Genomic DNA, 72,089 nt, shown 5'->3' with positions numbered 1-72,089 from the left:
CCCTAATGGATGTGGCACCTTGGGGTTGACAGAGGAGCTCCTTTTCCTAGAAGAACATAAGTGAACATGAAACAATGTATTTTCACAACATATTTGCACAGGAGGGAGAAAGTCAGGCAGAGAAGGCTACAAGGTAGAGATCCTCAACTTTTTTTTTCCATAGGGGCTGCAGAAACATCCATTCCATTAGGAAGCAAGTTTGAGTCAATGCTTCGTGAGAGAGGGAAGCCTGACAGTGAGGGATCAGAATGTGGGATCTCGGCCAGTGGCTGACGGGACTTTGCTCACCATGTATTAGATTGGCCGCACCATGATATGCCCAGGATGTATCTACCCTGTGTTAAAATCCTAATAGAAAGAGGAGAAAGGGGCGTGTGTAGCAGAAAGAAATCGAAAAAATCAGGACCAAATAAGCTGCGATTGATGTAATTTAGAACCATATGTCTCTGGGTGATCAGGACTTACGTGGAGGCCAACGCTGGGCAAGCACCACCTGCAAAGATGCGTGCTCAGCGCTGGAATGAGCTTCTCTTCGGCTGGCTCTAGGCGTTATAAAGTAAAGAGTATGACATCACTTTGTAAACTTTGAATGGACAGAAAATAAGGTTGTAGAGTTGAGAACTGAGTATTTTGAATTGAAAAGGATATTCAATTTTCTGCAGCGGGTATCTTGAAGAGGCCTCGGAGCCAAGTGGCTAAGAGCACTGGCCCTGCAGCCCCCCTGCTTGGGCTCGACTCCTAGTTTTGCTACTCATGAGCTGTGTGACTCTGGGCAGGCCGCATGACCTCTCTGTCCTCCAGTCCCCGCTCTGTAAAATGGGATAGTCATAGCACCTATCTCCTAGAGCTATTTGTCAAATATTTACAACAATGTCTGGCACATAATGAGCCCTGTAAAAGTGTTTTAAAATACATAAACCTTAATGGAAGCCTTTTCATTGCGTTCCTTCTGTATCTCAGAGAGTTTTCCAAACATTTCAAGTCAGCAAACATTAATTGAGCACTCACCTGGACTGAGTGTGTGCCAGGTGCTGGGGAAGAATGAATTTGCATGGTTTCTGCCGTTCCAGGTGTTCATAAGCTAGCAGTCTTTTTAAAAAATTTTTTAATTCAATTAAAAATTCTTTGAAACAATGATAAACTTACAAAAGAGTTATGTGCACAAAATAAATATTTTTTTCCCTTGACCTGTGTGGGTGTAAGCTGTCCCATCACCCCTGATGACTTGAGAGTGTCTTTCCTACAAATAAGGACATTCTCCTCCACAGCCACGATACAGTCACCCAAGTGAGGAAACAGACTCCATTCAAGTTTTGCCACTTGTCCTTGTCATATTTTCTATAGCAAGAGGTTCCCAAAAGAAATCACACGTTGAATTTGGTCACACCTCTTCAGTCTCCTCGGGTCTCGAACATGTCCCTCATCTTCCCTCATTGTTCGGGACCCTGACACTTTCGAAGATTACTGGCCAGTTATTTTGGATTTGCCTGATGATCACTCATAATGTGATTGAGGCTGTGCCTTTTGGGGAGCAGCCACAGAAATGACTCTGTGTTCTTTTCATCCCACCTGATGGGATGGTGCGAGATTTCACTCCATTCGGTACCAATGATGTCCCACTGTGGGCACTTGACCAAGATGGCGAATGCCAGCCTTCTCCACCGTAAAGTGATCCTCTGCTCCTTTGTAATTCAGGAGCATTTTGTGGGGAGGCACTTTAAAACTATGTAAATATTCTGCTCTTCTTCAAGCTTTTGTTTGTTTCTTTCAGAATGGTCTCATAGTTTCCTATTTAATGGGTTGTAACCTGCTGCTCTTGCAATTTTTTTTTTTTTTTTGAGGTTCGAATTGTCCCTGATTTGGTTAGTGGCCGTCCACTGAAGTGGCCTCTGTGTCCTTTGGACATTTCTACCTCATTCCTTGAGCTCTCCCTTGCTTTCTGGGGTGGCAAGAAACTCCACTTATCTTGTGCTTTCCTGATTCCAGCTCTGGCATCAGCTCTTTCTCCAGGGAGCCCTGGTTTCTTTGGAGAAGGATATTCTGAAGTAACCATCTAGGCACACTTGGTGTGCTCACTGTCATCATGGTGTCATTGCCCTCAGGCCCTCGCAGAGGACAGAGCTTTATTTATTTCTATATTTACGTATGTGGATTGAAAACCATTTATTCACATCAATTATGTCCAAATCCAGTCCAACCATACATAGGGTTCATTCTAGTTTTCTCCCTTTCTGCTAGCCTTCAAATGTTCCCTTCTCTGCTCAGTCCTCCAGTATGTAACCAATCTCCCATCTCCCCTTGTCAGACTCCCTCCTTTAGATGCTCAGGCTCTGACCCGAATTCTGGGTCACAGTTCCCTCCTGCCACACGAAGCCCTGCCTCTGATGCCGCATCCTGCAGGCTCCCAGACTGGGACGCCCTTCTCGCCTTATTCGGGCTGACTTCCCTTGCTAGGCTGTTCCTCTAGGCAGACACCTTCCTTAGCTGCCCCCGAGCTCCAATCCCCTTGCCAGGCCACCCCCTCCCCCTGCTCAGGCTTTCTGTCAGTCATTTACAGAGTGACTCAGAGCAGATTTTAAAAGGCTCCTCTTTAGATACAAAAGGATTTTAAGAAACCAAACTCTAGAAACAATAACCACAACCACCTCATTTAGTAACATTATGACACTGAACACGTGTAGCTTAGACCACTAAGATGAAATTTGTCGATTCTCTCCCCTTCTCTTCCATTTTTAGACTTTAAAACAAATGCTGGGAACTTAGCTGTGAGACTTTGGCAGTTGACTGATGGAGAAGAGGATGAAGGCATGTCTGGGTTCGCACCGTGTAAAGCATATGCAAGCCTAGGGGGAAAGGAGGCAACATGCAACCAAGACAAAAGAGGCAGATTCTTCTCTGCCTCTATTATGGTGTCTGATCTCGACTCCAGAACCAGATGTCCTGATTAAGGAACAAATGAAGGTTGGGATATAGCGAAGTGTTCAGAAAGAGGCAACTGACAGGAGATGCTTCTGGTAGACCAGGAGACTTCAGGAAAAAAAAAATCCTATTTTATGTAAGTGAGCTTCCTCTTGCTCCAGGGCAGCAGGAAATGTAATCTCCCGGGAAAGAGAGTTGAAGATTTCATTTTCTGGTTATCACGTTTTCTATGCTAGAGAAGCAATTTTCCATCAAAGGCGAAGACTAGGAAGGATGACTGGATTTGATCAGCTGGTGCACCCCTCCTTTTCTGGGGAACACCCTCAGGGGGCAGCACTTCCAGGCAAGGAAAGCATTGCCTGGGCCCCGTCTGCTAGGCTGGAGGGCCTCGTGATGGGGGCGGGGGTGCTCCACTGCTCCCCGAGGTGAATCAGAACATGAAACAGGATTGTCCCAAGCTGTGTGTAATGGCATTCCAATGGAAGATGAAGATTCCTGGAGGGAGCGAACTCCCCAAGTTGTTCTTGTTTTATCCTTCTCTTAAATGTGTGTCTCTGGGTGGAGAGGCCAAGGAAGAAGAGCCCCCTCCCTCAGGCTGAACCACCCTCCAAGGTGCTCCCTCTGCCCGCGCCATGTCCCAGATCTTTGTCAGAGTTCTCATTAGGGAGGACACCGTCTCTGTTTCCCTCAGCTCCCAGCAGTACAGGGAGCTCTTCCTGCCCCACATGGGACCAGGAAAATGCTATTGAGGAGAAGTGCTAATTTTTATTGGGTATGACTTACACTGCATCCCTGTTTCATTTTTCCTTTTTAAGAATAATCACTTCAAAATGATTAACGATGCCTGAAGCCACCAGTCTAGTTTCCTGTGGTGAAGTGCGGAACTTTTGTGCATGTCTGGGTTTGTAGGAGGGTGTGCTCCCAACTCCAGGGAGAGAGTTTCCCATACTGAACAGACAGTGGGGTCTTTGTTCAAAAAAGCTGACTCTCTGGAGGAAACGCTGTGGAATGGGACCATATCCCATATCCCCTGCAGGGAGGGAAGGCTTTGCTCCTGTTACGGAAGGGAAGGGAAATCCTTTACTTCTTAAGGTGTCAGAACAAGAGAGTGGCTGGGTTAGCAGGAGTTTAATCCTTTTTCTTTTTTGGTGGGAGTTGAGAACAATGAGGATGGTGTCTTTGAAAACAGGTGGGATTACTGGAGGATTACAATAGAGGAATAGGTAAAACCAAGGGTCACCGCCCTGCTGGGATGTGGCCATTCTGCTGGACCACTAGGCTGAGCTGCCAAACTAATTCCCGGGGGAGCTCTCAGACTCCCATCCTCTCTTCACTGAGGACCCAGAAAGGAACGGCAGGGTGGATTTGCAGCTGCTGCATTTGACATTTTTGTGACTCCTATATGGAAGAGTATGGATGGATGATCCTTGTTTATGGAAATGAAAACTAGAATACCGGCGTTAGATTCTTTTTCAGAATTTTGGACGTCTAGTATTTTGTCATGTAAATCTCTTCCCTTACCCACACTAAGCTTTAAAGTATTGCTCTAAGCAGGATGATTTGATGGAGTGGAACAGAAAAACAGACCATAAGTTGACCTCTTCTGGGGCTCTGTGCAAACTACCATGGTCCCTTCCCTCAATAGGGTGATTTATAGGGGAGCTGACCGTTTTATTCAGAAGCGCTGACTGACTGAGCTCACGGACTAGCTCAGGAGAGACCAGGCAAGGAAGGGGTCCCAGGAGCTCTGCACCCTAAGGGAGGGGCCCTCAAGTGAGCGTGTGTGCACGTGGGACGCCTTCTCCCTTCTGAACACGTTCATTCCATCAAGTCTGTTTCCCCAGGAACTATAACCTTTCCCACTTCCAGGGGGCAGAGGGAAAACAGGGGGTGAGGGCAGCAAGGGAATTAGAAAGCATGACGCACTGGGGAACAATGATCTTCTGTTAGAAAAGTCAGATGTAAGAAAGCAAAACCAACCCCCCCACCCCCTACCGAAACAAAAAAGCTTATACCGGCCCTTCCCTGGCTGCGTTGTCCTTAGGTTCCCTTGTGTCAACCAGGCTTTCATTTTGCAGAACTATCTTAGCATCAACTGTATCTGAAACTGTAAGTCATTTTGGGCAGTGTTCCCGAGGGGTTGCAGCCAGGACGACTGATCTTTATGCTAACAGGCAGAGCACCTGCCTGAGAAATCTGGGAACACAGGTTTTCTTCCCACGCCGCCTCCTCCATGCAAATCAATCTATTAGCTGGTGTGTGTGTGGGTTTATTTAGGAGCATGTGTGCTGACAATTGGCTTCTGACTGTAAAATATGGTCCTGGGGGAGGAAATGATTGATTGCCTGTTTTAAAGTGTATGTGTGTGTGTGTGTGTGTGGCATGTTTGAGGACAGTCACCATTAGTATGTGTGTCTACAAAACTTAAAGGCAAATAATCACCAAAAAAATTGGAAGGTGTGAATGAACAAAGAAGCTCTTAGGGTTGTCAGGACGCTTGTGCCCTCCTGATGGGCATGGAGTCAAAGAAATCTCATTTCTTGCTGAATGCATTATTTCTAAATATACAACAGGAGGCCATTCAGGGCAAAAGAAAATGTCCATCGCTTGGATAGTCAATATGGTGACATACACCTATTTTTTTTTTTAAATGGTCCTGGATTGAACCCAGGACCTCACGCGTGCTAAGTACGCACTCTACCGCTAAGCTATACTCTCCCTGACGTACACCTTCTTGAAAAGAAAGTGGGGGCTGCAAAGATCTCAAGTAGGTCTCTGTTACAAACCAACAGCTTTTTTGTATTTTACTTTTAAAATGCTGGAAGTGGTAGTAAGGTCTTCCATCCAATGTAGTAAGAATACAGACCACATGGTCTCTTGCAGAAATCTGAGATAACAGACTAGTTAATATAATTTCCAAAAACCAAAATTTAGGATATTTACAGTTATAAATTTGGCATTTTCCCAAATAAGGATACTGAAAGAAACAAACAAAGCCAAATGACCACTGTTTCACTGCAGAAAGGGCATTTTAATATAGAAGGCAGGAGGCACCTGAAGTCAGAAGAGCAGCCTTTAAGTTGAAGGTACGTAACGTGATGGAAAGCCCACGGCGCTCGCTGCCTGTATTGCTCTCACTTTGCTATGAGCGGCACGTGGGAACACCTCCTTTTCATAACTGCGTGTATGCGACACCTTGAGGACCTTCACCTGGGAATCGACATTCTGTGTTAGAAATGCTATGATAGCAGCGCTGCTCAGAGTGAATTCCAGGGCAGAGGAGTAAGAGGATTGGAGGCAGGCGGTGGGCGGGGGGTGAGGAGGGAGCTCATCCAGGGTGGAGAGTGACACCGCTCATTAAGTGCTGAGGCCCCATGCTCAGTGTGTGCATGCATTACTTCGTTTAATTGCTGTCTTGTTTCCAGAGGCTTGCTTCCATTTACAGATGTTCCCAGGCCGTGTACACTGAGGCTCTGGATCGTGGCCCCGACCAGCGCCTTTATGAAGGTGGCAATTTGGGTTGGGGTGGGGGAACATGGCTGAAACAGGCTGGATGGGAAACTGGAAAGGTAGGGACACAAACTCTAGACTTAAAATAGCAGAAGGCAGTGCCACAAAAGGCAGGAAGGTAAAAAATGCCCAGAGAGGTGGGGAGAAGGGGCCAGGATTGACCACAGATATGGACGAGGTGACTGGGAAAGGACCAAGCACTAGTGAAGCAGACCCCGGGGTCGGCTGGCAAAGATATCAGCTTGCAGAGGCTGAGGCCTGGGTTCTGACAAGTCTGGTGAGAAAGGGAAGCCGGGAGGTGGGAGGAGACAGCCATTCCAGAAGGCCGCAGAGGGACAGGTTGTGTTTTCTTCCTTTTTTTAATGGAAAGGGTCAGACTTTTCAACCAATTCAAACATTTATTGTGGGTCTACTTAAGTTAGTACCGAGGATTGCGGTAAGTGCTGGGGATTTAAAGATAGAAGAAGCAGGCTCTGATCTTAAAGGGTTCTCAGTCTGGGAACTTTTGGAGGGAGACAGAGAGGGAGACTGATCATGCTAATGTATTGTGTCTAGAGCTCCCCAGGAGCGAAGCCTGGGGCTCTTGCTGCACAGAGTGAGAGTATTAATTGACCTTAACTGGAGAGGGCCATTGATCAGGAACAGCATTATAGGGGTCATTGCTGAGCTGGGCTTTGAAGGATGATTAGGAGCTCTCCAGGTAAAGAATGGAGGAATGGCGTTGCAGGCAGAGAAAACAGAGTGTGCCAAGGACTGGAGAGACCTTAGTGGGTCGTACTGCTGGAGTAGATGGCACAGTGAGGCAGGAGGTGGCGGGGGTGGCTTATGAGTTTTGCACTAGGCTGAGGACTTCGGGTTTTCTGTGTCAGTAGATAGAGGGGAGGCAGCCAGCCGAACAAAGATGAGGGGATGGTAACTGAGTGGAGAGGAAGAGAAGCTGAGTGCAGGTAGGAGTGGTTTTGAGGTGGGGGCAGGAGCATCCCGGGGGCCGGTGGCGGCTGGCCTTGATGTCCCCCTGCAGTCGCGGCTGCAGCCATCTGGCTGTGAGGAAGAGACCGGGATGGGGGAGAGGGAGGGGGTCTGGAGGAGCCACTCCGGGGAATTCCAGAGAGAAATAAAAGGATGGCCATATTGTCATTATTTGAGAGTCACAAAGACTTTCATCAGAGTCGTAACTGATTCTCACTGACACCATCACCCCTACATCTGCTCTTCTGCTTTTAAATGAAGTGCGATCTTCCTTTCCAGTATCCATTCTCGGCAAAGATATCAAGTGCCGGGACATGGCTGTTCGGAACAGGAGCCAAGGTATATTGATGACAGATTCCCTGTCTTCTTGTTGAAACTTGTCTATGTTTAACAGGGGTGAACAGCCACCAACAGGAAGGACTCTTGATAGAACACCAATTATTACTATTGGTGGGAGGTTTTCAATGAAGAGGAAAATCAGGACAAGTGTTTAAACTCAGTGTGTATTTAAAAGTGAATTCCTACCAATTTTTTTTTTAACCTCCAAGAGAAAATGACATAGAAAAGATAGCATGGTTAGTGCGAGGATCGCTGGGTCTGCAGCCCAGAGGCTGAGGGTTTTGCCCCGGTTGTACTATTAATAACCTGTGTGCCTTTAGCAAAGTTTATTCTTGCTTCCACTTCGGATTACAATTTTTCTTTCTTCCTCCATCACACACCACAATTGTAGAAATACAATGAATATTAGAGGATTTAAGATTTTCCGTTTATGATTTTATAGATACAAATAATTTCAGTACATTGTTCTGAACTCTATTCTGATGCCAAATTTATAAAATGAAACTGACTATTGTATATTTGATCAGCTCTTGAAAAGTCAAGTTTGGTTAGGAGACTCCCCAGTTTCTACTGCAAGGGAAAAGCGGTGATGAGACCAGAATATGAGAAACCAGCAGGTGGAGAATCAGAGTGACTCACTGTAGGAACATTCTGGAGAAACTAAATGATGAAAGAAGTGTAGGTTTCACAGAAGACGCCTGGTGGGTGCTGATGCTGTCCCACCACGGTTTTAACATGCAATTTAGATGACCTGTGGCGGCAAGTTTTCAAGTAGAAGAAAATGTGCTTGAATTCTTTCTCCCATTAAAAGAAGATACAGGAAAAAAAAAAAAAAGAGGATAGTATTTTCAGGAGGCTAATCATGCTATGACCAACTTCTGCAAAAGGATCTTTTGGTTTTTAAGGAGTTTACTTCATGGTGGACAGAATAATGCTCCCCCTTCTCCACCAAGCTATCCGTGTCCTAATTCCTGGAAACCGGATGTGTTACTTTACATGGCAAAGGGACTGTGCAGATGTGATTAAGGTAAAGGATCTTGAGATCAGAGATCATCCTGGATTAAGCAGGTGGGCTCAGTGTCCTTCTAAGAGGAAAGCAGGGGTGAGAGTTAGAGAGGAGATGTGATGGGGAAGCCGGGGTGGGAGGGATGCTGTTGGTGAAAGGGAGTCGTGAGCCAAGGAAGCGCATGGCTTCCAGAAACTGAGAGACAAGGAGCGGATTCTCCGCGAGAGCTTCCAGAGGGCTTGCAGCCCTGCCTACACCTTGTTTTTAGCCCCTCTAAGGCCCAAGTTTGGACTTCTGACCTAGGTACTGTAAGGCAGTGAAGTTGTGTTGTCTTGAGCCAGGAAGTTTATGGTGACTTGTTACAGCAGCAATAGGAGACTAATACAAATGTACTGGGTGGGCTTGATCCTCTGGATTATATACACTTCCTGGGTCACAAACTCCTGGGGAGCAGCGCCTAGCATGGAGCGAGAACCCAGGCACTGGCTGAGTGAATTAATGAAATCGGTGCCAAATGGGGAATTTTCAAATGCATCCAAAGGATGAAACGGATCAAGAGGAAGCATGTCTACCACTTCTGGCTTGGTAAGATCTGGGTGTCACCCTTTGATGATACCGACCGAAGGTGAAAACGGGTTGTGAGGGAGTGTGAGGACGTGTCCTTTTGTCCCCAAACTCCCTGGTTCCAGCCATTTTCCTCTCCCCGTTTCTTCCCTGACACCATGGGCTCCTGAAGTCTGGTGTGAACAGTTGGCTCGTGGGTGACTGACCGGAGTGGGCTATTACCCATCCAGGAAAGATCTCTGCCGAGTCTTGTCTCTTGCCAACTCACACGGCCCTACGATTGGTGGGAAGCAGAGTCTGGTCCCTCAATATCCTTGTTCCTCTTTCTTCCTCTGTGCTGGGGCTCCCGGGGCCACAGACTTTCTCGAGACACTCAAGGCCTGGGCCTGACACCGTCCTCAGAGCCTGCCTGGCCTGGGAGCTAGGAGTCTCTTCTGTTTGGACACCAGCCGCCCCTCCCTTGGGCTTTCGGCTGAGCTCCTGTGAGGGCCGGTGTCGCTGTGGCCAGGTTCCCATTAGGGATTTTGCTTCCTACCCTCTCTCAGGACTCGGATGCTGCTTCTCTAGAGGCTGCACTCGAAGTTCCATGCTTTCTCCTGTAATTCCTGGGTTCCTGCGGCCCAGGATGCCGCAGAGGGCCTGTTCCTCACTCCACAGGAATCCTGTTTCTCTGCCACCCCAGAGCCCCCGTCTCTGCTCCTCTCCCTTCTTCTCCTCTCTATCCTGGATGACTTTATCAGAGAAGCTCCGTTCAGCTCCTCTGGCCTTTTCCCTTTGAGCACCAAACACCCGGGTGGCCCGCCTGAGCCGTGCTTCCCTACGCAGCCTGGCTGTCTCTTCACCTGCTGCCAAAATGCTGTCTGGGGGGCCACGCCATCCATTTTTCAAAGAAGGCCCTAGGGATTGAGAAATTTAGAACATTGAAATTCAGATGATTTAAAGCGTCATGGAATTGAAAATTAAATTCTTTTCAATTTAAGAATGCTATGAATTCCTTTAGTAAGCACATGGGGTGTGTTGGCTGCAACTTGTGTTGCTCTGCGGATTGCCAGGGCTGAGCTGGCCGATGGTGCCGGGGAGCTTCCCGCATCCTCTCTCACTGGGCTAGGGACAGCTCTTTCAGGGACATGTGCTGGGCTGAAAGGATGGCCTTCTCCAGTAGAGGAAGGCATCTTGGTAAAGATAATTCAAATTACACGGAGGGCATATACCCTGAAGAATTGAAAGCAAGGGACTCAAACACGTATTTGTACACCGTGTTCACAGCAGCATTATTTATAACAGCCACAACGTGAAAACAACTTAAATGTCTTTGAACAGATGAATCAATAAGCAAAATGTGGTGTCTACATGCGTGATGGAGTACTACACAGCCTTGAAAAGAAATGAAATGCAGATACATGCTACAGTGTGGTTCACCCTTGAAGATATTATATGCTAAGTGAAATAAGCCAGGGGCCAAAGGAGACACAGTGTAGGATTCCATTTATAGGAGATACTTGGAATAGTGAAATTCGTGGACAAAAGGTATACTGGTGGTTCCCAGGGCTTGGGGAGAGCGAGAAATGGGGAGTGGTTGTTTCATCGGTCCAGAGTTTCAGTTTGGGAAGATGAGAAGGTTCTGGAGATGGAAGGGGGAGATGGCTGCCCAAAAAGATGAATGAACTTAATGCCACTTCACCATACACTTGAAAGAGGTTAGACTGGTAAAATTTATTTATGTATATTTTACCACAATAAAAAATATTTTAAAAAAAAATGACATGGAATCACAGTCTGGTGGTTTTCCTATAAGGTGCATTCGTTTTGTGGTCAAGGGTACACACACAAAAGTCCAAAGATGCACCAAAATTGTTGAAGGAGCTGACTTCATGTGGTTCCCATTCTGTGTACCTTCCTCTTTCCAAGTAACGGTGAGAAAATCTTCTCTAAACAGCACTAAAGTACACCTCCTAAGTAATTTTTTTCCTGTGACTCTTGCACTCATCTTGGGAAAGAAAACATGTTTAATGAGTAAAATGAGTCAAATGTATATTTGCAAAAGTTAGCAAATAAACTTGGTGACTGTGGCCACTCCTTGGAGTTGTGCTGGGTCCCTGGATTTTGCAAGCTATGCATACATACTGAATAACTCCTTTTAGCCTGGGACGTATGCCACCTCCAGGTAGCAGGCACTCTGAAGGGGAGCTTGGATTGAAACAAAGCAAGCACTCTGATTCCTCTTGGTTTAAGTCATTTTTGTGGCTGATAGTGGTGTTGAACTTTTGAAAAAGAAATGCCACCGTGTACTCTGGGAAAGGGAGTTTGTTGTCTGAGTGCAATAAACATAGATTGGGTGGCTGGGTGCCCTGAGAACTTGGTGGGCTTATCGGGTGATTTCTAGTGAGTCATTTTGCCATTCTGTGCCTGCATGCAGTGGGGCAGTTGGGGTTCATAGTGAGCTGCATCATACCTGCCCAGACTCCCAAGGCAGCCCAGGCTGGGTTTTTTTAAAAAAATAATTTTGGGTGCAGCCATTGTGAGAAAGGAAGTACCTCCTCTAATGTAATTTAAAACAAAGATAATATTAAGTCATCAAATGTGTAAGGAACCCCAACAAGATTCTGCATTTTGCCCTGAAAATTAATTCAGAACTGTATTGAAACATCAAGTTGTAATTATTTCATAGTATCTTCTCTTCCTTTTCCCATCCCTCCTCCCTTCCACCCCTGTCCTCTCTCCTTCAGTTTTTTTTTTTTATCTTCCTTCTTTCATTTGTCTTTCTTTGCTTTGTTTTGCTATGCATGCACCCTAAGTACTGCTTTGTCTGCCTTTCGTGTAATCCAGTGCTGCCAAAACCAATGCCAGAGAAAACCATCCATTCTCCTTTGCTATCATGCCTTTAGACAGGGAATACAAGATTATCAGTGAAAGTTCTAGAGAGAGGTGGAAGGAGTTGGCAGATAAATTGTTGGTAAGAGTTATTTGAAAACAGAAAAGACAGGGAGGGTGTGGAGGTAATGTCTAAACCCCAGCGTTTTCTGTCAACGCCCCTCAGCTCCCACACACAGAAGCCTCTTCTAGCAGGAGACGGATGCAAACCCAAAAGAGAACAGGAGAGACGCTCTTTCTCCTTGGGACGGCTGGGTGGCCTGGTGGGAACTGGGGCGTTGTGGGCCTACTTGGGGGATACCTGGCTTCTGAAGAGCCAGCCCATCTGGCTGGAAGGTTAGGACGAAGGGAGCTCTCGCCCCAGGGCTGTTGTTCTCAGACCCAGAAGGGGGAGGGAGAGGGTCCTCTGGTTTCTTTCTAGGTTGTCCGTCTGACTCAGATTGGCCTGATGGGAAAAGGGGCAGACATGCAGCTCCCGAGTAAAGATGACACATTTGATGAGTCCTTTCCCCGTGATCCAGAAGTGGAGGTGGGTTTGGGTGATGGAAAACTCTTCTAGGAGCTTTTAAAGTGTAGCTCAGTATTAACAGTAGTGATAGTAATTTCGGCTAACAGGCCATCAAAGTGCTTTTTCTGCATTATCTCATTTCAACCCCATGACACACTGCTGGTTTTCTTTTTAAACGTGTAGGATGGGTACTATTATTACCCACAATATAGCCAGGATCTCCATTTTACACATTGAAGCTAAAGTAAGTAATTTGCCTAAGGACAGGGTCACTGAGAGGCAAATACTTTATTATACGTCTATTTATTGTCTCCTTTCCCTCCTTTTAATGCTGCTGTTTCTTTTATTTTAATAAGAAATAACTTGATCTGCTGTGCATGTCAGGAAAGAAAATCAAGTCTCGTTTGAAGACCGTCTTCAGGAATTTGCTGCCTGTAGAAGAGAGAGGGATGTTGGCTTCTCTGAGCCAAGCTCATGGCCCGCTACAGCACAGTCCTTCCTGCAGTCTGGGTGCTTTGATGGCCGAAAACAGGCTTGTTTAATTTTACTGGACAATAAGAGAATTTTTTTTCGCATTCTTCTTTATTGAAATATGGTCGGTTTACAATGTTGTGTCCATTTCTGGTGTACAGCATAATGTTACAGTCACCCATAGACATACATATATTCCTTTTGATATTCTTATTATAGGTTACTACAAGATATTGAATATAGTTCCCTGTGCTGTACAGCAGAAACTTGTTTAATGGAGAAACAATTTTGAGGTGTGGCTTTCTGGAGGTGGCGTGGAGAAGTTGTTCGCTATTTTTTAAAAAATGGTGTTGGAGTTTGGGCAAGAGGTTGAGCAATTTCGAATTCTAAATCAAAGGAGAAGCCATGACAGTGTTAACCAAGGACATGGAGCTCCCAGTGAGGGGGCCAGTGGCAGATGGTAGACACCAGCTGGGGGGACCCAGCCTACAGTCGGGGTGGGGGGAGCACACCCCAGCTGGAGCACTTCCTGGCTGTGCTGGTTCTTCTCCGTCGCTTCCCCTCATCCTCTGCTCTGTACGTGGAAGCCCGGCCCTGGAGCACAATGCCTTCTGGGCTTCCCTGCGCTCTGTCTTCTGGTTGGGTTTAGCCAATGGGAGGTAGCAGCAAGCATGTGGAGGGCGGGCAGGAGGAAGGAGAGGCTGGGCTATTTCTTCTTTCCTCTCTCCCTGTTTGGGTGCTGTGTCCCCAGAAGTTGCTATTCCCTCTTTGGAGACAGCTCTACCAGGCAGGCTCGCCTCGATGGTTCTAGTGCAAAATGGGTGCAAGTGTCACTCTCTCTCCTTGGTGTCCCCGCGGCCCCAGGGACAGGAAGGGCTGCAGCTGTTGCTAGTCCAGAGGTTCCTCTACACCCCTGTGTGTTCATCTCATTCTGGGCACACCTTTCTTTTTGTTCTACCCTTGGTTGGTGCCTGTTTCTTGCCAGGACCTTTGACTAATATACTGTGCACAGCAGTGCCTCTCAAATGGAATGTTCATACCAGTCGCCTGGGGTCTGGTTCAAACACAGATTCTGTTTCAGTAGATCTGGGCTGGGGCCCAAGATCTGGCATTTCTACAAACTCGCAGATAATGCTGAGGTGACTGGTCCATGGACAATGCTTTGAGCAGGAGGAACTTTCTTCCTTAACTGTATTGTAGCTGATGGCAAACAGAGCCCAAGAAATGAAAAAACTGAGTCTCATTACACAACACAATAAACAAAAATGTAGGCATCCACTCACCCTGAAAGTCAGGAATGGATTGATATAAAAAACAAAAGACATTCTGCTTTAAGTTTGCCTGTCTATCTCTACTCCATGTGTGTGTGTGTGTGTGTGTGTGTGTGTTATATACATAGGCAACTGAGGAATTCCTAAGTCCACTGATTGCTGAATGGTTGTGCATCATTTCAGAAAATCTGAGCCTGGATGCCGGGACAGGAGGGGTGGCATGGACTTGCAGAGTAGGATATTGTTTTTGAACTTTGACCAGAGGTTGGAAAGCTAGGACCTACAGGCCAAATCCAGCCACCACCTGGATTTGTAAACAAGGCTTTATTGAAACACTGCCCCCCTCATCTGCTTATGTATCGTCCGTGGCCTCTTTCGCCCTACAACGGCACTGCTGAGCTGTTACAATGGAGACTATGGCCACAGAGCCTAAGATGTTTACTCTCTGGCATTTACAGAAAAGAAATGTGCTGATCCCCGCTTTCGACTACTGTGCAGAGTTTCTCGAGGACTAAGCTCCTCAGCAAAAGGAATCTTAGGGATCATCTTGTCTCATTTTAGGGATGAGGAAATGGATACCCACATTCTCCCAGCTAGCTTAAATCCGTATTTTTCAAAGACACAAGGAAAAAAACTGGAGGGAATTTGAAGAAAATCGGTTGTTAATTGTCCTTGAGGAAAGCCAAACTCTAATGAGAGAGGTTGGAAAATTAAAAGGTGTGACAATGGTCTCTCTAGACTTCCAGAGAAGAGCTGACCTGGGATTCTATTTCCATGTAGGACAGGTTTTTCCAACTGTAGTTGTAGGGTCAGATGTTGGAATTAGGTTTCTAAGGGAGGTCAGGGTCTAGTGACCTTTAGAACAGGGTTGGGACAGCTGCTTCCAAAGACTTAGGTGGAGGGGGACGCACTATCTGAGGCAACACCCGAACTTGTCCGTCATTTACTCATGACCAAATAGTCAGGAGGGACCCAGGGCAGGATAGGGCAATGTGGCATGCTGTCCTTGGTGTACACACACACACACACAGAGTAGTCTGTTCTCTACACCCCCGGCCATGCTGAAGCTCATCTCGAGGCTAGTCAGCTGCCAAACCTTGGTGGAGGCATTTGTCATCTGGGGGCTAAGGGCTCCTTCAAGCTTACTGATTCTGAGTTCAGGGTGATGAAGTTTTCATCCTAGTCCCATCAAGAATATCTTCAGGGGTAATTTGGAGCAGTTGTAGATTCAAATATCACGGACATCTTTTTGATTTGAGAATAGGAAGCTGGCCAAAGTCATTGCTAATGGAAGTCAGCTACAAAATTACTGGGTAGTTTTTTTGGTAGAGATCTTCCTTCGGGATGCTCTGAGCTTTAACAGACTCACCTCTCTCTAGACTACGTACAGAATGCACCGGTCTCCTATTTTAATGTGAGCTCTCAAGAGGTAAGAACTACATTTTGTTTTTGTATTTCAAGCCCTAGGCACAGCCTTGCGCATTTTTGGGGCAGGATGAATATGCATTTCTTTTGCAGAGGGGTGGGGCGAGTCGCAGGTAGACACTAACCTGTAGCATTTAATCTTTATGGTGGTGGACCACTAAGTGGTATTATGGCGAGGACTGGCCCTGAGTGTGCTGCCCAGTCCCCGCCACGCCTGCCCTTCCCTCAGCATATCAATGCCGTCCTCGTTTAGATCTGCTGACAGGTAGGAATGGCTTAAGCAGCACATTTCTGTCAGTTCACACTGATGTCTGGACAATAACGCTGGAATTTATATTGAGCCTTTCGCCTTTGAAGTTCTGTGTTCTAACTCTAATCTTTACGACTTGGGAGGTATGAGAGAGCTGTTTTAATTACATTTTTTCTTTCCAGGCAGAGGGGGGATATGACGGAGATACGAGTTCAAGGACCTGAATGAGTCAGCACCGAGGTGAGAATGGAGCTGGATGCTTTGCAGCCAAACTATTAAACTCATCTTTATTTTCTTTTTCCCTGTGAAAAGTTGGGCAAATGCAGCATGCCTTTTTTTTTTTTTTTTTTAATTTCTTTAGGACAGAGATGCTTGCGATGCTTTTTTTTTTCTCCCCTAGCATGTTTCAAATACATTTTGAGTCACAGAGATAGGACTCAAAGAAACTGCAAAGTCTATATTTTTGGAAGTCTCTTCTAATGTACTTCTGAGGTCTCCGGCCCCACTGCTGGATTCCACTTGAAGCTTAGAAGACGGTCACCACCCCTACTCTGCCCCCATAGCCTGGCTTTTCTTCCCCGCTGAGCTTTCCTTAAAGTAACTATTAAAATGTCTCTGTTAAAACTCCCAGGCTTATGCTGCCCAGGTGATTCCCAACTAAACCCAAGGCAGAGCACCTTCCCTCTGGTCCTAACACAGACCCTAAAGATGGACTCCATGGCTATGGCTGAAAACCCAAGGCTTTGTAATTAAAACAGGATGATCATCTGGAGGCCAAAGTCGAGTGGCAATTGAAAAAGGGGACTCAAGGCAGTTTTATGCTTCAGGCAGTTACACGGAGTAGATGGAATAACGTGCTAGGTAAACAAATAATAGTTTCTTTGACGTGTCTCATCGGCATTTACCAAGCACTTACTAGTCTCAAAACCCTTGATAGTTAATCCACAGAGCATCCTTTGCAGATAGACATTCTGATCTGAGCTTTGCAGAAGAGAGGTACCACGAAGCTTCACGACTTGGGTGACCTTGGAGGACCAGACAGGAAGCCATGGTTGACCTGGGCGTTCAGTGGGAGGTGATACTCCTTGCGCTGCTCCTCCAAACGTGCTCTTCCACCGTCACACATTAAAACATAGGCAAGAAGGAAATGTAACTACAACAATTTCACAGTTAATACAAAATAAAACTGCAATTAGTGTAAATCAGAGTGAATCCTTGTCCTCTGCCAGCTTTATTGGTGAAGACCAACCAGGATGCCACTCACACCGGGCGATGGTAGAGGGACAAGATCTTCTCCCCGTTCCCTTCTCCCCTTACAATTCTTATGATTCCTTTGACATTTAAATGCATTAGGCTGAGGGAAGATCCAGCATATCTTGCTGAATCGCCTGGAGTAAACAGGAAGACATTGGAAATACAGGACACGACTTGCCAAAGGCAGAAAACACTGCCTCACAGGCATGGTTTCTTTCCTGTTGGCCACAGTGCCATACTGTAGCTGTCAAGGGTTGTAAAAATTGTTTTAAGATGAAGTCCACTATTTTCCCCCTTGGCTAACTCATTGAATGTCATGCCTTCCCCTCAAAAAACTTCCCATCCAATAACGTTTAAAAATTGGTAGTAGAGATTAAAATAGATTTTGTAGAAAGTCAGGTGTGGCTTGAATCAAGATACACTAAAAGGATTAAAGTTTTAGATTCGTAACAACAAATGAGAATTGCCTATATTGGAAAAAAGATTAAAATTTAAGAGACTTTCTTGTCCTACATATATTTCTACCTAAAGATTCTTTGAAACACTGTATCTTACATAAATGTCACCAAGATAGTCTTACATGGGACAAAATGATCATAAAGACAGAATTCTGTAAAAAAAAAAAAAAAAGGTGCTGATCTGAAGAAAAGAGAGGCTTATATGAATGGTGAATGCTGGTGAGAGTATGAAGAAAAAGGACCCTCCTTGGGAATGTAAATTGGTGCAGCCACGATAGAAGAAAGTATGGAGATTCCTTAGAAAGCTAAAAATAGACTTACTATGTGATCCAGCTATCCTACACTCCTGCTCATATTTCTGGAGAAAACTCTAATTCGAAAAGACACCTGCACCCCAATGTTCATAGCAGCACTACTTACAATAGCCAAGACATGGAAGCAACCTAAATGTCCATTGACAGATGGCTGGATAAAGATGTGGTATATTTATACACACACAATGGAATCTTACTCATTCATAACAAAATGAAATAATGCCATTTATAGCACCATGGATGGACCTAGATATTATCATATTAAGTGAAGTAAGTCAGACAGAGAAAGATATATCATATAATGTCACTTATATGTAGAATCTTAAAAAAAGATACAAATTTTATTTACAAACCAGAAACAGACTCATGGACATAGAAAACGAACTATGGTTACCAAAGGCAAAAGGTGGTGGGTAGGGATACATTAGGAGTATGGGATTAACAGATACACACTACTATATATAAAATAAACACCAAGGACCTACTGCATAGCACAGGGAACTATATTCAATTTTTTGTAATACCTATAATAAAAAAAAAATCTGAAAGACATGTATATGTATAACTGAATTCACTTTACTGTACAATTGAAACTAACATTGTGAATCAACTACACCAATAAAAAATAAAATTAAAAGAAAAAAGATATAAGGTTTTGGAAATTATTCTTTTCTGCTGAGCCAGTTGCTTTTGAAATTTTGTTTATTTAGTATCAAGGAAAATATATACACATTAATAATTTCTGAGAATACAATGAAAGTACCAGTACTTGTTGGTCGTTAAGTATTGGTCACTGCTCTAAGAGCTTTACATTTACCACAGTCAAGCACCACAATAATCCTGCAAATAAGGCAGTGTTGGTATTCTCCTCATTTTGCAGATGAGGAAACTGAGGCCCAGACTAAAAAGCACTGGCAAGGGCATACAGTCAGGACATGGGGGGGCTCAAGATTTGAATCTGGGTAATCCAGCTCCAGCGTGTTAACCACCGTTCATACTGATCACCTAGAAAGCCCCCAGGAGGAGGAGGGTAGGGTGGGGAGTACTGAAGACACATCAGACAGTAAGAGGAGGTTTTAAGGAAGAAATTCTAAGTGAGGAAACTCAAATGGAATCGGCTTGGAGTATAAAGCATTCACAATAAGAATAAGAGTGTAGAATCAGATAACGCTTGGCTTAAGTTTATCATGAGGTGTCGATGACTGGTTTTAGATTCTGTGCTAAAGCTGGGTTTGACCAGGGGAAAGGGAAGCATGGGGAACAGTAGGCACAGGAAGAATGATGAAGGCAACACAGTTGTGGTTTCCAATAGCTTAAAACTCTAAGACCTGGGCCCAAGGCTCTGTTTCAATACACATAAGCTCTGTCTAAATCAGTGTTCTACCTTTAACACACGTGCCCTGTGTACACGCCAGCAAGATTTGTGCTGAAGTCGAGTCCATTCCTGCATGCTATACATCTCTGATGTAATGATGACCATAGCATTTGAAATGAGCTGCAATTACTTATTAAGAGCTTATTTTGATCATCCTTTAGGAAAAAAAAAAAAGCAGGTATAGATTTTTACTACCCTGGAGTAAAAGCTGGGTAGAATTTGAAACTGAGCCCAGTTAACGTCTTATCTATCACTGCCAGGGATGAAAGGCAGAAGGGCCAGTCTCCTTCCTGTTTGTTTTTTTCTTGGCTTTCTTGTCCTGTCTGTAGCTCTGCCCCCAGAGCTCCTCAACTGTATTTATTTTCCATCTGCTTCCTGTTCCCTAGACAGTCCGAGACAGCCGGCTCACTGGCCAGCAGTCACAGAGGGAAACGAATATGAAAGTGTCATGGAGCTCATGGCAGCAGAAAGAACGAAGGCAGAAGTAAAGACCCCTGTGTCACATATGGACTCAGTTTTAGATGGAGTTAAGAAATGATTTTTTTTGGAGTTAAGCAGGTGTGTATAGTCAGGAGGAGTTTTTTTTAGGAGGGGAAGGTATGAGGGAATTAGGTTTTGTGTGTTTTTTTAATGTTAAGTTTTTAAAACTTTCTTTTAGTCATTTTACAATGTTGTGTCAAATTCCAGTGTAGAGCACAATTTTTCAGTTATACATGAACATACATATATTCATTGTCACATTTTTTTTCGCTGTGAGCTACCACAAGGTCTTGTATATATTTCCCTGTGCTATACAGTATAATCTTGTGTATCTATTTCTGCATATGCCTGTCAGTATCTACAGATTTTGAAATCCTAATTTTTAAAAATTGAAGTGTAGCTGATTTACAGTGTTGTGTCAGTTTCTGGTGTACAGTATAGTGGCTCAGTTATACAGATACGTATTCTTTCCCATTACAGGTTACTACAAGCCATTGACTATAGTTCCCTGTGCTACACAGTAGGACCTTGTTGTTTATCTATTTTGTACATAGTAGTTTGTATCAGCCAACCCCAGACTCCCAATTTATCCCTCTCTCCCCTCCCCTGACCATAAGTTTTTCCTATGTTTGTGAGTTGTTTCTATTTTGTAAATAAGTTCATTTGCATCATTTTTAAGATTTTACCATAAGTGATATCATGATATTTGTCTTTCTCTGACCGACTTACTTCACTTATTGTGATAATCTCTATGTCCATTCATCCAGAGGAGGTTTTTTGATCAGGTCTTTTACTCACTTCCTCAGATATTTGCTAAAGTCTTTTTTACAGGAGACTGTATCATCTGAACTGTCTCTAGGTTTTGGTTTTTTTGGCCAGTGCTTATGGATTTCTGAATGTCATAACCTAGTAAAGGGTAAAAAGTAAGTATCTGTGTGTGTGGAGAGAGACGGGACAGATCACTAGGATGGCCAATTTTACTTTGTTTTTAATGTCCTTAATTGGCCAAAGTATCATTTCTTCTCATCATTGTATGAAAAGGACAACTTAGCCTTGAACAGTAGAAAGCTGGGCCATCCTTTGTAACACATGGTCCATGACTCCAAACCCATGTATATTTTGAAAGATACTTTGAATGATTGAATGTCGAATAATTAAGTAAAATTTTTGTTAATCAAATCACCTTTTAGAGACTTGTTTTTTTGTTACAAGTTTGTTGATTTGAAGATTTATCTTCTATGACACGAAGTGGAGTCCCAATATCCAGCTTCTAGGAACTACATTTAAAAATTGCATTCAGTGGGAGAAATCCAGTCTGTCATAATTCTTCCAATGCAAATGGAAACATCATACCTGGTGTTAGTTCACTGAACTTGGCGTATCCTGTGCATGGTGGCACTTGGGGCTCTGACAATCTGGAAGTACTTTCACATGGTAATATTTACATTCAGCCTTTGTTGGGGGTGGTCATTATTGTGTAGAGGAAGGTTAGAGGAGGAGAATTGGTGGGAGAACTCAGTCTGGATTAATCTGAGCTACTAAATGGTGCTCCAACCTCAAAAACACCATTTAGCAATACCCAAATCCTCTAGTTGGCAGGACCTGCTCTCTGAAGACAACCAAGGAGGCATCTGTTGGCCTCTGAACACGCTCTCCGAGGACGCACCATCCCACTCACCCTGGTCGTTACACTTGTCTTTCTATTATTTCATTTCCAGTGATTTTAAGAAAGCCTGTTGGTATTCTAGGTTGGCACTCAGGAAGGAAGTCCTGCTGGCCCACTCCTTAACAGGGTCTGAGTTCTGAGGGGGCCAAGAGAAGTCAAGAAACCAGAGCCACCCCTCCTCTCCTCCCGGCTGCTTCTCCCGGGTCAGGGGAGAGTGGGCAGTGGGAGACCAAGTGTCTGGCCAGTGGAAAGCATACAAAGGGAAGCAGGGAGCTCTCTCTGCCAGAGGCAGGGTGACTTGCTGAGGCCTGTCACACAGCAGACAAGACTTTAGCTGGGGGAGATTAATCTGCCACGGAGGATGCAGTTTCCATCTGCCTCAGCCCCGGACCAGGATTTGGGAATGACTGACTTAGATATTGTTCTGGGTTGAATGGTGTCCCCTCAAAATTCCTGTGTTGAAATCCCACCCCCCAGTACCTCAGAATGTGACCTTATTTGGAAATAGAGTCTTTGCAGATATAATTGGTTGAGGTGAGGTCATGTCTTTGACCTTGTTCCCTGGGCCACCGTGGCCAAGCTCTTCCTCCTCTGTCACCTTTGGTGCTCTGCTGGCATGGCTGCAAAATGCCTCTAGGACCAAGGGGGCCTCTGGGAATTGGCACAAGAAGTGAGCACATCTCTCCCCTTTTCCACGAGAAGTCCCCTAGCCCACACAGCTGTGCCAAGAGGCACACTGCTGATTAGAATAAGGGTTACTCAGGCCAAATGCAGAACACGGCAGGTGGACTTTGAGGCCTGTTGGCAATAGATCCTGGGAGAATATTCCAGGTGTGGCTTGATTAACCGGAGTAAAGCTTTCATGAGCTGAACAGCAGAGATTGGAATGAGTGGCAAGAAAGAGCCATGAGCAGAATTGCATTTTTATCCTAGGAAAGGGTTTCTTAGGGAGGCATTAATGGGACTTCACCCAGATGCAGAGTTTAGAAGCTTCAAAAAGTCGGGCCAACCTTTGCTGATTTCCTGAACATACTTGGGAGAGGGGTCCTTGTCAGCCCTGCTCTCCCGCAGGGCACCTCAGGCACAAAGGTGGATATTTTCACAACTGCCGTGGGGGATGCTGCCTGTCAAGTCCCCTAAGCAGGTTTTCTTCCATTCTTCCTGTTCCCATTGTTCTTCTCAGTGCCTGAGATGGAAGACGCAGCACGCACAGAGGTGGGAGCCAAGAGGGCAAGAGGAGGATGAAGGTCAATAGTGGATCATAGTGGATCCTTAGACCAAGATGCAGTCTTTTTGATAGTCCAGGGGTTCCTGACAATGTCCCTCCTTCTTTCTCTGAGGTTAGCATCTTTAATAATTCAACACAGAAGCTTCATCGACATTTGGACTCCTTGGAGACAACCAGCAATTATCTCACACTCTGTTCCCAGTGCCACCCCTCCCCAACTTCAAAGGGAACTCATTACCGGGCTCCGAATTCTTCAAATTACTTTCCCATCATCTCAAATGCTGTATATAAGTAGTTCATAATGAGGTCTAATCTCACCCTTTAGATTACTAAAGGAGCCCACAGAAGATGGACTCTGATAACATTTTTTTCAAGTCGGGGGAATGCCTTTGCATTATTCTTCCCAGGAAGATTTTTACTCACCGGCTTGCTGAAGTTTTAGAAGCAATTTTATGTACATAAACTTAAAAGCATAATATTTTACAAACTTTGTCCTTTTCTTTGCAAATTCATGTCCAAAGGAGACCTCTTCTCATAATGAACGATTTTATGTCTTGCTGATGAATAATTAAGAAATGCATGTTAAACAGGAATGAATCTGATGAGCATGTCTCTGAGGTGGCTGGTAAAAACTAGTTGCCTTTGTTTCCAGGAGATTGTAAGAGAGATTGGGATGTGCCTGAGACTTCAAGACTGTGTTACGGGGTAGGCAGTCTAGCGTTCCTCTGGAGATGTATCCTTGACATTGACAAAAGAAAAGAAAGAAGTCAACTGACTGTTGGATCCTGACCAATTCCTCTTGGCACCTAGATCTCTCCTGTTCTGCTTCTTGCTCTGATTTTATACCAAAGCTAGAGAAATCATTTGGGGAGACAGAAGCCAAGAGAGGTCATATTTCCCACAATGGTAGAAGAATAGGGATTCAAAAATGCAGTTTTAAAAGATGCTATGCTACCCATAAGATCCTTGTGTATTTCTCAGTAGACCTTGTCACTGATCAGCAACAGGCAACAAGATCAAGATGGAAACGTTGCCACCCGAGTGCATTAGTTTTTGGATCCATGAGTTTGGGGTTAAAAATTAACACACTGGATACAGATAAGCAATGTGGGAGCACTTTGAAAGCATAAAACACTTCCCTGGGAGGAAGTCAAGAGACATAAAAAAGGGAGGGAGAGAGGCAGGCAAAGGAGTCAAAAGGCAAGTCGAGGATTCTTGTCGTTTCTGCCTGTTCTGAGGGAGAGCGTGGAGGCAGTTGGCCGTGGGGCCTGGGCAGCCAGCTCCAACGAGGAATAGCATGAAGAGAGAAGGGAGTGAAGGAGGAAGGAGTAGGGAGCATAAGACTAGAAAGAAATGAGAACTCTTCCTTGGCAGATAGACAATATTTGTAAGATAGATGATTTGTTTCTCTAACATTGGAGTTTGTGCATTGAATTGAGATAATCCTACTGTGGGGTTCCTTGGAGGGGTCCCTACCCTCAAGTACCGAACAGCAGCTGTCACAGATCACTGTGAAGATGCTGCCAAGAACCCAAGCAGAAGAGCCTGAGTTAGAGACGTAGGCGAGAAGAGAGGAAGGTACCACAGCATCGTCCGTGAACGACACCATCATCGTGAATGCTATTGTTCTTCGAGGAAACCAAACAGAGCAGGAGGAGGCTGCACTTTGAGTGCTTTGCTGGGTGCGGACACAGATGTACAACTCCTTTAGGGGCTTCCATTGTTTTTGAACACTCTTGGTTTACCCATACTGCCTCCCCCTGCCCTCTCCAAACATTAGGGCTGTGTTACTTTCTTTGGCCCTATTCTGGGCTCCGCCTGCTCTTAGGATGAGCTGCCTCCCAGAGCTCCTTGGTCCTCCCGGAGAGAGTGGAATTCTGCTTTGTATTCTACCAGGCTGGAACATACCCAGACTGAATCCAGTGGTGGGCACACGTGGCAGGTTCCCAGGAGGCTGCTCAGACCCCAGACAATAGACTGCCTCAGGCCCCAGCCACCAGCGCAGACCCAGGGAGCTCTGAGCCCAGCAGTGGAAGGCACTCAGGCTAAAGCCGAGCTCCCGCTGCCCACACTTGGCCTCTGGTACCTGGTTCTGAAATAGTAGTTGGAAAACTTGGCCTGTAGGCCCCTCTGCCCTCCACCTTGTTTCTGAGCATGGGGCTCACCAAATTCTTCCCAAGAGAAAAGGTGTGAGGACCTTCTCCATGAAGGTCTGCAGAGGCAACCGTGTGTCTCCAATGTGGGGGTCCCCTGGGCGGCAGCTGCCCACACCTTTGGTCTCTGCCCCATCACAGACACTACCTGACAAACCACACAAGCATAATCTTCCACCGATTTCTGCTTCCCACAAATTCAGAACTTCGTGAGATCTGAGTTAATGTGGATTTGAGGATTTAAATGCTCACATCACAATGGTATGTGGCAACTTATGTGAATCATTATTTAGGATGAAACAGATTTCAACTTTGTGAATATAAGAATACAATCTAGATGATTAAAGATCTTTAAAAAAAAAATGTTGAGACATTTCCTCCCATGCAGAAAAAACAGCTTCAGATGTCATGAATGTGTTGGACACAGATAAGAGCCAGTTTGCGATAAGGAAAACATTTACTCTGACAGCCATTTGATTTAGAATCCGGAGTTAACTGCTAGTTGTCTAGGAAATTCATTGCTTTAGCTTTGGGTTTCCCAGTTTCTCTTATATGTTACTTTCTTCCCTCTTTTTTTTTTTTTTTTTCCCAAAACTCACCTATCGTCTTTCGTAAGCCTACTCCTACTTTGGTTTCACTTTCCTTGGAAGCCCTCAGAGTTTCAACAAGATAGTCTATACATTGCTTGGTGACATGGTGGTTCCATAAAGTTGACTATAAACTTAAAGCAACATTTGCATCCTACTGGAAGTGAGTTGATTTACGAGCCACAGTTTGGTAAATACTCAGAGACCCTCACGGTAAATGCAAGATCCGCGTGCATTGCATTATTGCTTCACTTGGCTGTAAAGCGCCTAGTTCCAGGACAATATTCAGAGTAAGGAATGAAACACACTTCCTTCTATTTTAATAATGTACTATTCATTTTTTTTTTTGGAACAAAGAATCATTGTCGTTAAGTTGCTCTGCCAATATGAGGCTGATATCTTATTGTAAGCAGAATAAGTAGATAAAATGGCATGCCACAGGAAAACTGACGAAGTTTCTTTTCAAAACAAAGAACAAAGCAGTAACACAAAATAAGAAAAGCCAGGAAGTGGTCTGATGGAATGAATACAAATGTGAATATCGGTCCCTTGATTTCCTCTTACTTCCTCTATCATAAACTAATACCTACACGTCCAGAGGAAATTTCAAATTAGTTTCTTGATCAATTTTATTAAAAAAAAAACACAACACTTGATCTTCTCTGGACGATCCTGTCCTTATGAAAAGTTGACAGAGATGTTTAACAGAGTAAAACCACTGCCAGCCATTTCTAGGGGGAATTGAGCTACCAGATATTTTCCTCAAATTATAGAAAATTGCCACTTGTAGAGTCCACATTATATTTAGCTTCTTAATTTAGGATTAAACATCTGTAACTTATTGTTAGGACATCCGGAGAGTTTGCAAAACTCTGTCCATAATGTGAATACCGTCTCTCTCTTTAGTCCCCATGGTATCTCTGGAGACAGTTGTCTTGGTCCCATGTGTAGAGATTTGATGATAGCCAGAAGAACCGGTATGTAATTTCAGAGTGAAAAAAAAACTGAGGTCTTCTGCAATGCAATGTTGACGTGTTTTCACCCAAATTTGCCACCAGTTGACCAAGGAGTCAGATCAGATGGTGGTTACCCTTCAGGCTGCTTCATATGTCCCAACTGGGGTCCCATGGAACCAAGACAAAGAGCAATGTCGTCTCTTATTCCTTGGCTTTGGCCAAAGACCAAGATGCTGTAATAACACAAGCCTTGGCAGAATTTAGGAGTGGCCATAATCTTCCCCCTTTAGGTTTCCTCTGTAACAGTGTGACTTATCCGTAAAATGTTAAAGAATGGACGAAGTGATCTATGAATGACTGAATACAACTGAGGGGCTGAAAGGTCAAGGGAAATGTGATAGAACTTGAATCCTGTGTTTTGACTCTTTTCAAGTTACTTTCATTTCTGTTTCTTAAAATAAGGTCAGAGAAGGCTTCCTAACAAAAGCAACATTAAAGCTGAGCCTTGAAGGGTGGAAGATATGGAATCAAATTCAAGAGAAGGTATTCTGGCGAAGAGAATAGTGTGGATAAAGTAAACAAGTGGGCAACGGTATAGCATGCTGAGTGTTGGTCAGTGTTCCCCAGTGGCCCTAGAGGTATAGTCGAGGCTTGAAAGTTCTGCAAAATCCTACTCGTCTAAATCATTGGCACTAACGTCACTCCTCCTGGAAAGCCTTTTCTGACCTCCAACACCAGATCAAGTGCCTTTTCTCTGTGCTTTCAGGACCCTCTGCTCTTGTCTCAGTGTATTTCTTTGCATTTAACCAGTTCTTATTTGACTTCCTCTCTGTTTTAAGCTCCTTGCACAGAAGGAGTCTTGACCACTTCTGTCTTCTTAATGCCATGGATAGTGCTTGGTAGATATTCAATAAATATTTCTTGAACTGAATGAATAAAGCAAGTTTCCCTTAAATAATACCTTTTCAATGTTTTAAAATTTTTCTAAGGCCTTAGACTAGACTGGATAATTGTCCTAAAAGAATAAAGTAACATAATAAACGTGGCTATATTTTGTAATTAAACTACTGAAAATAAAGCTGACTCCAGATCATTGCAGAGAGACCAGAACACAATGCCAAATGCATACCTTTTGGATCCACCCAAAGGATTAAATCAAATTGCTGAGAGGTCCCTTTTATAAGAGGGTTTTACTTATAAGATGACTCGCCAGTGTGAGAAACATTTGAGCAGCTGTTTCAGGGTTAGCAGGGCTCTTACAACCTGCAAGGGAAGAGACTGTATTGCAGAGAACCCTGGACTTGGAGTCAGAAAACTTGGGACCCAGCTCTAGAAATTGCTGTGTGAACCCAGGCAAGCCCCTCAGGGTCTCTGATCCTCCATGTCTTATCTGCACACTCGGAACCATGATACCAGTTCTGCTTACTTCAGAGTTGAAGATAAATAAGATAACGTAGAAGTGAGGTAATAAACTACAAAGAATTCTTCTTATCAAAATGGTGTAAGAAGTAAGTTGAACTGACCTCCTGAAGCCTCAGATGTCTTTTTGTCCAGCAGCTGAAAAACAGATGCCAGACCTTAGGACTTTTGATTTGATATTCAATCCATTGATTGTACTCTGCCGCCTCTTTCTAATCTGACCAGGATAAGAATACAAGTCACTGGGAGAGGAACACAGGGTTGTAAAAGTCTGTCCTTGGCAGGATATTTTATACCCTCTGGCATCTAAACGCCAGAGTCAGATTCCGCCTCCAGGTAGTTTTTGTGTGGCTTACTGATAGCGGCGTGAAAATACCGAGTGACAGATTCTGGCCACGGGGACATGGAGCTCTGGCAGGACAGATGAGCCCTGTTCTCCAGCACATCTCTCCCCGTCTCTGTTCCTTTCCAGGCTGTCAGGGCTTGGCCAGTTTTCCTTCAAGGCTGTTCCGTTTCGGTTAGCAGGAGGCTTGGGTGCTTACCAACCCTGGATCTGCACTGCCCATCCTGACAACATTTAAGCCTGAGAGGGCTCTGTCACTCCCTGGTGGCCCTTTGTCTTGGTTTATGACAGGTTTATTATCTTTTATCTACCAAACCCAGAGAGTAGAGGATGGGTGTTCGATTTCATATGCCAGGTATCACTGACTTTAATTATCTTCTTGAAATCAGTCCAGCACTCACGGAGGAGGGACTGAAGTCTCAAATCACCCCATAGTCTCTAAAACCACAGCGTGCATATATAACTTATTCAGTATTTGTCAAGGAAAAAAAGCTGTGTTTTGCTGAGCTGTGACTTTCTGATATGCTCCATTTAAAATTAATGCTTTTGTGTGTATGTAGATTTCTCATTCTGACAGGGAAATGGCTATAGCATGTAAAACATAACCAGCCAGGGCTGGACCACATGCCACAATTTCTCCATGTGCTCTGCTGCATTTGGGGATGGCAGATCCTCGCTTTTACTTGACGGTAAAGGGATGGGAAGACTGGAAGAACAATGTTGATTGCGAGTAGGCACATCACATTTAATAGCCTTGAGGGTTAAAAACATGTCTTTTTCAATTTCAAATATTTCTCCCTAAGATTTTGTCTCATTGACTGGCTCCCATCTAGAGCATCAGTCCATTTGCACGGTAGTTCAGTTAGTTGTAGAATTAGAGCTGGACAGAGAAACAGAGTCAGGCCTGCCTGCACCCATCCGGTCAGCCAGCACTTTATACGAAAGGCACTGTGGGAGGCAGCGGAGAAACCTCCCAGGCTTGATGTGCTTTCAGAGCAGAGTGGCCGTTTGTAGCCTCTTACACTCCTTTGAAGATCCATGAAAAGTATGGACCTTCTATCTGAGCAAGAAAATTCAATCACAGGGGATTCATCAGTTACCCCTGGATGCAGGCTTAAGAACCATTATTCCCTTGTCAGAGGCACAGACGGGTGAAGGGACAACCACAGCAGAGTCGGACGTTCTCTCTGAGACGCGCCCAGGATGCGGTAGGATTGCAGGAGGAAGTGCCCTGTTATTCACCCCAGAGGTGGACCCTAGTCCCTTGCCAGCAGTCCAGCGTGTGCTCTAAGCTGTGTTCATCAGTGGGGATCGATTTCCCGTCTTATCGGGGTTTTTGGGGGTGGGTGTGGGAGAAGGCAACACAATCAATAGGCATCCTGGCAAGAGCCTGGATTTGGGATCAGAAGTTTAGGATTTAGTAGTTCCTGATTCACCACTTTCTCGCTGTGTTAAATGGACACATGACAGGCTCTCCAAGTTCCATATCTTAATCCGTAAAATTAAAATAGTGATATCTGTCCCATCAGCCCTGAGGCAGGAGCAAAAGGAACTTCAAAAAAATATTACATACTTGAAAATCATACTGTCTCCTGTGGGAACAAACACCAAAGCCTCCTTCCTGTGCTCTTCTGCCCACACACTCTCTCAGTTCTTTCTTGCTCTCCCGTTCCCTTCCTCCCCTGCCAGCCCGCTCACGGTGGATCCACTGCCCACACAGACAGGTCCCAGTGGATCAATGGTGGCCTGGTAGCCATAGGAACCAGAAAAGAATCAGGCTGCCCCTGCTTTCCACCCCACCTGTTTGTGCTGTGGCCAGACTGGTTGATAAAGGACTTCTGTGCAGTTACGACACTGAGGAACAGACAGGGTGGAAACCACTGGCTTTGCTCCAGACCCAGGGCTGTAAAACCATGCCTAGCAAGAGCCATTATGGACCATTGTAGCTCACTTCTTAGTAAGCAGTTCCTGGAATCCTGCCTCTTACTCCAAGCGGAACACTCCCAGCTCCCAGCCAGGCCGGATGTGTCAGGTAATCTGGGGAGACTCTGAACTAGGAGCTCTCTTTCCTTCAACAATAATCAAACATTTCCTATACACCAGATACTGTGCTAAGTATTAGAGGAAGACCCAGATAAATAAGACGTGGTTCCTATTTTTAAGAAGGCAACCGTCTGGTGAGACAAACGTACACAGGTAATTACAACGTGTGCCAAGTTCTGTTCCAGGGCCAAGCACTATGGGGACCAGAGGAGGAAGTGATGAGTTCGGCTTAGGTTCAGGAAGGCCTAGGTGGGAAGATTTTTGACCTGCGCTGTGAGAAATGGCTCAGATTCTACCACTCGGAGGAGACGGGAATGGCATTCCAGGCACAGGGATTAGCAAGAAGAAAGGCAGGGAGGCAGGAGGAGGTTCAAGGCATGGTGAGTGTCGAACATGGCTGGGGCGGAGCATTCAGTAGGGGCAGAGGAGGGGAGGTCAGCGTGGGCCACGTTGTAAAGGGGCTTGAGAACAAGGCCAAGGAGATTGGATCCAAAAGGAGCCAAAGGCAGGAATCCAAAAAAAAAAAAAAAAAAAATACTATTTTGAAAAACTCTGAACTTGCACGAAGTCTACAGCAGGTGTTCACGTGGGTGGGCGATACCATTACATTTGTTTGGGTGGGAGCGCTGGCACAGTGTGGAAACGGGCTGGTGGGTGAGGAGGGGGAAGCCGTGGGAGGCAGGGAGGCCAGGTGGGCAGTGGCACAGCTACAAGCAAGACACGAAGAGAGTCCCCAAGGGAGTGGGGGCAAGAGGGCGGAAGGGCAGGTTAGCAGGGCATGAGACTCAGTGGGGCCCCGGGGACTGGCTGGGTAGCTGGGGAATCAGGGATGATGTAATGGATGGGGTGGGGAGACAGTGATGTGGGAGCCTCAGGAGGAAGCTTCCCCAGGGACAGGAGGGCGTTCGACTCGACTTTCCACTTAGGAGAGCCGATCTCAGCCAGAATTTGAGTTCAAGTGCTTTGAGTTGGGAGGGGCCCGGGGCTGAGCTCAGGAGGCCTGTGTCCTGGGACTAAACTTCACGGTATTTGAAAGCAGCTGCGTAGCCCCACCTTAGCACCAGAATAAAACCACCTCAACCCCTTTAAATCTTCTCTCAAGGGCTTTTAAATAGTTTGGGTTGATCTGCGCTCTCCCGTTTCCCCATATCCCCATGAAAAGGCAGAGCCCCCCAGCTAAAGACAGCACAGGAATCTTCCCCAATTAAGCATGTAATCGCACATTTCACGCGTGCCGAGCACACTGCATGGACCGTCAGTGTGATGCCCGCATCTGACATTGTAGTTATTAAATACCTACTTTTGCTGAAAAACTTCTTTTTTAATCTTTCTGCTAAATTTATAATCTTGACAGTGTATTGCCAGCCAGCCCTGCCCAGTTGTTGGTCCCTCTTCAGGAGTCTCTAGAGCAAGACTTAATGACTTTTACAACAAAATTGCTGTTTGGGTACAATTCCGGAGCCTGATGACCTTAAAGGAGGGAGATCCCTCTGGAAAAACCTAAAATGGGGGAACCACTACATCCTGTCAGGAGCGTACTCGGGGCCTGGCAAGGTCTTCGAGGAGGTCCCAAGACTGATTTTGCATTTGAAGAAGGGCTGGGCTTGTGTCTTGGAGCTCTTTGTTGAGAGTGGAAAAAATGAAAAAACAGCCTGGGGAAGAGGTTACTTATCTCAAGACTGCAGTAGGAAGCATTCACTGAACAGTCTCTGGCTTGATCATTTGGCCCCCTCTGAATACCTGGCCTGACGGGGCAATTTTAGGAAGTTCCTGAATTGTCTTCAAAAGGTACTCGTTCATTGCCCCATAGAATCCTTAAGAACTGGTGCTACAGGTTACAGCTGCGAGGACCCTCCTTCAGCCGGCCTCACTCCTTCAAGCTCACACTCGCTGCACTGGAGCCCCCAGGGGCTGGCATCTCTGCGAAGGTGGCTGCGACTTGCCACCCTGCTGCTTCTCCTGGGACCCTACTGCTTGGCAAAGCCAGGCTCCGTTGCCAGTACCTGGCATTCCGGGGGCTCCCTGGCGCCTTTCCCTCTGCTCTGATTCCTCTCCTCCTTCACTTTGGCCAGCCTTTGAGTAGAGCTCCTCATTTAAGCTATAGTACTCGGTTTTTACAACTCCCCCCAGGATGGAATACCCAGCGTCTCTCCAGATGTAGAGGAGGAAAGTTACTGCATTAGATGCAACGGATCCCTTCGGGGATTGGGCTTAATTCTGCCCCAGAACTCTGGCTGAGACAAACTCGTGGGGCTTCATCTTGGGGGTGGAGAAGCCCTGGGTGCCTCAGTCATCTTCCTACCATTGATGACACTTCTCTCAAATATTCTGTGTTGGGACTCCCTTCTGACCTACCAAAAGCTTAGGTTTTTGGAAAATGTTAGCCAGAAAGATTCTCAGTGAGTTTTTCCACTTGACCTCCTGTCCTGATGCAGGGTGTTTAGGAAAGCATGCTGGGGAATCACATGAATCAGGAAAAGTCAAAAGGGTGAAGATACTAAGAGAAAAAGAGACTGTCATCTTGTCACCTTTAGATGAGAACTAGCCTCAAATATTTCAAGGTCTGGCAAGTGGATGAGGAGTTTGTCTCATGCTTCAAAGGATGCACATATTCAAGTAAGAAATGCTAGCTGAAGCCAATGACTAGACAGAATGAAAAATTCGCTCTTTGCCTACATCCCAGGCTGTGGGGATGCGGGTGATTCAGGGTCCTAGGCCTTGTCCTCCTGTCTCTAAAGGGCTTTCTATTCTGTGGGCAGAAGAGAAAAGAGCAAGGATCACAGTGGGGAGACTTTTATGGGCCAAGCCTGGAAGAGACAGGACAGCCGGTTCACAGCTCACTGGGCAGAACTGTTCTCTGGCTACAGCTACCTGCAGGGAGGCTGGAAACGTGGCCCAGCTATGTATCGGGGAAGAGGAAGAAACCTGCCGTAGGTGGTGACCAAAGTTTGGATGTTTGGCACCACAGGTTTTGGCTTGGGATGAGGTACTGATTACTTGGGGGACGTCAGTGTACCCCACGACGGGCAACCTCACGAAACAGTAAGGTCGTCATCACTGGAGTGTTAGCCGGAAACCAGATTCCCCCGTTTCTACTTCAGACTCCTAAGTCAGTTCCCGAAGAGCACGGCAATTCTCCCCCCTAACCCCCCTCCACTTTCCTTGTGGTGAAAAGCCCCTAGTTTCCGTTACTAAGAGAGGGTCGCAGGGTGCTGCCTCTTCTACACAACGTCTTCATTTTTACTTTTTTTTCCCTATGATAGCAAGCTAGACTATAGATGTTGAATTAGTTACTGAACCAGTTTTGCCTGGCGCACAGCAAAAAAGCTGAGAGGCCTAGGTTTGCAGCAAAGAGAGTAAAGAAAGGGTATATTTGCGAGGAAGCCGAGTGAGAAGACAGTAGAGAAAATGTAAAACCCGCCCCGCTGAAAGCAAGGGGCTTAGGGTATTTATGGGATGACCAATAAAGCAGCGGGGCGGTCCCAGGCCTCAGGAGTGTGGGGAGCGTGGGGAACGGCGATTGGGGAAAGGTGTGCAGGCGTAACTAGGCTGCCGGCTTCTGCACAGAAGGGCCCGGAGCAGCCACTCGCGCATGCCCACTTGGAGGGGCAGTGGTCCTAGCCGGTCTTAACTGGCTAAATTGAAGTAGACGCAGCTGACTCTTAAGTTCCCAGAAAACAACCCTGACAAACATCTTACTGTTTAGGCTACGTGCTGCTTGGAGAACACTCGAGGCTTAAAACAACTTAGATTAGTGAAGGCAGGTGAGATGGATTTGCCCCACGGTTTCCAAGTGACCCTGGTGGCCAGCAGCCTGGGCGTGAGGACCCCTGTCTGGGGGATGCTCTGAGTGTGGGAAGGGTGAGCCTGCCATCACTGGAACATATGCCTCTGGGGCAAGAAGCTCTCATGAAGTCCCTTTGTACCAACCGAGCAAATGTAAAGATGAGCAGAATTACTCTAAGGGTGACATGCTGGGGTCCTAGTGCTTTGACTCTGGAAGGGATTAGAGCCCATGGAGCCTGACCCCGCTGTGCTGTATGTGGAGAGGGACAGAGGGGTCAAGCCCTTTGTCCTTAGGGTCACACAGCCAGTGCTGCAAAGCTCAGTAAGCATCTGGGCTCCTGGCTTCCCCTCCCACCAGCACGATATCAGGATTTCCCTGTCCTGATGATATTATTCAAGCTGTCTTGTCCACTTCCACTGATGCCAGGACCTCACTGGAACCACGGAGAGAAGAGGAACCCGCATGGGAGGCAGGAGACGTGGGGCCCGGTCCAGCTCTCCTCTTTGGCTCTACGTGGCTTTGGGCACTTGCATGAGCCTCAGGTTTCTCAAATATAAACTAAATGATTTGGATCAGATCAGTGATTTTCAATTCACGTTTCATGCAGGGAGGCCCAGAACCTTCTGGAGCTCCCTCTGGAGCCATTTTGGAGCATAGGAATGAAGCTTAGCTATTTTCGTTGTTAGTTTCTTGCTCACTTTTGTTCTGTGGTTTCAAATAGTTTGAAAACCACTGCAGGAGATAGTCCCTGAGATTCTCTCCGTCTTTAAAATTTTACATCTCTTTCAAGTATACTATATGCATTTCATTATTAAGGCACTTTGTTGAGGGGCTGTCTGATGGAATGAGACACAAAACTGTGGAAGTTAAAGAACAAACCAAAATGTTCCGCTGCTTGTCACAGTTGCAGCCTCAGAAGCCTTGGGGGTTGAGCAGGTGATATAAAAGGAGGAAGGAATATGTTATGGTTGATGTCCCATGCCCCATGCTCCCCCTCCCCAAATTTATGTAAGTTTATATATACTAAACCCTAGTACTTCAAAATCTGACTGTTTTTGGAAATAGTCTTTAAAGAGGAAGTTGAATTAATTTGAGGGCAGTAGGGTGGGACCTAATCCAGTAAGAATTATGTCCCTGTAAGAAGAGGGAATGTGGACACAGGCACATCCAGAGGGAAGACCATGAGAAGACAGCCACCTCTACACCCGAGAAGCCTTGGAATGACCCAACCCCACTGACACTTTGGTCTTGGACCTCTTGCCTCTGGAACCATGAGAAAACAAAAGCCACCCAGTCTAGGGTACTTGGTTACGGCAGCCCCCGCAGACTAATACAGAATGTATGTGCTTGCGTGAGGCGAGGTGTGGGTAGGTGTGTGAAATGACAGGGAGTGGCGGAGACTGTGGCGGGGCTGGTGAGTCCGTCCTGGCTGGAAGGGGAAAATGCTCTTCAGCGCCAGCGGACCGCTGCCCTGTGGGGCTATTCACTGTGTTGCCAGATGTTCTGAATTTTTAAGTAAAGCTAGGATTTTGGTTTTCAAATGTAATATTTTCCAGTTTTATGATGATATGTGGGCAAACAAATGATGTCTGTGGGCTGAATTTGACCTACGGATCACCAGTTTTGACCAGGTGACCCCATGTTTAAGGAAACAATTTAGAAATGACCTCAGAAGGCAGGGCATGACTGGAGAGCAAACACACAGAGTGCTGAACCAGGAGCCGGGACACCTGGCTGGCTGTCGTGGCCAGACTCTTGCTGTTTGACCTTGAGCCAGGCCTCAGTTCCCACACTTGTCAGGTGAGGAGACTGAACGAGTCCCTGCCAGCAGAGGTGATGGAAGATTTCAGGTCTGAGTGCCATCCTCTGTAAACATCAGGAATCATGGCCAAGATAATTAGTCTCCACCTGGCTACTTCTAAGTGCCTCATCTTACAGAGTCACAAAGAGATTGAGTGTAATTAAGGATTTAAGTGCATAGAAGTGGATACAACATCCCCATGTCTTAGAAAAAGCTGTTCAAACTGGGGGAAGGAAAAAAAAAAACAAACAAGAAAGCAGAAAGGAATTGCTCCAAATGAATCTTTAAAAACATTGACCAAAGAGGGTAAAAACTTCACCATTTCAGAATCAAAATTATTATGGTGCTCCTTTGCTCTGCACTGGAGTTGTCACTGCAGGGTTTTCTTGGGTCCTTCTTTTTTTTTTTTTTTTTTTTTCCCAGTGTTTCAAGGATATGGTATGGTAGACATAGACAAATAAGAAGAATTATTAAACTTATACTAGGTGCCAGGGACTTTACATAGACAGGCATTTCTGCGGTAACACAAACTAACACTTCCCAGAAAATTTTGCCACCTGCAAAAGTCAGTATAAAAAAAATAGCATTTATGGGAAAAATAGGGCCAAGATAGACTATTCAAACCCCATGCAATACTGCTGAACCCAAACAATCACTGCCACCTGGGAACGTTACTTGGACCACACTGGCAGCAGCTCAGTGGCCAGAAGCTCCCACAGAGGGCATTAAAATCCACAAAAGCAAGAGAGATGAGAAGCTGGCAACTTTTTAATTAGTCCAGCACTGGCAGGGGCAGAGAGAGGGCAAAGGAAGTGGAGCTCTGAGTCAGTGGGGCTACTGTCAAGATGGACACAGTAGGCAGGACAGCCTCCCCCAAGCTGAGAGCTCCAGAGGCTGGGATGTGCCTAACCGAGGAGGCAGCCCTGGAGGCAGGAGCCAGTTCTCAATTTCCTGGAATACAACAAAAAGGTGCCCACTGAGGATGCAGCTGCCCCGCCCCTGACCTTCTTTCCCACTGAAGTTTATGGCTCCACTTCTGCTATTCCAGCTCCTCTTGCTTAGGAAAACCCACCTATGATACGGTGAAAACCAGTGTGCAATTTTTATATTGCAAGGTGAAACCTTAATGTGCAATTATGTGCAGTTTAATGGGCAATTTTCGCATTCCACTGACATCATTGCTTTATAGCCGATCCTGATGGGGTCATTCATGCTGCAGAAACGCTCATGGTAGCAGAACAGGTGCAATATATTGTTTCAGTCTCACAGCTTGATGAGGTATTGGAGCAGTGGCTCTCACGTTAGTGTGCCTCAGCCTCACCTGGAGGGCTTGTTAAAACAGATTGCTGGGTGTTATCCCCAGAGTTTCTGATTCAGTATTTCTGGGTGGGGTGCCCAAATTTGCACTTCTAAGAAGTTCTCAGATGCTACTGATGCTGCTGGCCAAGGACCACATTTGAGAACTACTGTGCTAGAGGAAACGGATCATTGGCCAGATTTTCTGACTTGCCCCAGGCTGCTGCAGGAATGGGCCCAAGGTGGTCCTAAATCTTGAGCCTACTGAGGCCAATATGCCTGGGAAACTGACCTTCGATGAGCTACAAACACTTAGGAATGTGGTGGGTTGGCTGCTATAATTACTTGTACCTGGTCAGCAGGCAGGCACGTAGTTCAGGCAATCAATAGGGCTGGGCTTGTGGTCAGCAGCTATACATTGTGGGGACCTGGGGAGTCTCTTCCTCCACCTAGGGGTACGCTGGGTGGTCTCCTATTTGGTAAGACATCTTGGTAAATTTTGGTATCCTTTGCTACTTAAGAACGTAAACCTAGTGTACGCCTATCACAGTTGCACCGTCCACACACAACCTTCCTGCTAAAGCAGCTGGCAAGCACCCAGCCCTAGGATTTGGACCCGGGCGCTCTGACTGCGGTATCCAGGTCCTGTCCCATCAGGGCGCACTAATCCCTAAAGAATTTCCTAAAGGAACCAAGCAGGGAGTTTACCTGTGACTTGCTTATGTTCCTGTTTAGTGTGGCTTGTTTCAGGGAGATAGGAGACAAGGGGTTAAAGTTGTGGCTGAAGATAAAGCCCCGGCGTGACTATCAGATCCCTCAAAAATTGACGTTACTGGCTTTGTTTAAGGTACAAAATATATGGGGCAAAGGTCATGTGGTATGCTCACAGAAGTGAGAAGTTTGTTCATTTTCATCATGAAAAACTCCCACCTGCAGGAAGCTGCAGTTGATTCCTACATTAGGGTTCTGAGGCTGTACGCTGAATTCAGAATAGAAAAAAAAATGTGTTGGTTATTTCAGGAGGTGTTCCCTCACCCTGAGAGTTTAAAGTATTTTTAATCCTTTTTTTGGGGCACATGATTTTTTATTTCTAAATGCAATGTAATGTTTAGGCATGCCGCTTGGGATGGCATTTAAAAAAAAAATTGGCCATTTTTCAGAATATCCTTTTGGTTTTAAACTGGTCAGGAAAAACAAATGATGTAAAAATACATGAATAATTTTCTATTACAGAAATGAAAACCTGACTTGCATCTAAAAGTACAAGACATGCACGTGAAGACATGACAGAAAGAGCTGTCAGGGGTCAGCCCCAGTGTGCTTTGAATCCAAGCTCTGTCACTTACTGACTGTGTGACACTGGGAAAGTTCTTTGTCTAGTCGGAGCCTCTGTCTCCTCTTCCACAAGGTGGTTTAATAATACGTACTTCACAAGGTTATCATGAGGATGAACTGGCCACCAGCAACGCAGATATGTTTCTGATATCCACAGCGTCCTGAGGCACAGACTAGCTGTCTCTTTGGTTTCCCACGAGTTGCCGCAATTACCCAAGAAGCTTCCTGTCAGATGTGCTGCATTCAACTTTGAACTTACTCCAGAAGAGCCAGAAACAAGGCAGCAGTACCATTTCAAGAAAACCGAAGTGAAAGCCTGCTAGAAATTGGCTTGGTTGAGACTCTGGTTTAAAGCATCGCAAAGCTAGCAGTTTTCCCCTAACCTCTTGTTAACTATACACAAAGACTTAAAAAAAAAAAAAAAAAAAGAACGAAAAGAAAAGATGAAACACTAATACTGAAAAATAACTAACCACCAAATTCCAGAATTATGAAAGAACTGCCGATAAATACAAGGCAGGTGGAGAGCACCAAGAATAACCAGCGTAGCTTTCACTTATACCATAATTCTCCTTTGCCTCTGTGATTTGGAGACCCAGGGCCAATGTCAAACAGAAGACTTAGTGCTGTGAAGGGAGCAGGGCCTGTCTTTCGGTTTTCCCCTCTCCTTCCTCCTGCTACCACCTGTCCCCCTTTCCCCCTGTCTTCATGCAGGCTTCCATCTTGTTGTATTTAGGTCAGTACTCCAAGTCTCAGAAGTGACTGGGAAATAGAGGGGTGCTGGCGATGGTCTAAGACCTGTGACTGTGGAAAATACACCCCAAGGTGACTCCAAAAAGTCACACCCTTGAATAATCCCCTCTCCCTGTGTGCAGGCGGTACCCATGACTGGCTTCTACCGAGAAAGAACGGCCAAGGTGATGGATGTCACCCCTGTGGTCATCTTAGAGGGAGAGGGTCTTCCGCTGGCCTAGAGGGTGGAAGCCACCCTGTTGTGGGAGGGGGCCACAAGCGAGGACCTGTGGAGCACCCCCAGCTGACAGCCGGTAAGAATGGAGGGCCCCCCGTCCTGCTGCTACAAGGAACTGAATTCTGCTGACAACCTTGTGAGCTTGGAAGAGGACCCTACGATCCTCACATCACAGGAACTATGAGATAACAGACGTGTGTCATGTTATGTTGCTGGCTTGTGGTTGTCTATTGTGTAGCAAAAGAAAAGCGACAGAGTGAGTTACTGTATCTGAAGTGTGGGAGTAAATAAGAGCCTGGGGAGCAGGGCCTGCTGGGAATTTGGATGACTAAGTGGGTCTCTGAAGCCAGAAGGCAGATAGTGGAGGTCAGAGGAAGGCGCCACCTCACGAAGACAGAAGTCAAGCCTGTGGGAAGCGGAAGTTTGCCTGGGAGCTGCAGATATGCAAATCTGTCCTTCAGTTGTAAATTTGATAAAGATTCCATCACCGTGCCTGGGACCCAACTTGTAGGGAGGGAAAGACAACCAACGTTTCATAAACTTACCAGGAAATACGCAGGAACAATAGAGAGAAATTTACAAAATCTTAGCGGGAGTGTGAAAAGAAGTCTTTCCACTGAAAATATTGAACTTTTTCTATGGATTCATCTATAAATTTCATGTAATTCCAATAAAAGTCTTAATGGAGTGTTATTTGGAAACTGATGAAATCTAAATTATTTGAAAGGATGATCACTTCAGAATCGCTAATATACTCTTTAAAAAAGAGCAATGATGAGGGACACTTTGTTTTATCAGAAAATAAAATATAGCTTAAAAATACAATAATTGTAACTGTATCATATTAGTTCAGGAACAAGCAGGCAGAGGATGGAACAGAAGTCCAGAAGAGACCCAAGGATAGGTGTGTTTGTTGTATTTTGGTATATGATAAAGATATTTCATTTCTAATCATTGGGCAAAGGCTGGATAGTTTGCCAATGGTGTTGGGGAAAATGACCAACCAATTGGGGCAAACTGTTTATATCACTACCTCATACATGCCTCACACAAAAATAAATTCTGATCAATTTTGCATTGAACTGTAAAAGATGAAAATTTATAGATTTAATAAAATATAGATAATAATTCTGGTGTCTGGGAGTGGAAAAGGCATTTCCAAGCATGATGCCAAAGCCAAGAATCATAAAGAAAAGGATTATTATAGTTGACCACATGAACTATGAGAACTTTTGTAATGGTATAAAATCCCAAATCAGAAAAAACAAAACAAAACAAAAAACCCTGAAAGGCAAAACAAATAGAGAAAAAAAATATGAAATGCCAGGTGGTGTTAAACTTTGAGCTTTTACTAATTAGAAAAAGATAACCAATTGAAAAAAAAATAATGCAAGGCTAGAAAGAGACAGCTACAAAATACACCAGTCCATGTGTTTGCTTTGCTTTTTTTTTTCCTTTCAGAAATCACAAATTTTTCAGGCTTCCCGGAGCAGCAATGTTGGGGGTACGAAGCTGCTGGCCAGTGTCGCAGTAGTTTTGGGGAGATGTACAGTTCTAATCATCTTCCTATTAAGGTTCATATTCTTCCACATTACCCAGGAATATCCAGCAAATGATCAAGCCTTTTTTAAATTAAAATAATCTCACTAAATGGAGATTTTATATCCGCCCACACTTTTACTCTAAAGAATGCATTTGTTACTAAAGCTCAGTTATTAAGATTATTTTTCAAAATGACTATGGCTTTATCTTTTTACATTTATGATTAGGAAAGAAATTAATGCTTTTTGTGAAGACATAAGTGCTGTTCAGAAAGATGTAAAGAAGACAGTAAAAATACCCTTATCTTGCCTTTCAAAGATAGCCTCCGTTTTCTCTATGTGTTATTTATATTCATATTTTTACAAAAATGAGATCATACTTTTTCCCTGTTCAACAATATATCATGAATATCTTTCTGTGTTAATAAATGTAGCTCTACCTCATCATTTTAAATGGATGCATATTATTTGCATATTATTCTTCAAAATGAATGTGATATAATTAATTTAACTAGTCTATTACTGATAAAATTTAGGATTTTTTTTTAACCAGTGTAAAGAACTCTGTAACTGGTTCCCCACACATATTCTTGGCCATGGGTCTGGTTATTTCCCAAGAATAAGTTCCTAGAACAGAGACAGTCAGTCATCCCAAGGGAAGAAAGAGACAAGATGATCTGAGGTCACAAAAAAGATGTCATATTTGGGGAAGAGAATAGATGGTGAGTTTATCACAGTCACTAGCACTTGAATCTGTGCCCAGCCCAGCCCTGTGGGCACATGTCTGGGTTCCAGGGAGAAACTACAGGCAGGGACTGCTTCCAGAGCCTTCTAACAGTCGGGGCGAGGAAAGTGGGGAGAGGAAAGGGCTGCTTTCCCCTGCTCTGCTCCAGGCCGACACGCAACCTGGGGCATCTGTGCAGTGGGCAGCCCCAAAGGGACTGGATGTGCCTGTGTGCCCGCGTGAGAACCCCATGGGACCTCCACAAAGAGCAAGGGCGTTTTCAGGGCCTGGAGGGGAAGGTGCCTGTGAGGCTTGAGTCACTACTCTTGCCCCATCCTAACTATACCCAGTGGAGGGGAGACTTGGAGAGACTCAGGTTATACTGTAGTTACATCTGGGTATAAGCCAACTCTGTGTGTGGAATGCCTCAGATATACTCAACATGCACTCTATTCTGTACAGAAGCCTTGCCCTGTCTGGACTTGTACAGCCTAAGAACGGTACCTTGGGGCTTATACTTTCTTACTTGCCCTGTACTCTTGGCTCAGGTAAAGCCTCTGGGATTCTCCTGACAGCCATTTGCCAACCCAGCCATATATGATTCCAATTCTTTCACCCCTTTATTTAACATTGGATATGAGGTTGGTTCTCTCAAAGGAAGCCTTTGAGTGACTGATAATTATATAGAGATTATATCTTCTATCTTTATTCACGCTTCTCAGCAAGGTGCCTTCCCACAGTTCAAATAAGTTAGATATTGAACAGCGAGAGGCAACCTACACTCCAAAGTAGGAGTCTGGTAGGCACCTAACCCTCATCCCCCTTCCTGCCTGTTCTCCTTCTCCAAGAATAGAAGTCCAGTTTATCCAGGAGTTCGGTGGAGACCCATTGGTTCAGCTCCTTTCCCAGTCCCAAAATATAAATCATGATCAATCAAAACCAGTCATGATCCTCTCATTTTGCTTGGCCTCTGGTTGGTTGAAGGATGACAGGTGATCCTGTGTTGCCTAGTGAGATGTAAGGGGACACCTACGGAAAGAAGCTTAGTTCTCAAAGAAAAGACAAAGTCTTCCCAGAAGACGTTTCTCTCCTGCCCATTCTGCCCCCCTGTCATGGTAGGTGATGCCTGGAAGAGCACTGACCACGAGATGATAAGCATGAGGATGCTAAGATTATGGATCAGCAAAATGGTGGTACCCAGGTCCCAGGGGACATTGTGAGCACCTGAACTCCTTAGCAATTGCTTATCTCCATACTTACTGGAAAGTGAGAAAGATGGACTCCTATTTTTTAAGGCCACTCTAAGTTGGGTTGTGTGTTATGTCACCAGAAGCATTCCTAAGTGACACATGGACTAAATAAAACAAGAATGACTTGATCATCCAGAAGCATCAACTCTGGAGCCAGACTGCCTGGGTTCAAATCTAAGCTCTTCTGAGTACTAGTTTTGTAACTTTGGCTGGGCAAGCATCTCCGTGCCTCAGTTTCTCTATCTGTAAGATAGTACGTCCTACATCAACTATGCAGTGTAGTTCAGAAGAAATGTCAAAATGTCGCTTCTTTATGGGGGGGGGGTGGTCACAGCAATACATAGGTGTCTGGAGCTGGAAAATTATTATAGATTATTTTTAATCAAAGAATGCAAAATCTCTGCTAAAATGTCATTTTAAGTAAACTTGGATTAGGAAGTGGTTAGTAAACTTTTTCAGTCCTTCTCATATTTATGATGTCCAAATGTAAAATTGTTAGACTCCAGGATGGTCTAGAATAAATGTTTGAGATTTTCCACTCTCATAAAACAAAAGGACAGAGTTATTCCTCATGTAAGTCTTAGGTTTCCTCAGCTCTAAAAGTAGAGCCCGCCCACTTTGTAGCTACAGTCCCAGACAAGTTCCTATTGCTTTATGTGGCTACCTTTTCTCTCCAGCTGTCATTCCTGCCTAAGTTCCTATTCTTTTCAGAAATTTTTGTAACTCTAATAGAGTTTGCATTTTGGCCTCTTCTGTTTCTTCCGGTTGTAACTTTTAAAAAAGATTAATCAGTAAACAACAATTTATGTTAATGAGAGTCATGAGAAATCCACAGGAAGTAGAGACATCAGTCTTTGCTCCCCTGTTGTTCGTGGTCTTGTACCTCGGGTATGAGGTCACCTGATATTCTGCTTTTAGAAGTAGGTTTATGAAGCAAGAGATGTTGGACATTCATGTCATGGTTAACCCAAACTTAGAGGTCTTCCTCTGCCTTTTCTGATGAGCAGGTGGTTCCTTGACAAGGACAAGACCAAGGGCCATGTGCTCCTGAGAACACTTGGAATTGTCTCTTGTCGGGCATCCCGGCTTCTGGCTCAAAGTCATTGTGTTTATCTGCCAGTAACCCTGCAGCAATGGAGTGCTAAATTAAGAGGTAAAGCCAACATTCTCTCTGGGGTTGGCTGCCTCCCTCTTGACTCAGAGGAGAAAGGTAGGTCTGGATTTTGGCACAGTTGAGAATATGGGAGCAGCCACAGGCCATCTCCTCCAGGCTGCTAGTCATAGCTTGGGTGTCATTTGCTTTAGGCAGCAACAAGGATTTGCTAAGCCCCCGTGCGATGCACGGCAGTGGATTAAGGACTCAGATTATGCTGAGGTTCTGACTGTGCACTTCCATCTTCTCGTTTTGCTGGAGGTAACGAAACGTTCACAATATTATCTTTCTATTTAGAGTCATGACTCCTTTCTGCCCTCTAATCCCATAGTGATCTGATGATGAGTAAGGAAGCCATCATTCCAGCGAGCCAACATTAGGTATCCTGTCTGTCCTCTGGCAACGAGAGGCCCGAATGTCTGCTGAATCAGGAAAGAAGAATTTAACTGTAGTAAACCCACCTCCGTTTGAAATCCAGAGACCTGAAACCAGACATGTATAGATGGAATCATGGCACGTGGGACTCAGAAGATAATTTAGTGATCACCTTGGCCATTTGCTCTCAAACTTTAGCCTCCACCAGGATTGCCAGGTAGGCTTGTCAAAATGCAGATGTTTCTGATTCTGTAAGTCTGGGGTGGGGCCTGAGAATTTCCACTGCTAACAAGTTCCCAGGGCAGGGTGATGCTCCTGGTCTGGGTACCACGCCTTGAGAACCGCTGATTTAGACAAGTGCTGTCCTTTACAATTAAGGAAACTGCAGTGGAGAAGTCAGTGGATTGTCCAAGGTGACTGGACTAATGGTCCAATTGAGAAAATGAAGGAGCTAAAAGTAAGTTCAGTTCTTTGGAGTTTAGGGTCATTGTTTGGCTTTCCATGTCACCTTTAAAGCCACCAATCAAGTGTATTCACAATAGTATGTATTTGTTTGGGAAAAGTAGGACATGAGAGCCTTCAAATCTTTGCTTTCCTACTAGGTGACTGTTGACTTTGGGAAGTCGTGTAGCTTCTTTATGGTCTCAGTTTCTGTGAAATGGGATTATAGTAGTAGTAGCACTGGAGGATCCACTTCACAGAGTGGTTGTGAGGATTAAAATATAATATTATCTAAAGTTCTTAGAATTGTGCCTTGGACAGTGCTGTAATTACTCTTATTAAATGTTAGTTATTTTCAATGAAATGAAAATTTCCTATTACTGAAGTTTCACTCTTCTGGTCAGACTGGTTGGCAGGAGGATAGTAAAGGTGACTAAGAGAGAAAAATTTCAAAACGTGGCTAATCCTAGAGCAGGTGATGCAAGACAATTCGATTTTAGATCTTCACAGTGATCTGGTCCACCCCTCTCTTCTCACGTGGGAAACAGAGAAGTCATGGAGAAATGAAGGGACTTGTCTAAGCTTTCATAGCCAATTAGCAACACTGCCAGTTTGAGGACTCAGTTTAATTAATTACTTTCTCACTCTACACAGTATTTGTGAAAGTGGTATTATAGTATCCACATCCAGACTTGCCTCGATTTCCTACGCTAGGAACTTAGCTGAACTGTTTGGTTGACAGTGGACGACCACTGCAGCATCATTTTTTATTTGCTCTGAATGCCTTTTTCCCGGACGCTTTTTGTTGTTATCCTTGTGCTTCTGCAGTAGGGTAAAATGAGATGACTTTATCTGCATTAAGTTCTAAAAATACTCACAAGAGGATTTGAATCTGTTCCCGTTCCTCCACACTTTCTCCCTCTGGAGTCTTCCTTGTCTTGAGAGGAGTCAAAGCCATTGAAAACAAATTATTATTCCATTTTAAAATAGGCCCTCATTTAAAGTATTGAAATTCCTGTTTGGACAGCAAAAGGTTAACAGTGCATAGAAAAAAATTCCAGCGGCCCACAAATCTAAGCATAATTATGTATGAACATGAGGCTTTTATTGCTGTCAAAATTAATCACTTTTCAACTTCCAGCTGTTAAAACCCTTCTGGCAGTTCTCCAAGCAATTCCCCTACAGTTACTTTTCCTTCAATTAAATTCTGGTGCAGCTCACAGGCTCTCGTTACATAAGCAGCAAGTTAAAAATGGACTTCTTGGGGTTTTCTTCTTCTTTTTTTTTTGGTCTTTACTTAAAACTAGAAAACGACAGCATATGAAGTTTGTTCCACTGAGTCTTTCAGCTTAACTTTTCCTTAAGCTTCAAGCCTAAAAAATAAGCAACGTGGGATTAAAGTATTAGTGTCGATTATAAAGCGCTTCACGTGTGTGTAGTGATTTGTAATCATTTTTATTAGCCATTTCTCTCCATTGTCCTCTGAGGTGAGTGAATGGGGTTATGTTTGCGCTCTGCGACCCCACCCACTTTTCTGCCCTAGAAACTGAGCGGGAAATGCAATTTACAAGTCTCCTTTCCCAGGTTTAGTCCCTGTGTTAGGATGGTAGTTACCCTCGAGGCTCCTTGAACGAAGTGTGCAGGTTTGTCGTGGTGGGAATACCCTTGGGAGGAGAAGCCAGCTGGGGTGACTGCAGCTGCCCTGCTTCCCGGAAGCTCCCGTGATGGACCACACCCCCGATTCCAGAAACAGCTGCAGAGAGGTGGACTGAGCTGTGAAGGGCAGAGGCCCACGGCCAATCACGGCCACTGAGTTGAATATGACTCCTCAGTAGTTTCAGAAACGGCCCTGGGACATTATTTTGGTTTATGAATGGAAATGAGTCCCCATCTTTGCAATGCTTGTGCACAGATATTGTGTTAGAGGTGCCGTCTTTCCACTCTTCATCCCTGTGATCCCCAAAGACTGGTCCTTCTCTATGGGGATGGGTGAGGGCTACAGCTTTGCTCGACAGGGATTGGGATCACCATCCCTTTCCTTCCCCTGTGTATTGGGGCACAGGCTCTTCAACATTTGAATGAGTTTAGCCAGTTTCCTTTCCCTGGTTTGTCTCTCTCACTCCCTTGGATGGTGCCCCTCTGAGTCTGGGGTGGAGGGTACCTTCCCTGGCCACTCCTGTAGGTCTCTGTAACTTCCTCCCCAGCCCTGCTCCCTGCACTTACTGTGTGTTGGAATGCTGTGATGGACAGATGTCTCCAGTTTGCAGCCTCTGTAATCTGTGCTACCATCCTCTAATTTTATGCAAAATTACCATATTTCCAGATGCTGATTCCTTCTGAGCCTTTCTACCTGATAGTAACAGCTGGTGTGAAAGCTGAAACTGGGCAGGAGGTATGAAGATGGTTTTGTGGCAGAGATAAAAGAGTAGAGAGGAATGGCATGTCAAAGAAAAAGTAAGAAAGACTGCAGCCAGCACCTTGGAGTGACTGTCCGTTTCAGCGTGGCTCTGTGGTTCTGCGCTAATCCATATTTATGTGGTTGGAAAGGGAGACTGCAGACGTGGGAGACACCTTCATTCTACTCCCATCATCCATATTCCACAGTGGCTCGTCATGGAAGACTTGGGCTGTGAAAACCTGAGCCAGAAATGGCTTAGGATATTGAGCAAGAGTCCTTGTGCAAACAGAAGCCTCGCAGGCCAGCAGACTGGGGAGTCATGTGTTTACTGTAGCACCTTGGTTAACGAGAGCCTGCTGGTCAAGCCGTATCCAGGCTCACCCAGCCCAAGGAAATGGCTCAAGGCTGGAGCACCTCGGCCAGAATACGAAGGGACACATTCACCAAGAAGTCGTTAACATCTCTGCTCTTTACGGCACTTTGCACTGCAGGGGAAAATCTGTGCCGCCCCGCCCCTTCTGCTCTGCCAGTTAGCTGGTTAGCTTGCTCTGCTGTGACTGCGTCGATCTGCTCCAGCCAGGGACAGTTGGACAAACCTTCCTAAGCCTGACGTGGTGGCCTAGAGAGGACTGAGTCGATTAAGACCTGCTCTGACTCTGACAACCGGGGGCCGAGACTCTTCCACTGGGAAGCCGCCAAGACATCTGAGAGACAGGACGGGGGTCACGTGAGAGGGCCAAGGCTAGGAAGGACTGCTTGTGAAGTTTTGCCCTTCCGTTCAGTATTTAATAGACTTTGTCTTTTCTTAAAAACTGCCACATGGCAGAGTTTTCGTTAATTGGCTTATACAACATATGCATGGATACTATTGTCCAATGTAAATACCTCGCATGTATTTTATGTGCTTGTTTCCTTAGTTTTGTAGGCTCTATGATTATAACTCTAAACATCTCACTAAATTCTACCCAGTGGTAATTACAAACAAGTATATGTGCAATCAACACGTTGGGGAGAAGTTCTGTTTGGAGTTAGAGTCACTTTGCAGTTGGCAAAATACAGTTACACTAATTTATATTGCTCTTATTCCATCTGCTTTCTGGTTTAAAATGTCCTGGATTGCCTCAGACTCTGTGTATGCCATATTTTCCACTTTACAAAATTTTCCTGCATAATCCATTTCATTTTTCTGAGAGCTCTTGGAAAACGATATTGGTCAGTTCCAAATTTGCAGAGGCCAGTTTTATGTGGTATCATTCCTGATCTTACAAATGGATGATGAAGTCGAAAAGAGATAACCAAGGGGGAACTTCTAGAGCTAAAATGTGAGGGCCAGGGACTCAGTGCAAATTCCGCCAACAAATGGAGAGTTTGGAGCAGCTGGTCTGGGAGGAGGCCGAGCCTACGCATTTTTAAGCAAGTTTTTCTGAGGTCTCCAACTTCCTACCACCACCCTCTGGTTGTGCTTAAATGCATGCTGCCTATACGCCTTCATGGATTTTTTTCTGGAGCCACGGAGGCACACGAACGTTTAGGAATCTTTTCTTCACCACTCAGTCAAAGAAGGAGAGTAGAGATGAGTGAAAATGTTGAAGATAACAGGAAAACCTTACAGCATTAAAAAACAACAACAACAACAACATTTGTGTTTGATGCCTTGACCTGGCTTTGCCGCATAGTTACAGAAGTCCGTATGATTCTAGGAGTGGAGCTGGGGGTGGAAGGGTGGGAGCTGCCTGCCAGGATCTGACACTTATCCTACCTGCTTATTTGCCAGCAGTTACAGGCACCCACTTCTGGTCACAGTGACTGGGGAGAAAAGTGGGGCTGGAAATCTCAGAGTGAAGACACTTATCAGGTCCAGCCATATTGCTTGAGTAAAGACAAATTGGCAGGCCCTTTTTTGGTGGTAGGCGTTGTTTGGAAGACAAATGTTTATTAGGAAGGATTTTTCCTTTTGGCCTCTTTGAGCATAAGACACCATTATTTTTTAAATTTTTATAATTCATTTTTTATAGTTTTTAGATTGACATATAGTCAGTTTCAGTGTGTCAGTTTCTGGTGTACAGCATAATGTTTCAGTCATACATATACTTACATATATTAATTTTCAAGTTCTTTTGCATGACACCATTATTTAATTTAGTTTTTATCCTAACTGCCTTCAGTTAGATTATAACAATACTTTCCACTTGAACTCTACTTTATAGTTTCCCCATAATTTTCTTCAACATTATCTCGTTCCATACTTGAATACTCCTATCAGCAAGACTTAATTGGGTCTGGAAGGGAAGGGATGTTTATTTTATTGATTGTGGGCATGTGAATGAAAAGTCCAGGGTCACAGGCAAGTGGGTGGAAAAGTGGGGACCAGAGCCAAAGCCTCCTGCCTCCTAATACAGTGCTCATTCTTCCTGAGAAGGTGGTGTTGAATAGTGCTCAGGACCTGTTGGTGTCCTTCATGGAGACGGTTCCAGGTGTGGCTGAAGGGGGAGGTACCTTGAGCTTGCCTCAGCCAGCACTAACCGGTACATTGTTCTTCAGTTGGTGGCTGCAACAGCCTTTGTCACGGCAGGTGATTCCTACCTTGCCAGTTGGATTTTCTGGATAATTCACAGCCTTTGCTAAAATGAAGCCTCCTTCTGGAGGCACAGTCCTCCTTCTGGAGGCTCACCAGTCTGCCAGTGGCAGAGGTACCTTACTACTTTGAATTGCTTGAAGCTGGGAAGTGCGTCTCTGGCTTCACAGCAAGCACCTGCCCTGCCTAACACTCCACATGGGGGCTGTGCAGTCCCCATCCTTTCCTCCCCCTCAGCTCAGCTCTGCCCCTGGGGAGGTGTTCAGGGATGAACTGTCGCCCCTCAACTGGTAGCTTGGCTTTGTTCCAGGCACTCTGGTCTTGCTGTCTTGTTGGCGGACAGTCTGAAAGCTTTAGAGATGCGGCTGGTTTAACTGGTCCCAAGTGACCATGGAACATTTCACTTCTAGCTCCCTTGGAAAAGCAGCATCTCTGCTTTTGACTGTGGTTGGGACCCTGATGCAGGATTGATGCTACAACCACCCAAAGGAGGTGCTGGCTTTCCTGAAGGTGCAAAGGCTTGAAGATAATATTCTGCATACTTTATTGTTCTCTCCTTTCCAATTGCCAGAGCTTCACGAAAATGCCCAAGAATATATACTCTTCCCTTGCAATTTAAGTCAATTGCTCATTAATTGACATACAAGCTTCTCTAGAAAGAGCTAATCCTCTTAGTTTTTAAAAATGTGACCTAGTTTTCTGCTTAGGTAGAGGATCACTTTTTTTTCCCCAGGCATCAAGCAAAATTTCTAACCTGAGATGACTTGTCTTGGCTCTGTTCAATCTCTGTTTCAGAGGCTTTTTCTCTGTACCCTCCCCTCCCCCTTATAGATCCAGTACCTCCCAGCTGTTCACTGTTCTTTGCTGTGCAGCCCTAGCCTGCCCTGCCTTTGAGAGCAGGTCATTACTGGACTTACTTCCTCTCCAAATTCACCTGACTCCTTCTCTTGGCAGCCTTTCCCTTTCTGTTTATGGTAAATAATTTCCCTTTTAAAAAACTATTCCCTTTAAAATCATTATCTCTCTCATCACTATCACATCACCACGACTTCCTCCTAACCTGTGCTGAGCACCTACTTTTTGCTAAGTCCTGAGGACACACAAACACATGAAAAGAATTTCTGTCCTGGGAGAGTTTATAGTCTGATTGCAGGAAAGTAAGCACTATTGATAATGAATAGATTCCTGTCTTACTTCTAGAATAAAACACTTATGCATTCTTATAGGGAAATTATAGGAATATGATACCTTAGCCCAATGGTACTTTTGATCTAGGCCAATGGGGAGATATTCAGAAGAGGCAGGAAACTTTAAAATCACATCGTTTTTTCCCACCTTTTACCTCTTCTCTATCACCCTTTTCCAAACGATGACTTATGATCACAGACAATAAAACCCCAAGGAATCAGCGTGAGGGTGGGCTTGTCTGCTGCTGGGGAGGGTTCTGCTGGTATTTCTGTAGCTCATTCTAAATGACTTATGTTGAGCCCAGAGCCCAGTGAAGGTGATGTCCATGACTGTCAGAGCAGAGCTCCTGCCAAGCAGAGGCAGGATACAACAAGACACACAAAAGCAGAAGTCTCCCTGTTTCTGTAACATTTCCAGCTGGAAAACAAATCAGAGTTACGCATTCCAGCTATGCTTAGGAAGCCCTGAAATACCCAAGTAGTAATCATCTAGGTATGCTAACTACAGCTCAGGATAATTCTGGGCTTGTCAGTGCCCTATGCCTTGTAGGTTTCCAATTAGCTGTGCTCACTTCTCTCTTTTTCTCCGAGGGCCAATTATTGGGGAAACGCAGCATTTCTACCCCCACCTCCATCCCCAGCCATTCAGAGAAAGTTTGTTACGCACCAGAATGTCTGACCATTACAATAAGCCATTAAGCCATTCCAGCGTAGGCGTTGGAAGAATTTAGCCTTTGAAACATGGATTAAAGACTTAAGGTTGATGACTGTAGAATTTTAGTGCCAAGAATTAGAAGAGACCAGAGAGAAGGATGGCCACACATTCCAGTGTAATTAGGATGCCCCTTGTCCCATTGTAATCACTAATGTTGCCTTTTTTTCTCTCAAAATTGCTTAGTTTGGGCAAGTTTTATGGTTAGTTTGCTTTAAAGATTATCCAGTTCATCTTTCAATTTGGTTCACATTTAATGCAGAAATTACTTTGCCCCTCCTTCCAAACAAGTGATCATGTGTTTGCTCTTCACAGTACTGGCGATGGGGAGCTTACTCCTTTGCCAGGAACCTCTAATTGTTAAGGAATTCTTGGTTCTGCATCAAAATCTTCCTTTCTCTAGCCTTCACCCTTTGATTCCAGTTCCTTCCTCTGCAACAATACAGCACAAACTTCTCTCTTCCACCCAATATTTTTCATGTTGGTTTTTTTGTGGGATATTTTTCAAGAATGTACTCATGTTGACTAAGAATACATTTTTTTTTATATATTTAAGATTCCAAGGAGCCTAAACAACTTTTATTATGCTATGAATGCAGCTGAATGATTGATCATTTCCCTAGACATTTATAGGCAGGAAACAATATAACATGAAGAAACGAGGCTCTCTTTAAAGATGATTTCAAGCTACTGGCAGAAGTTGGATTTATATGCCTTGTTTTTAAAATGATTTTTTAATTATTGTAAAATAATACAGGATGGTTGTTGGAGATTTAGAACATGTCAAAAAATAAAGAAAAAAGTCCCACTTGTGCCCACCACCAGAGATAATATTCCTGTTACTATTTTTGGTATATACCCTTTTATTCCCTTTTCTATGTGCATGTACTTGGTAGATACATAATTTAATGAAATGAGCATCACATTGAAGTAGTTTCCTCTGCCACTTTTATATTGTTATGATATAATAATCATTCTCCCACATCATAAATGAGCTTTAAAACCTGGTTTTATTGGATGCGAAATACTCAAAAATATGCATTTTGCACTCTTCTAAAGATTGTTCTATTGCTAGACATTTAGGTTGTTTTAAACTGTACCAGTAATGCTGTAGGACACGTTCATAAGTCCTTGTCAACCTCACTCATTACTTCCTTAGAATAGATTCCCATAAACGGATATTCTGCTTAAAGAACTGTGTTTGTCCGTCTGGGCTGCCATAACAAAATACTGTAGATTTGGGGGCTTAAATGACAGAAATCAATATTCTCACAGTTCTGAAGGCTGGAAGTCCCAGATTAAGGTGCTGGCTGATTTGACCCCCAGTAAGAGCCCTCTTCCTGGCTAGTCCATGGTCACCTTTTCACCGTGTCCTCACATGGCAGAGAGAGCTCTGGTGTCTCTTCCTCTTCTTATTAGGGACCACCCCTATTAGATTGGGGCCTCATCCTCATGACCTCATTTAATCTTTGTCACCTCCCCATGGGCCTTATCTCCAAATACAGTCACTTTGGGGGTTAGGGCTTCAACGTGTGACTTTTGGGAGGGACACAAATATTCAGTCCATAGCACGAATACCGATTTTTTCCATCCTCTTGATCTATAAACATCAAGCGTAAGTTTGAGCCAATTCAGAGCCCCACCAGCAAGGTGGGGAGAGCTCCTTGTAAGCAAATTCTTCTCAACACAGAGCATGATCATTAAGGGAAGAAAAAGCTGTAGCCAAACTCTTCTTAGAAAAGCTGTTGCTCCTTGTTTTAATTTGGGTTTCTTTGATTCCTAATGAGGGGACTATTTGTCATATCCTTAGATGCTGCTCGTAGTTCTTATTTCAGGAATTAACTCTTCAGACTTTCTGTTATTTATTTATTCACCTCGGCTTATCAGTGTGTCTGAACTGTTTATAGATTAACAATAAATGACAACCGATGTTACCTAATGTTTTCTCTGTACCAGTATCGAAGCCAAGCATATAGCGGCTCCTTTACTGTACATCAAAATTCCCTGCCTATTGTTTTAAAACCTCATTTTGAGACAAGGACCCTGAGACACAGAGAAATGAAGCCGATTTCCTACATGAGAGACTTACAGCTACAGCCTCCATATTATCCCCACGCTCAGCGCATTGGTCCCGCTGTGTTTTGGCTCTGTCTTTGGTGACCTGTTGTTGGTAGACTGAATTCCCTTTCCTTGTCCTCTCTGTATATTATCTATTCTTTTGTCTTAAAAATGAACACATTTTTGACCCCCTGTTTCTCCCTGTCTTCTGGGAGAGCTTTTCAAATTCTGCATGTTACTGATTTGACTTCCCAGCCTCTGTTTTGCTGTCGTCAGTGCTGCCTTTATCTCTCTTATTGTAATTTCAGCCTCCTCATCTCAGCCAGCTCCCTGCACCCCTGGGCTCCTGTCTTTCCATTCCATTGTCTTGTCTTTCCATCTCATCATGCTCTTCCAGTTCAGCTTTTAAGCTGGGCTTTCTGTTCCTGTTTCAGAAAGGCCATATATTCATAGATCCTATTGAAGACACCAGAACATGGCAGAGTATTTTTCTCTTTTTTTTTTCCAGTAATAAATTATGCTCAAAGCTGTGTCCATCTTCTTGATCTTCAGGACATCGTTCCCTTTCTTATGAGATTTGGCACTTTCTTCAGAGGCCTCCTATTTACTTCACTGTGTATTAATCCTCAGTTAGACTGGGTCCCCCTGGATTCAGAGTTTGCCAACAGATTTTGTGGTTCTGCTGTACAGAAATGGGACCTTCTCCCAGCACTGTCTGATTCTCTGATAGTCTAAAGCCAAGGGTGTTCATGGAAATGTACAACTCTGGCGTGCACTGCTGTTAGATTTCCTAAAGTTGTTCCTCTTCCTAATACAGCTTCAAGGTGTGGGCTCCACCCCTGAGGCTGCCGGGCAGCGCTATACATCCCTTCAACTTCCTGCTTATTGTTTTCAGTCCACAGATGGGATAGAAAATTTGGCTGCGATGGGATTAGTGGGAGAGGACAAGATGGGGAACAGATGATTGGAGTGTTATTCTGGTGCCTTAAAAGAAACACTTGCCTGATAAAGGGACAGTTAACCCATTTTCATTTTGGCATTGACCTTGGGCCTCTGACAATGGGCAGCCAGTGAGGAAGGCCCTGGGGCCACCTTGCATTCTTTGCCATGTGTGGGCTTCTCTGCTTCAGGAGGACAAGGACAGCCTGGCCACTCCCTGTTTCTTTGAGTCCCCCGACAGCCATCCTGGAATCGGTGGAAATTCTTTTGCCATTTTGGCAATTTTTGGGCTATTTTTGAGTTTTTATTCTTTCAAATGTGTGATCATCTGTATGTTTAGCACGAAATTCATGGAGGAAGGGACTGCTAGCCGGGTATCATTTTTCCCCCAATTTTGGGGGGTGATATATATATATATATATATATATATATATATATATATATATTATTGAAGTATAGTCAGTTTACAATGTTGTGTCAATTTCTGGTGTGCAGAATAATGCTTCAGTCATACATGAATATATATATATGTATATATATATATATATATATATTCATTTTCGTATTCTTTTTCACCATAAGTTACTACAAGATATTGAATATAGTTCCCTGTGCTATACAGGTATCATTTTTAACTAGAAGTTCTTTACACTGTAATTTTCTGCTTAACATTTCCTCCCAGACACTGAAGCTGCCTGAGTGTTAATGTCTCGGGCACTCAGCATCAGAATCCTTCTTGACACTTCATCTCTCCCACTTATCTATTGCCTGGTCTTTTTGCCAGGCTTCTTGCCTGAGTGGCCATCCTTCCACCCCTGCCACTCCCACCTCAGTGAGAGCTTCACTCTTTGCCATAGGGTTCTGTGGCTGCAGCTGCCTGGGCTCCCAGCCATCAGCCTCTTTCCTTTTCCATCTTCGTATTACTGTTAAATGCACTTTACTTAAGGACAACCTGGGAGAATTTCCTGGTTCCCCAAAGTTCCGCAGCAGCTTCTCTTTGTGATACTGACAAATTCCAGATTTCAATCAACATTCTGGGTCCTCCATGACCCGTGCCCAGTCCTAACCCCTTCAGTCTACTGCACCACTCTGCTCTTACTAAACTTGATGGATGGTTCACCTTTTCCTAATTCCTGCCTCTTCCCCTTTACTTAATGCCATTCCTTCCTCTGGGATTCCTATGATGATTATTTTTGCTGCAGTCTTACTCATCTTGTAGAACTTTATTATCATGCCATCTTCTCTAGGAGGCTGGAATGCAACCTCTTCTTTATCTGAGCCCTGACATTTAGACCCTCTAAGTAATATATTCTGCTCTATGTTGGAGCTTGTACATGCATACGTGTACGTGTACTACCTGCTCGCTCCCTTTTCAGATTGTAAGTTATTCTGTCTTGTGAAGCCATAGTTTCCTGGTGAGTAAAGTGAGCATAATCTTAGTGCTGAACTCACACATTTGCGGTCTTGTTAAATAGAAGAATGCACCTAGAAGGCTGAGCACAGGGCTCGACCTACAGTAAGTGCTCAAAAAACAGGGGTGGAATAAACGAACCAGTGATTCCTCTGATTTCACACCTTGATCCCATATTATTTCAAATGTTAAGACATTTTCTGATCCTAAACTATGCTAAATTTGCAAGGATCTCAGTACCAGTTGCATTCCTCACTTTTCTCGAGCAATGCCAGAAGGTTTAGGGGCAAGGAGGGAATGATCAGACATAAGGGCCATTAGTGAAAACCACAGGCACTGAACAGCTGGATAATGTGAACAGACAAGTTCAGCTGAATCTCCAGAAATGCATCCATCACAGGATGGTGGCAGTTTTTTGGGAACGTTAAGAGATGCTTGAAAAGAAGCCAGAGTGCAGAACAAAATGATTCTTAGAGCTGAGTTTTCAAAGCCAGTCTCCGTCATGCTCGACACCCTTTGGAAAGATGGCAAATTTAAGTGTAAACAGATCCGCTCGTTTTATTGAGATCCTTAGGAAATTGGAGAGGTTTGTTTTTTTGAGCAGCTCAATAACAGAGATGGCCTCAGGGACGGAATCTGTCATTGCTTTGCCCATGCAATACTGTTCTCCCGAAGGGACTGTGCCGCGGGATCCCAGAGTGAGTATTGCAAAAGCCACTAATAATGGGCCGTCTCAGGTAACATTTTCTGGTATAAAATATCTTGGCTTAATATAGTCGAAATACATTGAAGTGTAATGCGGTCACCGTGACAACGTTCTGACATGCAATACTGTCGTCTCTACTTCTGTCTCGGTTTCTGTGGCGTCAGAGGTCCCAAGCGCATCAAGATGATAAATCCTTAGCTGAGACAACAGAGAAGCCACCACAGTACCACGCAGGATTTGATCTGCCGTCTCATGTTGTTCTCAGGAGAGAAAGCAAGGGCAGTGTAAAGCACAAAGCAACGTGGAGAGCCCCGGATGAGGAATCAGGATTCAGTCCTAATGCTTCAGGAGGGTGGAGCCAGTGCGAGGTGGGCCCAGCATTTAACCACTGTGGGCTTTATCCATTAATTAAGGGGAACTGGGCCACAGGGTCCTTGAGGGAACTTCCAAAATATAGACTTTTCAATTCTAAGATTTCTCCTGGTGGGAGAGGAGTATGTCATGGTGGTTAGGTCTCCGGAATCAACAGGTTTGGTTTTGAACCCTGACAAAGCCCCTTTGTAGCTGAGACCCCAGACCATCCTTTGCTCACTCTGGGCCTCAGTTTCCTGACCTGTAAGATGGGGAGAGTAACACTACTACTTGTATCCTTTCGCAGGTGCAGCTGCTCAACAGACTTATCAGGGACTGAGGCTCTTCTGATGACTTCGCCATCTTTGTTTTCCATCTTCATACTTGTCTCATCTTGCAAGACAGCTATGATTTCTTCAGATATTGTTTTCATTCATAGTAGGAAGCAGGGGGCAGAGATGAGAGGTGAAAGAAAGATTAAAAAAAAAAAAGATAAAGGGTGCAAAGGGCGAAGACACCTGCTTCAGGGCTGCTTCCCCCTTTTCTCCAAAAATGAAGAACTTTCCTCAAAGCTCCCAGATGATTTCTTCTTATATTTCATTGGTCAGAACAGGGCTACAAGGCCTCTCATCTGTGAGGGAAGATGGCACAGTCTTTTTCAACTCTGTAGACGTGGTTCAGAGAAGGGGCTGGGATGCTCTGGGGTCCACCAGCACACAGGTGTGCCGCTTGGCCCCACAGCAACGTTAGGATGTCACCGGGCCTGAGCGCTCAGTGAGGAGCTGGCCCAGAACTGGCACCTGTTCATTATCAGCTGTCATCCTCTAGGAACCAATTTCTCACCCCTTTGCCCTGATTCAGTCTCACCCCAGTGATTCTCAACCATGCAGGGCAGGAATCCAGAACCGTTGAGATTTGGTATTAGGCAGTTATTCGACTCCTTTCCCTTAGAGAACTGTATTCCTTTCCTGTGCCTGCTTTGCACACACCTCCTTCAGTGTGTGGTCCAGAAGCTGTCACATCCTGCACCTGTGAAAGGAAAGCTGTGTAGCAGGGGAGGCTGAGATGGTCCTGGATGAGGTGTTAAGCTTGCCCGGGGCCCCCATCGACTCTGACACAGCCACAGGCAATTCCCCAGGCGCTGGTGGCCAGGCCCCTGCACAGGCCCCATCTGTCTGGGCTTTGGCCATTTGTACCAGAGGGTGGGGCCTGACTCGAAGGCCACCAGGGAGAGGCTGCCGGGAGATTTCTGCCCAATAAGAAATCTCCACACGGGGCAGTAATTAACTGACGCAATCGTCGCCTCTGCCTTAGAGTCATTCTTTGAACACGAGAGTCTGGAGTTGGACAGAAGCCAAGGGGCACAAGGAGAGGGGACAAAGAAGCAGATGCCACGAGGAACAGAAGCTGAGTGGGGGCACGCCGCCAGGTCGAGGAACCAGGTTATAGCAGCAGCTGCAGGAGCTGAACAGACAGCGGTTGTGTTATCATGATGGGAGAAGCAGCCCACGCTGCGCGGGGCAAGAAGGCCGGATGCTGGAGCGGCTGCTCTGCCTGAGGCTGCTGGAGCCTCCCTGTACCCAGGGGCGTGTCCCGATTGCCCTCTGGCTGGGCTCTTGCTCTCCTTGCCCCCCATGTGTCCCATTTTGGGGTAACGTGCGAAGGTGTCCCATCCTGGTAGCTGCAGAGCTTGATTTGCAAAGGAATTCAAGTGCTTTAGGCATGGCAGTGTGCTATTCCGTTCCTCCGGAGCAGGAGAGGGAGACGGAGGCACACGTCCCACCCCGGCTGCGGGTTACGCAGCAGCCGATCGCGCGGTGGGAGAAACCTCCCCAAGGCCTGGCCGCGATTCCGTTTTGCGCGGGCACGGCGGCTCAGCAGCCTGGGCCCCCTGGGGCCCTGGCCCCCGTTTGCTGCTGCGGAGCCTCTTTGGAAGGGGATTCCGGGAGCCCACTCTGCCGCCAGATGCTGGCTGCATTGACACAATCCTCCCTAGGCTGTTGCTTGTGTAATTCGATTATTTGATTGACTTTACATTGTGCGATGCTGGAAGAGGCGAAGAAACAACAGGTTTTTGGCTGTACCCTCTGGCCTGTTCTGTTCTGTCTTGTTGGCTTGAAGGATCTCATGAAGTTTTGTGTTGCTGCCAACCGTCTCCCCGGGTGTTTTTCGCGGGCGGCATCCTGCTTCCCACCAGCGCGCCCTCCTCCAGGCGCCGGCATGCGGGTGGGGTGCGCAGGCCTTGGAAATTCACTTGAACCCCCTTCCAGGGACCCCCACCCCCCACCCCGGGTCAGTGCGGGTGCTGTTCCTCCTCCCCTTCTCCCCTCGGGAAATGGCTGTGTTGTTTGATTGGACGGCTCTCGTGATGTCTGGCGGCTCTGACACAAGCGAACACAGAAACCAGTTTCCCTGACGTCTTGGCTGGGCTGATTTCCTAGTATGGAGCTGTGAAGCCACACTTCATCTCCATTTCCAGGCATGTGTCTTCTTTATTAACTCCAAGCTTCGGCCCTTTCTTCTCGAGCTTCCATCCCTCTGTTATTGTTGACACCCATCCCCCTTCCTTTCAGCTGTAACCAGACTTAAATAAGAACCCCCTGACGGGGTCAAACACTCTGGTTACGAAACGTTTCCCACACGTGACTGGATGGTGCTCCTGCCCTCCGTATTAGGAACGGCTTGGGAGCCGTGCTTTGGGACCCAAGAGGGGGACTGGATCAGACCGGCCTTTCCCTTCCTTTACTGCTGAGTAAGCCTTGCAGTGTGTGTGGAGGGGACCTGGGGGGGGGGATTCAGGGTGTGCCTGACAGCTGGAGTAAGGCTCTAAATGCCTCTTCCCTTAGAAACAATACTATCCATGGAGGTCAGAAAGCCATCTTACACTCCCAGAGCTCCACCTTACAGTGTAAGTTACACTAGTGACTCTGAACTTGGACGGCCCACTTAGGATAACCTGGGGGTCTTTCAAACCCTGCTTGCAGTCAGTCACCAGAGTCGGATTAAACAGGTCTCAGCAGGGCCCAGGCAGAAGTGCTTCTAAGAAGTTTCCCTGGAAATTCTACTGTGTGCACTGGGTTGAGAGCCCTGGGATTTTGGAGCAGGGCCAGGACTGGGCTGAAGCCCAAGGGGCAAAATCTAAGGCACCGTGTAGGTCTGCCACGTTTTGGGGGTGGCCTTAGAAACTCAGACAACGTGGGATTGTTTGGATGGAGAGCGGTTTTCGTTTTAAACTTGCATATTGTAAAGACATTTCCAGGGCACGATCCCTTTATAAGCTGGGGCTCTCGCCCTTCCTCCTGCTTCTCTGAATAGCCCATCTCTTTCGAACTCCTCTTATCCCAAGCGACTTCTTGTTTTTTTCCCCTCTCTCCTCATTTCTAGCACTTTCTTCCTCTCCTTTGCCTCCTCCTCCCTTTTCTCCCTTTTGTCCCTCTTCTCCGAGAGCAGGCACTTCACTTTCTCCCTCCTTGTGTACTTTGGCCATTTTTGTGCTGCGGTGCCTGCCCACTCTTCTTGGATCCCTGTCGGTTTTTTCCCTCCCTCCCCCTCTGCACACCCACCATCGCCCAATCGTCAGCCAAATGGTTCCAGTTTCCAAAATTCCTCCCGAGGTTCTTGTCGTTAACTGACTGTCGCTGTGTCCTGCTGCTCCAGCTGCTCTTTGTGAACTACTGCTCAGCCCCAGTTGACACCAGATGGTTTTTCTAGGCTAGGAGGGTGGAAGGGGAGGAGGAAGTCAGGACTGGGGAGGGTAGAAAGATGAAGCTGTCACCCACTCTTCCTCCCCCTGAAGCTAATTTGAGGAGTCAACATACATGTCTGTGAAGGTTTTAAGACCTTATTCACAGTGGCCTGAGAGGCAGGTCCCCTCCTGACACCCCATCCCTGGTGGCACAGCCACCCAGTCTCATCTGGGGACGGTTCTGCCCTCTGGATTTCCTTGAAAGATAAATGGTTTTATCATCTTTTCCCTTGGCCCCTCCAGCACTCCTGGCACCTCTGTACTTAGGAATTAGCCGCTGTGCATCACAACCCGGCCAGCTCTTCAGAGCTGGGCCAGTGTCCCTTTTCTTGTGTGGGAAAGATGAAGAGAAGGAAAAAAGCCCGAGGCCCACATCATCCAGTTGGAAGTGTTGAAAGGTTCCCTTCCTGCCAGGCATGGTCCACACAGGCGGAAAATGCAGCTCCCTGGGAACCTGTCCCAGGGTGGCCTGTGAGAGCCTTGCGGGGGACACGTGAGGGCTTTATCCTGGGCTCTGCTCTCTCAGCTACAGAGTCACCATGGCTCTGGAGCCAGGGGCCGGTCCTCACGGGCTCAGTTCCCACCTGCACCCAGGAGGCAGGATTGGGGTGGAGGAGGCCGGTAGCACAGCTTGGCGGGTCCACATGTGTGGGGCCGGTCTCCGGGGCCCACCCCTTAGGTCACCCATCTTTGGTTGGCATGAGTAGGATGTCACCGGGGGCTGGGACTGCCCTGGCTTACCCAAGAGAGCAGGGCTCACTCTGCAGGGATGGGAGAGAGGAAAATGAATCCCTGGCTTTTTCACAGCTCCAGTTTCCAGATTTTCCAGGGCCTCCAATTCCAGATCAGTCCTGCTTCTCTAGGCCATCCTGTGTGCCATGGGCTTAGACTGAGTTCCCAAGTCCCTCTTCAAGAGAGGCGGGAGCAGGGTTGGGTCTGTGGAGGGCGGGAGGCCCTGCGGTCCTGGCTGTGGTGAGCAGAGGCCAGAGGGGCTGGGGACCAGACAGAGGCGACGGGCTTTCCTCACCCCTCACTCACCTACAGGGAAGCGAGGGCCTTCCAAGGGGGCGGGTAGTAAAAGCTGCTAACCCTGTCTTTGTGCTGTGATGTGAGGGCAACAGCCTCCTGGCTGGGGACCTCGGGACAGCACAGTGCTCTCTGAGCAGAGGGAAGTGTCAGATTTCTCTCCCAAAGTCTTCATGGAGTTTCCCTTTGTGAGGACTTTGTGCCTCCTCCCTGTGTCACTGTAGCCCTGTTTCCTATCACAGACCGAGCCCATTGTTTTGTATTTACCTGATGTGTAGTTGATTTACAACGTTGTGTTAGTTTCTGGTGTACAGCATAGTGACTCAGTTATACACACACATACACATATATATTCTTTTCCAGATTCTTTTCCATTACAGGTTATTACAAGATCTTTAATATAGTTTCCTGTGCTGCACAGTATCTTGTTGTTTATCTAGTTTATATATAGTAGTGTGTATCTGCAAATCTCAAACTCCTAATTTATCTCTTGCCTCCTTTCCTCTTTGGTAATAATAGTTTGTTTTCTATGTTTGTGAGTGTACTTCTGTTTTGTAAATAAGTTCATTTGTATCATTTGTTTTAGATTCCACATGTAAGTGATATCATATGGCATAGCTGTTTCTCTTTCTGACTTACTTCACTTAGTATGATAATTTCTAGGTCCATCCATGTTGCTGCAAATGGAATTATTTTACTCTTTTTTATGGCTGAGTAGTATTCCATTGTATATAGATACCACATCTTCTTTATCCAGCCATCTGTCAATGGATATTTAGGTTGTTTCCATGTCTTGGCTGTTGTAAATAGTGCTGCTGTGAACATTGGGGTGCAGGTATCTTTCTGATTTATAGTTTTCTCCAGATATATGCCCAGAAGCAGGATTGCTGGATCATATGGTAAGTCTATTTTTAGTTTCTCAAGACACCTCCAGACTGCTCTCCGTGGTGAGAGGCTGGTTTTAAAGCTGCGCATATGTGAACCATACTCCCTCTCTCTCCTCCCCTCACAGGGTGTTAAAATGTGGGCATGTAAAACACTCTTGCTGAACCAAAAATCCATGTCACATCAGTACTGTGTGTCCCTTCTGCAGCCTGACGGAACTGGGGGTCTGGAAGCTGTGGCTGAAGGCCCCGAGCTGAGGACGGCTGGCAGAACGTGCCTCCTGAGTCTCATGAGAACAGACAGGGAGACGTAAGCCGCCCCGTCAGGGCTCACGGGGAGGAGCCAGCCTGGTGTGTTGCCCGCCTGGGCACTGTCCCAGGCAGCCTGTACAACCAGGAGGTGTAGAGACAGAGAAAGGGGAGTTGCTGAGTGGGGAGCTGAGGGCTTTGGGGGACAGGGCTGTGGCATGTCCCTTCCCACGATGGGCCCTCAAGTCAGGTGAGGGAAGGCCAAGAAAATGCTCATCAGAACCACCCAAAAGCAGGGCCCCTGCTCTGACCTCTACGTTCTAGAGAGATCTTATCAGGAATTCCTCCAGCCCTCTCCTCCCCACGGAGCTGGGGATCTGTGGCATGAAGGCGACGTGCCATCCAGGAGCCCCCTCCCCACCACACTCTGGGTCTCCCAGAAGGCCCCAGTCCTCTTCCAGGGCCTGCTCAGACTTGTCCTGAGGTCCATCCACCCGCGGTGGATGCTGCTCAGCCCTGAGCGTGGCCCACGGGCGGCAGATCCAGGGGGACGTGGGCTGAGCCTGGAGGTGCAGCCTGGGTGGCCACGGGCACGTGCTCAAGGCTCTTCCATGGGGGATGGAGGTGGGGGTAGGAAGAAAATCAGCGCAGGCTGTCCGCCAGATGCAGGCTCTGGGCTTGGGAGGAATGCCTCTCTCAGCTGCCAGTTCCCAGAAGATGGAGAACTCTAAATTCAAACCTACCTTCTAGGCCATCATGCTTGTATATTTGTCAAGGTAGGAGGCTAGAGGAGATTTCATTTAACAGTTTTGCTAGTTAGAGTTATAACTTAAATGTGTGGATAATTGGCATGTGGGGCTCCATTTGGACTCTTGCCCTGGGCCCTGCAGCATTCAGGGGAACCTGCTACTCAGGGGGCTTGGGTCCCTACAGGAAGGGGCTGGTCTCTTGCTCTCTGGGCGGCTGGCTGTGAGCTACAGAGGAGCAGAGGCTCACCCAGCACCCTGGGAGAGGCTGGCATCTCCGTCTGAGAGCTTGGAGGTGTATGTGAACCCAGAGCCTGGAGCTTGCCTGGAGCACGCTGCATGTGGGGTGCTAGCTGAATCACCTTGCAGGGCAGGGCAAGGAGGCAACATGGCTGTGGGTGGCCTGCATGCCCACCATTTGTTGTGGCAGGTGTGTCTGAGCTTCCTATGGGCCCAGTGGATTCCTTCGTGCCTTCAGGGGACCCTGAGCAACAGGACTTCCTTTGAGGGTAAGGGGCAAAGGTGAGAAGCCAAGAGGTGTTTATAAGAGGTCCACCAGAGCGTTCTTCAGCTACAGACCAAAACTGTGTAGAGAGGGGGACTCTTGTATGGGGTCCTCCTGCAATGCTTGTGACAGAGCATTCAGAGTCAAGAGATAACCACCAAGAGGACCACCAAGCAAAAGCCCTGAGCACTTCCTGGCCCCCTCAATCCTGCTCTGAGCCAGAAAGACTCAGAAGTAGGGAGGAGGAGTGATGGGGAAGAAGATTCCCACATCCCTGGCCACTTTGGACCCAAGCGGAATCAGGCCTCAACCACAGAAGGAAGGAAGTTTCAATATGGCAGGACAGATAAACTTGGTCTTGGACGAGACTTTTTAATACCTGAAAAGCACTTAACTGACCAAATGGGACTTGTTCTTACAGACGGCAGCAGCCCAGGAGGCTACAGAGGGACCTCAGGATGTTGCACAGGGGTGGAGAAGGGACATCTCCCAGCACTTGTGATGGGGGAGGATGAGCTCATCCGTTTGTTCCCCAATGAGTTCATTAACCTGGTGATGCTGTCAGAGATTCTGTGCTTACCATAACGTCACACCCAACTAGTTACCCCTCTCCTTGGCCTTGACCTCGACTTGAACGTCCTTTTGCAAGGAAAAGGCACACTGATTTGAGTCCTTGAGGACGAGTCCCTTTTGCTCTCTTCGTGTCATCATGACAACGATGCACTACCTCAAGGAGTCAGGAGGATTTTGGTCAGTGAACAAGCGCTAACAAACATTTGTTTCCCTCCCCTTTCTCTACCAGGTGATGGGGCTTATCAGCATGGCTCGAGGTGAGAAGTGTCACTCGGCTTTGCAGGAGTGACACCCATCACTCAGTCTCCCCAGCCTTGCCCGGAGTGGCTGCCATGTGAGTCTGTGTCCCGATGGTGAGCCTGGCCCTGTCTGCTGTGTCTTCAGTGAAATTTTATGCTCATCTTGAAAAGGGCAAAGGTTGCTGGTTCAGTCTTTTTCTTTAGCTCTCACATCTGGGCATAATGACCTCATGATGTTTGGACAACTAGTATGTCCTTTCCTGATCAATACTTATTGATGCATTATTTATCCTAGCATGATGATTGTGTGGCCAAAGATGGCCTCTGGCACTGGCTCTTCTTTAGTTCTGTATGTGTAATTTCTCAGCTCAGTCTTGAGAACAATGGGCTCACTGATTCCACCCGAGTTTTGGGGGAGGACGGACTTTGTGGACTAAGGCTCACTGGGTGCCAGCCTGGACGTGTGTGAACTCCCTCTGGGGGGGAGACTGTGCCTGTTTTTGGGGCTGAGCCCAGAACGCACCTCTGTTTTCCTTGCTACTTACTGTTCTGCATTAAAAGACGCCTCTTCGCTTCTTTGACCAGAGAGATGCTTTTTCCTTAAGGAAGGCCAGCAACCAGCTTTGGTGACACCAAACTGATTACTTCCATTCCCCCTGAGTACTCTCTCCATGTCTGTCCTGCTCCCCAGTGCCCTTTCTGTCCTCCTGTTTGCTTGTTTTGATTCAGAAGAAGATGGCTCCCCACTCAGGGGAGACTCTGAAGTGAAGAAACAATGGAGGTGCCGGGGGCAGTGGCCAAGAACCACGCGGTAGCCCCGGTGCATAGGGAGTGGTGATGTCGGAGCGGCCTGGGAGCCCTCTGGGAGGTCTGAGGTGCGAGGGAAGCCGAAGGAGTGTCAGGGTCTTCCCTTTGCCAAGCTCTTGTCCCGTGATGTGACAATGACTAGGAGTCTCTGAGTGGCATTGTAAGGCCCAATGTGGAGGTGCCCTGGTATGTTCTTTGGCCACTGCCGGAGATGAACCCTCAGCCCTTGGGGTGTGTCTGCCTGAAGTCCCTCCCCCGGGGATGCTCTCCTGGGTGGAGAGATGGCAGCAAGGCGTCCTTAGCATGGTCGGACGCCCTCACCGCTCTGACTCTGTAGGATGCGTGCGCTGGCCAGGGCTCTGGGAGCTAGAGGCCCGAATGATGGTATTGTTGCATCTGAATACCTCTGAGGAGCTGTCTGCAAGCAAAGAGGAGATAAAGTTGAAATGTTAAATGCTTCCAACAAAAGCTATTAGGGGAGAATTTCCTGATTCAGCACTTGTTGGCATTTTTTGAGGCTTTTCACAGACAATGTAAGGTTACTGTTTCGTGTGTGTGGTTTTTTGGTGGTTGTTTAGGGTTTTTTTTTTTCTTTTAAGCTTATTGGTTTTCATTGATGAGCTGGTTGTGCAATCCAGGGGCTGTGGTATTGGCAAGACATGCCGGCAACTGGTTGAAGGAGACCCTGCTTGTTCTGGATGCCAGAGAGTCTGCGCCTGGCCCTTCCCGGCCTCCGCTGCTGAGGACCTGCCTCTCTGAATGCATGGAGCCCCTCTCCAGGCGGCTCGGGCCTCACATCTCAGGGAGCCATCCCCACTCCCACGCAGACCTGGCTTATTAACCCACATACCCGTGGCCCTTAACGTATGCTATTGTTGCATTCTGGCTCCCTCACCCCCAAATTCATACATTCAAATCCTAACCTCAGCACCTCAGAATGGGACTTTACTTGGATTCAGGGTCTGTACTGAAGTCATCAAGTTAACATGAGGCCATTAGGGTGGGCCCTAACCCCACATGACCAGTGGCCTTACAAAAAGGGGAAATTTGGAGTCAGACCCACACATACAGGAAGGATGCTATAAGGAAGATAAAGGCTGAGATCAGGGTGATGCTTCTACAACCAAGAATCGCCAAAGATTGCCCCGAACCAGCAGAAGCTGGGCCAGAGGCCTGGAACAGACCTTCCCTCACAGCCTCAGAAGGAACTGATCCTGCTGACACCTCAATCTTGGGCTCCCTGCCTACAGAAGATGAGACCATCGGTTTCTGTTAAGCCACTCCGTCTATGGTCTTTGTTTCCACAATCCAAGCAGATGAACACATCTTGGAATTCTCTACTTTCCTCCATCTTCCGGATCGTGGATCCTCTCTTTCTCCCTCTCTCCTCCCCTTCCCATCCTACTGGATTAGACCAGGATCTGGAGCCAGACTGGGTTCAACTCAGAGCTCTCCCATTTACTAGCAGTGTGTCCCTAACCTCCTGGTGCCTGTGTTTCCCCATCTATAAAATGGAAATAATAAGAGTAACACCAGCCTCATGGAATAAGTGAAAGAACTGGCGTGCAGCCTGCCTTGAACACGAGAAGTGCGCCATCCCTGTGCCCAGTCTGAGTCCGAAGCCTCCAAGTGCACTGAGAATCTACTCTGGGTGCCCCCTGTGGTGCCAGGACTGAAAGAATGGATTCCACGTTATCATCAGACCTTGTTCTGGTCCAACCTTATCACTCCTGGGCGTTTATCATCTTACTGGAGGCATAAAACTCTTGCAGGGAACAGTTTACCGCATAAGGCGTTATGGGATTACAGGACCACAGGGTGGTCACGCTGGCTCAGTCAAGTGACTCTTGACCTGCCGGCAGCACATGAGACCCTGCCGAGGCAGGTAATGGTCCACTGCCTGGGCCCTTTCCCCAGAGCAGCTGCACAGGCTCTCTGAACCTCGAGTGCATCCACGAACCTGTCTCTGCTTCGACAGCCTCAGCTACAAAATTAGGGTGAGACTTGGATGGACGTCAAAGGGCCGTGGCGAGGGTGAAATGAGTTACTGTGTGTCAGTGCACGTAACTGGGCCACCCCAGAGTCGGCAACACTCAATAGCTGTGAGCTCCTTCTGGTGAGTGAATGTTCAAGCATTAAACCCAGTAGACTCTGCTCCAGCTTTGCAGCATGCTTATGGATTCTTATTTGCTTGAAGAACTAAGAATGGCTTTCTCCATTGTCCCTCTCACGTCAAGGCCGTGGCAGGTTTGGAGGGCTTCCAACCAGAGCTCCTTGTTGGTAAGGAGGGAGGAGTGTGCAGCTGGAGGACCTGGTCTGCGGGGAGAGCCAGTGCTTGCCACGGGGGGGGGGGGGGGGTTGCCATGTTGTCAGCTGTCCGCGCAGCAGGTAATGCTGAATCCTAACTTTAGGTCTTGCAGTGCACCTTTTTCCCCCACCTCCTTCATTCCCCTCACTTGCTGTGCCTCCCTCTCCTCTCTCCTCATTCTCAAGTAACATCTTCAGGGTGCAAGACTAAGCAATGTGTTTAGGGCTCAGGACCCAGCATCTAGGCTCAGATACTGGCCCTGCCATGTACTGCTGTGCGATTGTATGTGAGCTTCCAACATCTCTCAGCCTCGGCTTCTTTATCATTACAAATAAAATATGGAAGTCTCTTCCTAAATGCCTCCATTTTAATATTTAAATGGAAAACTGAGGAGTACTATTATCACAGTGGAAGATCCTCAGTAAATGTCACCCACGATCACTCAGGTGGCCTAACTCTGGTGGTAACATATGGGACCAAAGGGTACTCTGGGTGGCTGGGTCTCAGAGTACATCTCGGGATGGGGTGGTGTGGGCTTCCCTAAGGTGGCCAGGAAAGCACAGAGCCCTGAGAAGCTTGGCCTTGATAAGACTCAAGCTGGGCTATCTTTTCTTTCCCAAGAATCTCAAGGGTTCAGGCCAGCACAGCCTGCGCACGCAGGCTTTGAAAAAACACGGCAACAATAGCTGTTTGGGCCCACGTGTTACTTGCTTATCTCCTACTGGCCTGTGCCAGTGCGATCAGTTGTTCCACTGTCTCATCTGGTAACTTGGAAACTGTTTGTGCTGAGGATCTATGATAACCATTTTGGCTGGAACTAACGTCCTTTTGGAGGTGGGGAGGGAAGAAAGGAAAGCAACATGGGCACAGACAAGGATAGGCGATGCTCTACGTGTTGGCAGAGGGCACTGAGTTTTTGAAAGCAGACAGCTAGAAAGAGAATTTTGTTCTCCTTCCTGCTTTTTCCTTCGTTCTCTGGGCTCACATTTCCAGGAGCTTTAATTGTCAAAACTTGAACGAGAAAGTGTATTAATCTCCAATGTCTCCCATCAATCACCTCACCTAGCCCAGTGGTGAGAGAAAGGAGCCTCACTTCCATCGCTGATTTCTTGATAATGATGGGTCAGTTCTTGTCCTTACATTTCCCCTCCTGTCTGGCTAATGGAGGAAGCTTTTCCCAAGGAACTACCCATCCTGGAGCCATTTTTCAAGGGAAAATTGCAGACAGGAATAGCCCCTGACATGAAAATATTTCTCATAGGGAAACTAAGTGAGTAGAATAGCACAGTGATTATAAATACAGGCCTTACCTTTGAGAGTTATTGGAGGATTAAATTAGAGAGCCAAATAAAACATATAATTTGGTGCATGACATCAAATAGGCCTGCAAGAAAGAGTACATATTTACTACATCCTTTCTGGGTGCCAGACAGTGTGCTGAGCATGGAACTTTTGCCATCATTTGATCCTCAGCGTATTTTATCTAACAGATGCCATCATTTGCCCCTGGTTTACAGGTAGGGAAACCAAGATGCTAAGTGACTTGACAAAGGTGGAAAGAGATGGACCTAGGATTTATACCCACATTCTCACAATCTGTTATTCTCCTACCCCAATGGCTGTGGGATCCCTACAAGAAAATGAGAAGTGATTGAGCCATGAGGAAATGGATCCAGCCCCTCCACTACTGACCAACAGCTGACCAACACCTGAATTCTTCTCTAGAAACAGAATTCTAGAGCATTAGTACGTAAAAGTACAGGGGTTGCCTTACCTACCCCCCCACCCCCGTCCCAGCATTCCAGGGGTTAAGATGCTTTTTAAAGGATCTTAAGGGGATGCCTTTTGTGGCCCTGCAAATTTCATCTCGTAAAAATCACAGAAGCTGCTCTGCTGACCACCAGGCGGTCTGTGCTGGATTCCCAGTCAGTGCTGGGCCCTGGTGGAGCCAGGGGGAGGTGGAGGATGTGTTGTGGGTTCTACAGGAGGGGCCAGTCCAGATGTGCATGCCCTGAAGGTTTGGGTGTGTGTGTGGCGGGGGGCGGGGGGCGTCCAGAACCTGAGGCTGGCCCGGGAGTGGGTAGTGCTGAGGGACTGCTTCAAACGCTGGGACTACTCTGAGCAGAGAAAAGGCAAGTTGATTTTGATATGGTTGAAGAGAGCCCTATCCTCTTAAGAAAGTCTGCAAAGATGGGCGTCTGTTACGGTAAAATGCCTGTGTTCCCAGATGGTAGAATCTAGGAAATCCCCATGGGGTTGGAATGACCCCATTTGGTGACTCCTAAGCCAGGCTCTGGTCACCCTACAAGCCAGTCTGTCTTCGCGCGGTTGCGCGCGGGTGAGGCTGAGCCGGGCGCGTGTTCCAGAACACCTTAACGATGTCAGGACGCTTTTCATTGCTCATTTATCACTTAACGGCTCAGATTTGTAACGTGCTGCCCGCGTTGTCCCTTTAGCGCAGACTATGCATTCTTTCAACAGTGCGCGCTGGCTCCGAGGGAAGGGCGCTGCTGAAAGCGCAGCGCGGGGCTGGCCGCCCGCTGGGGAGGAGGGGTGTGGGAAGCAGGTGGGGACCAGATGCCTGGCTGCAGCAGCCCTGGAGGGGTGAGCACAGCGAGCAGCCGCTTCTGGTTCCACTTACTCATTTCTCTGTGCTGAAAGGTGTCATATAAATGCTAAATAGAACCGAGAGAGATGGGGCCTATCGATTTGCATTTTGTCCAATGTGAGCAGATGGGGATAGAAAAGCAGCTTAGCCCCGGCTGCTCACCTGCTCCGCCCAGTCTTCGGGTCATTGCCACGCTGCCCATGGCCGGCAGCTCGGCTCCAGTGCCGCAGAGGACGTGGTGGGCGGTGGGGGTGGAAAGGGGCGCACGCCCTCTGTCCTCAGCGGCTTCACAGAACTTGTTGGGGAGGCGACTTCAACCACAGGGACCATCTGAGGACAATGCAACCCAGCATATGGTTAAGTGGGAAGTCGCGGGGAACCAATGCAGTTCCGGAGGAGGCCATAGGAGAGAGAGCATCGTGCGTGCTGACCGGGCGGGAAGTCGCCACTCCTTAGGGGCAGAAGGACCGGACTTGCCCTCTGAAGTCTGTTGGGGATAGATGGGCAGAAATAGTGAGCGGAGGTGGTCCGAATACTCCGCCGGACCTTCACGGTTGCCTTTCTGCCCACCCTCTTCCCTCTTCCATTTGGTTGGTGGGTCCGCCTAGTCTTTTAGGACTTCAACGTCACACTTCGGAGACGTCTTCCTCCGCTCTTCTGCAGAGTAGCAGCCCTCCCCACTGCAGTAGCCTCTGTCACAGCAGCCTATTTACTCCTCCCTGGCCTCAGCACAATGCATAATTAGACATTTGCTCCTTGCTGCCTCCGCCGGTGGCTGGTACCCACCACATAGGCGGGGACCCTGCACACCTGCTTCATTCGCCGTTGTATTCACAGACAAACGCAAAGCGCGGGGCCCGGGGTGCTTGGCAAATACTTGTTGAATGAATGAGTGACATTTGAGGAAAGCCTCATTTAGCAAATGTGGATGTTGGCCAATTGAATGCGAGCTCTTGTTTTATTATCCAGGGAGAAAAATCTACAGGTTCCATAGATCCTGTCTTGCAGGA

At 46.3% G+C, this 72,089-nt stretch overlaps 1 long non-coding RNA gene across 1 annotated transcript; it reads left to right on the top strand.

Annotated features, from left to right (window-relative positions):
- The first annotated feature begins 30,416 nt into the window (after positions 1 to 30,416).
- Positions 30,417 to 39,040, top strand: LOC116659757. Its single transcript, XR_004315095.1, has 2 exons — positions 30,417 to 30,532; positions 38,497 to 39,040. It is a non-coding gene; the product is annotated as an uncharacterized LOC116659757 (long non-coding RNA).
- Positions 39,041 to 72,089: the final 33,049 nt, after the last annotated feature.

Source organism: Camelus ferus, chromosome 3, assembly GCF_009834535.1.
Source record: "Camelus ferus isolate YT-003-E chromosome 3, BCGSAC_Cfer_1.0, whole genome shotgun sequence".
In the NCBI taxonomy this organism is placed as follows: Eukaryota; Metazoa; Chordata; class Mammalia; order Artiodactyla; family Camelidae; genus Camelus; species Camelus ferus.
This window is presented reverse-complemented; position numbering and strand designations above follow the sequence as displayed.